The 64,009-nt window shown below is 36.8% G+C and overlaps 1 protein-coding gene across 2 annotated transcripts; it reads right to left on the bottom strand.

The window, feature by feature from the left end:
• Positions 1-20,510: 20,510 nt before the first annotated feature.
• On the bottom strand, positions 20,511-54,238 carry DSC2 (desmocollin 2). 2 transcript variants are annotated; one of them, XM_036009185.1, is made up of 17 exons: positions 53,861-54,238; positions 46,900-46,984; positions 45,821-46,020; positions 44,780-44,899; positions 42,318-42,473; positions 40,919-41,063; positions 39,394-39,560; positions 35,016-35,150; positions 34,587-34,772; positions 32,393-32,649; positions 32,125-32,267; positions 27,895-28,122; positions 25,871-26,107; positions 25,379-25,506; positions 22,001-22,291; positions 21,433-21,478; positions 21,203-21,344 (listed from the first exon to the last, which is right to left on the bottom strand). In XM_036009185.1, exons 1-17 carry the CDS (start codon positions 53,927-53,929, stop codon positions 21,328-21,330), a joined length of 2,610 nt encoding a protein of 869 aa, XP_035865078.1. In that variant the 5' UTR covers positions 53,930-54,238; the 3' UTR covers positions 21,203-21,327. The 2 variants fall into 2 exon arrangements, with proteins under 2 accessions (XP_028380177.1, XP_035865078.1); XM_028524376.2 differs by lacking the exon at positions 21,433-21,478 and having other exon boundaries at positions 20,511-21,344.
• Positions 54,239-64,009: the final 9,771 nt, after the last annotated feature.

The raw sequence follows: 64,009 nt of genomic DNA, 5'->3' as shown, positions 1-64,009 counted from the left end.
AATAGTAGCTGGATGTAGTATTAGTAATTATCTTAAAATTTCCTGTGTTGTAGAATGTACTTGTCCATCATGAGAATATCAGTCTAAGTCTTAATAAAAAGCAATGCATTTTTATAATTTAGAGAAGAATCTTTATAGGCAGTCAAGAATCTTTATAGGCAGTCATAATTATCACATAAATATGACTTGGAGATAAGTTTAAATGCTTTTATTTTCCCTTTTTTATTATTATATTAAATAATAATTTTAAATGAGTTTGTTGCAAATTTATTTAAAATATGAGCTTTAGTTTAAATATAGTTTAACCTGGAATTAATTTTAAATCATTATAGGGCATCATAAGACATATAAAAGTTTTTCTGAAATGTCTGTATTTTAATACCCTATCCCCCAAAATACAAAGTATTTTGATGCCACTAACTATATTTTAAAAATCAGAGATAAAAAACTTATTTTCCTTTGTTATTTTCTTAGTTTGAAGGGTAAGAGCAACAATAATAAAAGATAAAAAATGGGAAGTGATTTTATGCAAAGGTACAAAACTTCAGGAATCCAGGTGAACTGTAAAATTTCCAGTAGAAAGCAAACCTAAGATCATGAAGAGGAGTTCTCTGTACCTAGCAGGAAGCTCTGGCCTCTGAAAGGATAATGACCTTAGGCAGCAGTTGCTGATTCCTGGCCCACTGAGCCAAGGTGCCTTACGCAAATGAGTGCCAATGTCAACAGGTGCTGATCTTACTTACCCATTCACTCACCTCTGCAACTTACATGCGCAGTGATATGGCAAGTGTGAGTCTGCTCCAACACACCGAAGAAATACAACCAGAGCAACTCTATGATGTTTGGATCAATTTTCTAGTAATGAAAATGAAATATTATGAAAATAAGCTTAGAACCAAATAAAAGACTGGTTTGAATAGTCCTTGTGACACAAAATGTGTTCTTATATGAGAAGTTGACTCAAAATCACTTTTAGAATATTTAGGGTAAGTAGAGTAATAAACAGTTATCGAACACATTACTTGGAATAACAGTGAGGAGCACTGCACAGATGTGAAATCAGATGCCAGAAGCCCCTGCAGATTTGAGAAATTAGTTGCCTTCAGTACAAACGCACTTGCTCATTTGGAAAGGGCTCTTCCCTTATGCGTGGCCTCAGTTTGCTCTTCCCAACCACTGCTTTCCTCCTCTCGGGACCTCCTCTGCTACTGCCACTCTGGTCTCCAGGAGGGACCCTGCTCTTCCTGTACCACCTTCCCAAGTGTGACTAGGGGCCCTCCGCTAATGTCCCAAAGCACCACTGAGAATAGCCATGACTTTCTGGTCATTTTAAAAGACCACCGAAAACTTGGAGATAACAGAATGTCGAAGTCAAGAGTAACCTACAATACTGCATTGCTGCCCAGAACAAAAGCCACCCTAGAATCTCTGCCTTTATCCTCTCCAGTCTCCCCATGGGAAGCACCCTACCCAGGTCTACTTCCACCCACTTGGAAATGGTCCAGACAACACAGAGAACCTCCAGTCAAGACCAAAATGACCCCTCGCCTCTCAGGGAAAAGAAGTTTCTCCTTCTTTCCTGGGCTAGGTCCTCAGTTCTCACGCTATGATTAATTTCTGCCCAGAGTGATTGGCAGAGAGACCATCCATTCCCTTCAGGAGAAAACTCATTCTCATCCACAGAGGTGTGGCCTTCCACTGTACCCTTGGTAACAATCATACCAAATTCAGACACATTTCTCAAATTTAGAGTTATTCAATTGAAGTAACACTAGGCCACAGTCTAATCCACATAGGGTGTGTCAGGCTCAGAAAGGTTCTCGTGCAGTCTCTCCCTGTTAATTAGTGATTTCAGAACTGTCACCGTGGTTTTCCTCTTCCTCCCCTAACATCTTCTAGTGCCCTTACAAGTATTGTCTCTTCTGCCAACCGACACTTTAAGCAGTTAGGAATGGACTCCAAGTGGCTTCTCAAGGGCTGGAAGAAATGGTGATGTCCACACCCACAACAAAAGGTCATTGTGTGAATGATAACTTCTCAAAAGCAGGATGACAAAGCTCTGACACAGGGTGAATGCTCAGTTCGTCTCATTTTGGAATCATCTCATAATCCTTCACTTCGGCTTTCTTCAGATGAAAATCCCCTCCCAGTGGGCGAGGCTGCCGCTTGTCCTGGGTGTTCTCACGTCCCCAGGCGCGCATGTGTGCAGCTGTCTGTGCAGAGGGCACTGCTCAAGCACGATGGCTGCAGGTGTGAGTGGGCTGACTTCCAGATCCCAGGTGTCATTTATCCCCACGTCATTCTCTGAGTCACTGCTTCATCAGCCGCCTTTTTCCCAGAAGGTTAGGAGGGCCTTCCCTCCCCATCAGCTTGAGAAGTGGCAGATCCTGCAGCCGAAATGCCTATCGACTAGCTCAGAAGTAGAGAAGCAGCTTTTCTCACCAGTTCCTCATGGGCCTTAAAGTATTTAAGTACATATGTATTGGTGTATTTGTATTAATTATTTTACCATTAATTATATATTCACAAATATTGTGTATTATTTATTTATATATTATTTATTCAATATTTATTCACCATGGCTTTTCTTTTCAACCTGCTTGTTACCAAGCCCTTCTGTGATTAGATGGGGAGTGGCTTTCCTCCAATTAGCTATTGAGCAGGCCAATGCCTCAACAATTGGTTCTATTCTTAAATTGCTTTCAAGCAGCTTATGTTTGGCTTTCAGTGTTATAGTAAGTTAGACACTTCCCTAATTGACAAGCACTAGTATTAGCTTGCATGTATCCGATACCTGTTCTACTAAGCAACCCTAATATAGGGATTCTGCTCAAACATTTTTTAAATGAGGTGCTAATTATATTCTTAATAAGAATGTGTGCATGTACCAGTAAAGTTATTTCCCACTCAAGTCAATGTTAAGTAGCCATCAGATGTTATCTGGAGGAGAGCTAAACTGTCTAATGATGAATTATCTGACCTCAACCGCTGTACTGTTCCAAAAGTCTAGCAAAGACTGGAGACCACTCCCTCCCCGTACCCACCCTAGAATTGGGGGACCAAAAGAAATTAAAATTAAGAATGACAAGCACATGGATGTGGCTGTGGGCATTTTTTCTCTTTTATGGTGATCTGCCTTTCTCTGTAATAACCCCAGGACAATTGACACTGATATCACCCAATCTCAATGTTTCCTTTCTCATCTGGAACGCTGAAGGTGAGGTCTTCTGCTCCAGAGAGATACTGAACAGTGGTAAGAATACAGAAGAATTAAGGTGGTCTGAGCCTTTCCCTACCATCTGTCCCAGTGATTGTTTCCAAACTCATAATGCTCACAGAAGAAGGAAATACTGTACTAGGCAGTTACTGGGAAGATGCCAGGCCTTTCTCCAAGTTTGACTGATGACCTCTAACTTATTCTTCTCAATTCCTTCTAGGAGGCTCTCTACTCACCCAGAAATATTATTATAAAACCCATGAAATTGTGATACAAGTTTTGAAGGAATTCAGGCCTTGGGGTTTCCTAAGATTCAGGTTCTTATTTTTTATGTTTTATTTTGAGTTAGAAGTAACATTTCCATCCCCCATTTCTTTAAAACTCCTTATAGCATCTTTGTAATCCGTCCAATCTGTACTTTAACAAGAAAGGCTTAAGGCTACTTACATGGTGAGTGTAATGAAATATACTGTAGTTTCTGGCCCCTCATTGGCTGTTTTTACCTGGACTCTTTTATTCTTGTTTTCAAAGTTTCCCCCTTGATTTAAGTAAATTCCAGTGGGAGCGTGTATTAAGGAAGTATTTCTTCCACACACCCATTCAAACCTAGATGTTTCTTGTCCATGGTGAAATATTCATGGCTAATAAACTTCCAGTGGTTTTGCTTTCCCACCTCAAAGATAAGAATATTTATTTTAACTCTTAGGCTTGGTGTTTTAAATGATTTCCAGGTAACTTATGTTATTTAGATTTTCCTCTGCTTGCAATAGATACAGTTCTCACAATTTACTTTGATGTCCACAGCCATTGAAAAAAAAAGAAAGAGCCCTGGCTGGTGTGTCTCAGTGGATTGAGCACTGGCCTGCAAACCAAAGGATTGCTGGTTCTATTCCCAGTCAGAGCGCATGGCTAAATTGTAGGCCAGGTCCCCTGGTGGGGGTGTGTGAGAGGCAACCACACATTGATGTTAATCTCCCTCCCTTCCCCTCAGTCTAAAAAAAAAGAGAGAGAGAGCGAGAAGTCCCCTATTATTTTGGTATTCTTGTCCCATTTGGACAGTAAAGCTATCTTGTAAGGCTTTTAGCATCATGCACAGTAAACATGAGAAAAAGATAAGCGCTTCGATTGCCTTCATACAAAGTACTGCATGCAGCATGTTATCAATCAGGAATTTACACCAATATTGAAGCAAAACCCTAATTCTCTTTGAGATAGCTCTACTCATCTCTATCTGGAGGTTATGGCTTTGCTTTTGTTTTAGAGTTTGAATCTTTTCCTTTAGCTCATGCTTTACCAACTTTTTGCCTTTCCATCCCACCTTCTTGACTGAGACAATGCGAATGTTCTTACACCACATATGATTGACAGTGGTGAGGGCAGGATTCCTGAGGCCACAAGTTTTCGTTCATACCTCTTTTCAGAAGGCCAAACAGTTCTGACATCCAAGCTATTTTAAATGGCCTGAGAAGTGAGTATTTATGTTATTGACACTATGTGGGAAAATTTTTTTGAGATGTGAACTTTGGCTGGAGACCTGAATGGCAGAATGGGCCAATGATCCGAAGGAAAAACCTTCCAGCCTGAGGGAACAGCAAGTGTAGGAGCCTGGAAGTCAGAACAAGCTCAGTGTGTTCAGAAAACAGAGACAAGTCAAGCGGTTGTGGAATTGAGTGAGGAGACTGGCACATGAAATGGTAAAAAGAAGCAACAGTTTCTAAAAAATCTCATAGTCCTTGTAAGAAGTTTAGTTTTTATTTTAATATCATTTGTTCATAAGAAGCCACTGAACAACTTTGAGGAGGAGGCAAGATCTGATTTATGGATTTTCTAAATCACTACAGGAAAACAGATCATGGAGGGCAACACTGGCAGATATAATAGTTCAGGCCAAAGTTAATGGCGGTTTAACCTATAAATGTAGTGATAGAGCTAGTGATAAAATTTGGATTTGTGATATAACTTTAAAATCTGGATGCCTGCAAAGGACTTTGGACTGAGTCCGAACAGAGTAAATAAATGAATGATTGAATGAATGAGAGCTACTAGGAGAGGAATGGTTGGGGTTAAGATACCAAAGTTTTTTACTGGGCATGTAAAATTTGAGATGTCTCAAACATATATTTTTTTAATTTAAAACTTTGAGACTAAAACCTAAAATCTAGAAAACGAGTGAAGATAGACCCCTGGTGTACACCCAAAATGTCAGGAGGGAAAGAAGAACCAGATTCTCCTAGACTAAGGACAAGTGACAAGTGAGGGGGACACTCTGCATCCCATAAATGACGGGAAGACAGTTTGTCTACAAGAAGGAAGTAATTAGGCTTTTGAAAAATTAAGTAAGATTAGGGCTGAAATCTAACCATTGACTTGTATATGAAGAAGCCATTGGCGATGAGGAAAAAGTGAGTTTTCTTGGCTTAGTGGTGAAGGAGTCACGATTGCTGAGAGCCAAAGACAGACTAGACAAGGTGAGAAGGAAATAAAGACAGACGCGACTCCTTCTCAGGTCATTTCTCCTCTGTACCTGTCACATTTTGGTTTCCTTAACAGCAGAGCCTGAAACTTGGCTGTGGGAGAAGCTAATCTATCGGGGGGAATAATCCTGAAGGCCGGCTCAGAGAATAGGAAAAGTGAGAGTGGGAAAATGTAAAAGTCAATGAAGGGTGTGTTCTGGAGTACCGAGCTGATCGATGTGGCGGGCTCAATCCTGTGGTTGACCCTGTAAGAAATGAGGTAGATCGTACTTCAGAGATGTGTTTCGGAAAAACAGTATATAACCAAGTAATTCTAAGTTACCACAAATGGAGAAGCTTAAAGCAACACGCACTCACTATCCACAGTGTTTGTGTGTCAGGTGTCTGGGCATGGCTTTAGATAGGTGTTCTGTGTCAGTATGACCAGGCTGCAGTTGAGGTGCTGTTTGGGCTGCACTTTCCTCTAGAGGCGAAATGGGGGAAGGATCCACTTCCAAGCTCATTCAGATTCTTGGCAGATTTCTTTATGGCTGTGTACCTGAGGGCCTACGTTTTGTTAGCTATTGGGTGGTAGCCACTTTTAAATCCACAGCCTCCTGCAGTTTCTAGAAGCCATCCCAGTTCTTTGTCACACAGACCTCCATAATTTGGCTGCAGGCTGCAAGTTAGCAAGGAAAACCTGTTCCTCCAGTCTGCTAAAATGGAATGTCCTGTAACATCATCACGGAAGTGACATCCCATCACCTTTGTGACATTCTGTTGACTAGAAGCAACTCACATGTCCAGCCCTCACTCCAGAGGAGGAGATTACCCAATAACAAGGATACCAAAAAACGAGGAATCATTGGAGTGTCACTTTAACAAACAGAAACCTGCTGGTTCCGTGGGTCACCTGTAACAGCATCATCTCGGTCTCTGTTATATAGATTTTTCTACGAAGAGAGCCAGAGAAATGAGGCAATAGTTGAAGGACACCTTGAGATCAACAAGTTTTCACATGAAAGAAGCAAATGTGTAGTGGCTGAGAACATCCAGTCTGGCATCAGTTTGCCTAGTTCAAATACACATTCTATCACATCCTCGTCCAGCTACCCTCAGTAGTTATTTAACGTTTCTGTGCCTCAGTTTTCTCATCCATAAAATGAGACTGATAGTTTCTAATTTGAGTGAGAATAAAAGTAATTAACATAAGTACAGTTTTTATAACAGGATATGGCACTATATACACTGGTTAATGTATATGGTATATAGTATATAGTATATACATGTTAACTATTACTTCTGTTAAGCATTTCTGCTTATTAATGGGAATGATCCAGAGAAGAGTGGATAATTAAAGATGTACAAGACAGAGGTTTAATTTCATAGACGAAGATCTTGACGAAGTAAAAGGTCATGGGAACCAGTGTATTAATGGAGAGGTTGCCTTAAGTAGGAACAGAGAAAGTTCACCCATTATAAAAGATGAAGGTCCAAGTATAAGGTATAGTTGTTGGTAGTCTGTTGTAGTAAGTGATGGGAAGATAAAGAAGTTCTCTTCAGCTTCTATTTGCCACTGAAATCAGATGCAGTTATTTGCTAAGTAAGGAAGGTGAATTAGAGATTTGAATAGAAAGCAGGTATAAAATTTTAAAATGACTGTATCTGTGTTTTGAATTGTTGATTCAAATCTACAATAAGAAGTATTTTTAATGCTGTAAGCTGGTACACAGTTCATGCATATAATCTGGAACAAGAGTTTCACAAATAATGCTTCCTATTTCTATGTGTAATATACACCTACTGTTTCTGTTTATTAATAATGCAAGTAGCTACCCCTCAAAATAATTGCTTGTGTCTCAACCAATTGGCTGTTTGAAAAGGCCTTAAATGAGATAACAGGGTGGAATTGTATGTCAGGACTGAGTGACAGCATGGTTAAATGTTTTTTCTTTTGAGCCATATTTCAGAGCTCAAGTAAAAGTCATAAAATAGGTGGTAAATGAAATATATTCAGTGACAGAGTTTTACCAAGTGATTACAAAGGAGAAGGGAAAGGAAGCTGGGGGCTACGGTGAAATGGAGTCAAGCCATGAATAAATAAATTTAAGCTGAGAAAGGAAAGAAATGATGAAATCAATGAGACTATGAAAAAAGTGATAGGGTAAGAAACTAAAAATTGCCAAAAAATACTATGGGAACCTTTCTCAAAGGATCTCAGGGGGAAAAGAAAAAGCAAAAGGCAACTTCTTAAGTAATTGTGTTTTGGGTGTATATTCAGACACATGATGCAAATGGAAGCATGAGAAGAGTCCTAGGTGGGAGACAGAAACGTGGGCATCAGTTCCTCATCGGCTTCAGGTAGGCATGGCGTTAACATCAAGCTAACCCAATTACCCTTGCCATTACCTGGACTTACAGCCCTAAACACTACACATCTTGACTTGGAGGAAGTTTATTTTACTAATACTGAATGACCATTTCACTGATATTTAATTAACATAGAATCATTAAAAAATTATAACAAAGGGACTATTCATTTAATGTGGTCTAACTTCTCATTTCATTGATGAAACATATACCAAAGAAGGAATTAAAAATCTAAAATTTTAAATGCTTATTTTTTTCTTTTAAAAAAAAATTATGGAGCTAAATTAATCTATTAGCCAAACCAATAGTGTTTTTCTTTTTTCCTACTTAAACCTAAAATATATTGGAAGGGTTTAGATTATTATTATCACTGGAAGAAATAGTGCTCCAAATTACAATAATAGCAAACAAAACTGTATCTGCAAGTTAAATCCTACTCTAGTTTCTAGGAAATTACCCAAATCTTTTGTTGTCCAAGAATTTATTTTCTGAAGGCTTGTGAAGAATCAGTGAACTATTTGGAGAGTTTTAGAAATGCTTTTATTATACAGAGTTTTTTTACAATGACATGTATTCTCATAAGATTTCTATGTGTGTTATGCACAAAAGAGAAATTTAAATTAAGTAACGTTTCCACAAAAACATTTTGTGAAATAAAGGAAACATCAAAATTAGAAAATGACTGCCATTTTTCATTAAAAACAAGAAAGTTCAGCCTCTGGAGCAGACCATAATGCCACAATATTTAAAAACTAATGGAGACTTTTCATGGTATTCACTGTACAAAGATTAACTTTGATCATGTCTCTGACAGAAGTAGGGAGCAGCTTGTTTTGTTACAAAATAAATAATTCACTTGGTTCACACTTGTACTCATGCAAATATTCCTTGAAATATTTCATCTGGCATTTCTAGTAAGTTGATTATTTAAATTGCTTATTAAATATTTCATTGGACATTTCTTATAAATTGATTGTTCTAGTAAATTGATTACAAATTTCACCAATGACAAACCCTAAGTGTGTTAAATAAAATTATAAGACCACAAGTATACAAGTGTACTCAGTTATAATAATATGAGATACAATATTTTTTCTTGTTTTAGGTTTATATTTATATTTACTCTAAATATATTGTGTTCATTTTAGAGTTAACATAGTAAAGCTAAGATAAAAAGATTTTTCTTCAAAGGTCTTAAATCTTCAAAACACCTAAAGTCTATGAAATTTTTTATTTTGCTCTTTATTTCATTATGTTAATTTCCTCCTGATTTTATAAATAATAAATGTTCATTGTAAAATGGAAATATATAATGAAAAATATGTCCATCACCCAGAGATCACCATTTAGTATTTCAGTATATTATATACAGTCCGACATTTATGTAACTTTGGGATTATACTATATTTTATGCTTTTTCTTATTCATCTTCAAAATAAAGTGATTAGATGATATTCCATTATCATTATCACAATAAAAACAGCTACTGTTTATATAATGATGAGCCAACCATAAAGCTAAGATCTTTTATTCATCTCATTTATCCTAGTTTGTCCTCATTTTATATGTAAGAAGTCTGAGGCTTCTGTGACTTACCAAGCAAGGTCCTTTCGGTAGTGAGAACAAAGTTGCAATTTGGATCTCTGTCTTTGTGAATGCCCATGATCATTACATCCAGTTATGGTGCATTGGATCACAATAATGTATTATAAGCCATTTACTTTCCTATGATGGGACATTTAGTTTATTTCCCATTATCCACATATTTAATGTCCCCAAAATAAGCATCTTTGCATATGTGTAAAATATTTGCACCCTTATTTTACTTCCTGAGGATAAATTCTTTTTACCTGATTGGCTGATAATTTTGCCTCAAAGCTCTATATTTTGATCTCTCCTCTCATTTCTGGCTTGCTGAACTTATTCTCTACAGCTTCCCCTCCTGTCCTGGGTTTTTAGAAACTGGTCAGTTTGTCATCTTTCACATGAAATACACTTTACACTGAAAAGTCTTCACTGTGCCCCCACCCCATGCCACCCCGTCCCTTCCTTGTTTCATAGGCCCCTCTGAAGTCCTGGCCCCCATAGTCCCACCCTGTCACCCTGCCTCACGGAGCTTCCACACGGCAGCACAGTACTGCTGAGCGGCTGCCCCTCATGGACAGTCACCTGTTGCACCCCGTGTTGACCCTGCTAATCCCATCTCTCTCTGGAGTTTTGACAGTCTCGATTTGTTTTTGGAATACATGCGACATAATCTGTATGTGTCTTATTGTTTAGCTGCATTTATATGGCAAAATTAGTTTATTCTTATTGAGTGTTGACTAAGTATGCTGGTCCCAAGGTCCCACCTTAATTAAGGCTGTGTTTCCAATTCACGTCTATGGTAGGAACCGTGGGGTACAGAGTACATTCTGAACTGGTTAATTTACTGAAACTGGAATTTTACTAATCAGTATTTTAATTCTTTGGTATATTTCTGTTATTTTGATTAATGTATCTTATATGAAGAAGTAAACTTAAAAAATTTAAGTTTCATAAACTTCCAAACAATGACATAAACCCTGTTACAAACCCCAATCAATGGTTCTCAAATGTTAGAGCAGGGGTGTCCAACCTTTCGGTGTCTCTGGGCCACGGTGGGAGAAGAGTTGTCTTAGGCTACACATTAAATGCATAAATACTGACAAAAACTGGTGAACAAAAAAAAGGTTCATGAATAATTTTCATGATATCCACAACTATAGATAAGCAAAAAAGTCCTCATATAATAACTTTGATTACTCAGTGGCCCTTTCAATAATCTAAAATCATCAAGCAGGTCCCAAGTTTGTGGTCACTAATATACAAAATGTGCATATCTAATACAATATCATAGATTTTTAAAAAGTGTTTTTATTATAAAAGTAAAAGAAAAGAGTGCAGTAAAACTAGTGGGATGTTTGACATTGTATTTGAGAAACTAGTGTATCAATATCTGTTTTAATAGAAGTAGTTACAATTCTCAGTGAGTTCTCAAGGTGCTCGTTGGATATCTTGGTTCTAATTTTACTCATAATGTGTTTCATTCTTGAAAATAGTTTTTCTCAAATGTGGGTGCTGCCAAATAGTGATGACATGAATAAGGAGTGATTGTGAAGCAAGGGATATTTGTCTCCAGGAAGATAGGACCTACAAAAGTCCAGTGAAGACACACGATCACATTTTTCTTCAAGTTGAATGTCAGATTGCAGCTCTATGCATTGCATTTGAAAATTGGCTGGCAAAATATTTATGCTGACTGAAAATGGAGTCTCAAATGTAGCAAAACATTGATTATTTTCCCAGAAACCTTGAAATATGTTTCCAAATTCTTGTATCAAATCAAAAAGCAAGGCTGCATGTTTTTCACTGTTCATAGGACTATGTTTAGCCAATGTGTCGAAAAGCACAAAATTGTTTGCCTTCATTTGAGCTTGCCATAATTTCAGTTTCATTTGGAATACTGTTATGGTTTGAAACATGGTATTGATAAGATGGTTTTCACCTTGAAAACACATGTTAAACTCATTCAAATGGGCAGTTAAATCCACTAAAAATGCTAAATCTGTAAGCCAGTTTTCATCAAGTTCCAGCACAAATTTTTTCTTGACACCATAAATGACTTGATAACATGTCACGAATCATAAAATCTTTTCAACATTTGCCCTCGACTTACTTCCAAAGAGTAAATGCCACCACAGTCAGCATCAATACTTTTAAGGAATTCCTGAAACTGGTGATGATTTAATCTCTTGACTCTTATGAAATTCACAGTGTTGATGATGATGATTTGCATGACGTCATGCATTTTTAAAGCTCTTTTGCATAAATGTTCTTGATGTACTAGGCAATGGTACTTCATCAAAGGTAAGTTTTGAGCAGCAATTGCATCATCTCCTATTACTTTACAAGTCCCTTCCCTTTACCTGCCATTGCTGGGGCACCATCAGTAACTCTACCCGGTATGCTGACAATTCGCAAAGAAAATCAATTTAACTTATTTTTTACTGCTTCGTATAAATCTCTTGATTTACTTGTGTCTTTAATAGCACTAAAGAAGCCATTTCTTCAGTGATATTATATTTGTCATCGATACCTCTAATAAAAATGGCAAGTTGAGCTGTATCCATAGCGTCAGTGCTATCATTTATCGCCAAAGCATGAAATTTAAAATTAGCAGCGTTAGCCCTGGCTGGTGTAGCTCAGTGGATTGAGCTCAGGCTGAGAACCAAAGGGTTGCAGGTTCGATTCCCAGTCAGGACACATGCCTGGGTTGCAGACCAGGTCCCCAGTGGGGGCCATGTGAAAGGCAACAACACATTCATGTTTCTCTCTCTCTTTCCCTCTCTAAAAATAAATAAATAAATAAAATCTTAAAAATAAAATAAAATAAAATTAGCAGCTTTATTTTCTAAACTTCTTTTGACAGATTTTTCCCTTTTTTTTTTTCAATTTGCCTGGCTATAGCCTAGTCAAGACAAACTGATTTTAGAAATATCTCCCATTTTTAGGGTAAATTATATCTGCCACACTTTCTATACATTGCTTAATAAACTCATCATCAGTAAATGGTTTTAATTTTTTTTGTTGTTAAATATGCTACCACATAACTAACTTTTACAATGGAATCCACCCAAGTTGTAACTTTCTGAAAAAATTTTTGTTGAGAAGAGAGACTTTTTTCAGTTCTACTCTTTTGTCCTTACAACACAATCCTTCAAACATACTGAATGTGGCAGCATGTTTTTTGCATATAATGCTTTTTCAAATCATACTCTTTGAAAACTTGCACAAGTTCCCCCAAAATTAAGTGGAGTGCCTAACTGTTTGCCCCAACAAAAAGTAGTCATCTGTCCATTTTTCATTAAACAATCTTACTTCATTCATAATTTTTCTTTTGGGGGAGTTCCTTTTTCTTTTGAGATGTTGTAGAAGCCATGTTGGGATTAGAAAATAATAATAGATGAGGGACTTTATTTACCATGAAAATTACTTGACAGAAAAATAGAAAGCAAGATTTGGACCCTTCCACAGCCCTCTCGGCTGCTGATGCAGGGCTGGGGGTGGGGGCGGGGGGCTGATTGTAAAGTGTGGCAGGAGATGTGTGAGGCACCACCACGGTGTAGAAGTACATTTAATAATCCAATAAGAATGCTTACGTTGGGAGGGTGGGCTAGATTGGGAGTAAAAGGGAGAAAACTGTACTTGAACAATGATTAAAATAAAATTTTAAAAAAAGAATGCTTACCTGACTTCTAATGACATTAAACACCTAACATTGAAATGTAGGTTGAAATATTATTGATAATCGCTGCCCGCACGAGCACATGTAACATCTGATGGGGTCAATCCTACTGTCTGTGCTTGGAAGATGACACACTGGAAGCCACACACTAGTGTAAAACTGAAGCCACACATGTGTGCAAATAGTGAGAGAGTACAAACGTTTATTTTATGTGACATTGTGATGCAAAAAAGCCCATAATGTTTTAAGTAAATTTATGATTTTGTGTTGGGCCACATTCATAGCCATCCTGGGCTGCATGCATCCCATGGGCCATGGGTTGGACCCCCCCTGTTTTAGAGGATGTGAAAGTGACCTAGGAAACTTATGGGAAAGTTCAGACTTCCATAATTCCTCCCACCAGCCTGTGGTCCCTGTGACTTTGAGTAAAGAGGAGATCTTTACGCCACAGTGATTCTGCTGCAGATGATCTATGAACCATACTCTAAAAAATAGTGCAAGCAAATGTTTCAGGACATTTACCCTACAATTTGACAACTATAAAAGAAACAATATTCTGCTTTGTCCTTATTCCTGCATCCTGACACAATAACAAAAAACAAATAAGCAACTAGCAAAAACTCCACAGTTCTAACCTCTTAGCTATGTGCAGATTTTCTGTAGGGGCAGGAAGGAACAGTCACAAAGGAACTAAAAAATGGCCCCAAACAGACCTTGACTTTTCCCTTTACCAGCTCTCACTCCATACAGGCCATCAGTGAGAGCGTTCTCTTCTGCCTCTTATGGATCTAGAATTTGAAATCTACCAAATAGGTTTATAAGTAAAGAGAGTGCCCCAAAGCCGTGGCACAGTAATATTCCCCTCTTAAAAAGATGATTTTTAAAAATCAAATCAAATCAAAGTGCTCTGCTTATTCCAATAGTTTGCAACACCAGAACACTAATTTACTTTTTATTTCCTGTTTCTTTTTTTTAGCATGATTGTGTTTTATTTCAATGAAGACTCTATGTTGTTCATTCAACTTTACATATCTATATATATTTTTAATCCTCACCTGAGGGTATGTTTGTTAATTATTCTTTAGAGAGGAAGAGAAGGAGAAACATTGACACGAGAGAGAAACATCAATCAGTGTCCCACATTCATAACCCAGAAGGTCAAACCAGAAACCTAGGTATGTGCCCAGACTGGGAATTGAACCCACAACCTTTTGGTGAACTGGATAATGCTCAACCAACTGAGCCACTCAGCCAAAGCTGTTGCTTGTTTATTTTAAAATACAGCTGAGTGATGTATCTTGGTTTAATTTTAATTTTTTTTAAAAAACAATATCAATTGTTCCTTAGCTGGTAGAGTAAAAAACAGAGGGCAAAGTTGGGGAGAGAGAATTTTCCTGGCAAAAATCAGAATTTCACTTTGTATTCCAATTGAGAACCCAGACCTGAGGGAGAGAAAAAAAAAGAACACATACAAACTATCCAAAAATAAACAAACACAACCCTTATAATGGTCTTGCTATTTACTAAGCCTTTCCTTTATTAGGTGGATAGCTCTGTTCCTTACAGGTCTGGCAGAGAACTGCACGAAATGGCTTCACACCTTACTGTGTTATCTTCCAGGCAAAAGGATCAGCTCACAGTACAAAACAGTCATGCTCCCCATGGTCACAGCTGCAGGTTTCCTTTCCTTTCTTCTGGTTTCCATCAGAAGGTTTCCTTCTCTTTTCATGCATGCGAGCACCGAGCACCGTGGTGTCAGGTTGCGGAATGTTCTCCCAGTGTAACTAGGAGGAAGCTTTTAGATCTGCATCACCTTCTTGCCTTCTGATTTCTTAAGATACTTCTTGAGTCAAGACTTAACTTTCAACAGTTTATAATTAACATGGGTTTAAGCAAACCCTTAAGCATCATTTCTTGAATTCTTAAAACAATAAGTGACTCTTAGCTGCTTTACCTCAGGTAATTATTAGTAAGTGGACCTTTAGCAAAAATGATTTTTACTACATTGTTGGAAATTGTTGACAATGACCAACGGTCACAAAAACGATTTTTGCATTGGTCAATGAGTTTCACGTTGAGGAGTAACTGGCTCTTTAGGCAAAGCTACAGTCTACTTTTGATCAGGTACTTAATAAGTATGTGAATTCATTCATCTATTCGTGTAACAAACAAACTGAGTCTACTGTTCTGTGTGCTAGGAACACAGTGGTGAAGAAGGAGGACAAAACCTTTGGGACTTACATTTCAGCACAATGCAGTTGGTTATAAAAAGGTTGTACTGTTATTTGAAGTAACGGGTGAACCACAAGATCTGAACAGGATCTGCCATGCCCATCACCCCAAGGGAGAAGTTTCTGCTGGTTGCCTTTCTTTTAATGGTTATATTAAGATGCAGAAGTGAGGAATTTTGGGGATTACAAAACTTCACCACGTCACTTTCTTGCACTAAGTTGTGAATGCAAATATTTGATGTTCTATGCATTCAATGTCTCTGTTGAAAAAAAATAATTCAGTGCTGAATCTGATACACCTTGTGTCTATCTACAATGAAAATTTTATGTCAAGGGAAAGAAATGTAGTGTGCTAAGAATCAAATAACAATCTGTTATTTTTTCTTTTTCTTCTTTGCAACTTGGGCAATACAATGAAACTCATCAAAATACACAGAATTCCATTGACATGCAAATATGAACACCTTTCTTTGTCCTCAGTACACTTCCCTTAGGAAAAGAAACACACACAAACATATACAAATGTACCCATATACAGACACAAACACAAACATATATAAACTTATAAGCAAAAATCATATACCAATGTGCTCTAGACCAATGATTTTCAACCAGTGTGCCACAAGAATTTTTAAAACATGCAATTTAGTCAGGGCACTGACCTCTTTTCCTTTAGATTGTCAAATAAAAAATGATAACAGTCAATACAATAGCTATCAGGGGGAGATTAATCAAAATTATACCTATTTTTTGTCAGACCAGCAAAAATATATATTCAGTGTGATGCAGAATTTTAATTAGTTTGTGTGCCAAGAAATTACATAAGTGTCAATGATTAGAGGAGATATTTGAGCTACATCTTCAAAATGTCATATTTTCATAAAGGAAGAAGTGACTTACAAGTAAGGACATTGCAAATGGAGGCCTCACCAGAGCGACACAGAATGTGTGTGCAGGGGTATAGGAAGATCAGTATTCGAATGTGATTTTTGCCTTTCAAATGTATTCTGAAACCATGGAGGGCCCTTTAGGCAGGAAAATGCCATGACTGTATCTGTCGTTTGATGGCAGTTGGAAGGTGGGAAGACACTGGAGGCATCGACACTGTGGCAGTTGAATGATGTTGGGCTTTCAACTGGGATACTGGCTGGAGTAACTTATGAAGAGAGGGGTGGAGGACAGTTGAAGTTGGGCACTCCTCATGGTCATGAACACTTGGCTTGGGAGTAGCAGAAACACAACCTCACTCACTAGAATTTTCCAGTTCTTTTGCATTATCTGGAATTCTTTTATGAGCACTTACCATGTACCAGGTATCACCTGCCAGGTATTGTGTGATATGTTTTGCAGGTGTTGGCCTATTGCATATCCATCCACTCAAAGCCATACTGTGTCTTGTCCTACACTAGGGTGTGTGGGTGAATGAGTAGCTGATTCATCTTGAACCCTTCTCATACCAACCTTACACAGCTATACTGGGGACACATTAAATAAATGGCTATATGCAAAAAAATAATGAAATGAAATTGTATTTAAAACTCTCCAAAGTTGGGTGACTTGGAGCAACAATAGAATGTACTATGCAAAAAGAGAAAAGAATTGAGAATTCTGCTTCAAGCCTATGTTATTAGGAGACTATTTATATAGAAAACAAGAGAACCTGATCTGCTGTGGTAACATGTTTGTTTTTGCATAACAAGTTCCAAGTACTAGGAGAATAATGGATCTCACAGAACTGAGTAGAAGCTGTAGATCTACATAGGTATTGTATAACCTCTTCATTTAGGAACTTCATTTATTCAAGGAGGTTGAAAATATGATGGCTCTAGGCACATACAAGGAAAAGGAGTCTGCTCTCAGGATGTTGCTACCTAAGGGGCTGACTCAGGGAATTAAAAAAAAAAGAAGCAGAAAATGGTTACAGGGAGATCCCAAACACAGGCTGCACTGAACTAACAGCAGATCCCTGTTGCTCTCCTTCTGTTGAAACAGCACCGTCCATTTCTTAGGGAGAGTCTAAGAGTTTGATTCCCTTTTGCCTCCCAAGGCAATATATGTGGCTGATTAAGAATTTTCCCAGCTGCTCCTTTAACTCTCCAGGTTTATCATAGTGATCTGTGGGCTATGAATAAGATGTAGCTTCCTGAATGCCAGGAATGAAAAACCTGCAAGCTATTATAAGCCATGAAGTTCCCAAAGGCCATCCCGGTAAAATACTGGTCAAGCTTTTGGGAAAGATGAATGCAATGTCATGGCACAACATCAGCTGTAAAGCAAAGTAGAGACTAGACCTGTGATTATTCCATTGTAGAGAACTACAATGTCCTCTTCTCATACAATAGTAGCAGCTAACTTACATACAAGGAGGACTCAAAAAAACAAAACAAAACAAAACAAAACTGGAATTATCTTCCAGAGGGCAGGCCCTTTGTAGTACAGGCTTCCCCTGCTAGGTGAGTGTTCTAGGAACCTATCTGTACAGTGTACCAGCTGGCATCGTTGTGAAAGTCTGCTCTGGTTTCAGTGAATTTTTTTGAAGACCCTTTCAGTGCATTTGCCCATTTCATAATGGTAATTTACGAGCGCACCAACCCACCCACGCTGAGTGTTCACTGGTTTTTGGCCAAAGATGGCATGACCCCCTGCTATGCCCTCCCTATTCATCCTCTCTATTCCCTGGATCTCAGCCTGAGTGACACTCTTTTGTTTCCCTGGATGAAAAAGTCCTCAAAGGGAAACATTCTGTCCACATGGAAGCCTTAAAACAAAAACCAGCAGAAGCATTAAAAGGCATCGAAATCAATGAGTTCAAAAACTGTTTTGAGCAATGGAAAGAAGTCTCAATAAGTGTACTATATTATCAAATGAAAAGTACTCTGAAGGTGACTGAAATTTAAACATGTAAGAATACACACTTTTTATCAATAAATTTCTGCTGTTTTTGGTCCTCCTTATATATTGAGTGCTAACTCTGTGCCAGGTTCCTTCATGAATGAACTCTGAACGCTGACAACAAATCTATGAAGTAAACTCCTCCAAATCCCTCAAGCAGATCATACAAGTGAAGGCACTAGACTCAAAATGTAAGTGACTTCTGAAATCCCGCAGCTAGTATGGGCACAGTGGGGAGTTAGCATCAAGGTACTCTCTCCAGAGTCTGCACTTAGTGTTTCAATGGTGACTTCCAAAGAGACTTCAACTCCCAGGCAAGTAATTGCTTGCCTCTGAGCAATTTCCCAACAGGACGTCTGGGACAACAGCTCAGGAAGAGCTTGACAGAAGGGATCTTACATATGTGCATTTTTATAGGGCTTTAGAATTAGTGCCCATTTTAAGAAGTGGAGATGCTTCTATCCAATTAGTTTCACAGTATTTCAAACTAGGCAATCCTTTGCAGAAGCTTCAGCAACCTTTGTAATGTATGTTCTGAACCATCAAATATATGATACCCAGCCAAGTGAACATTATGAGATACATACTCAACTAATATCCTAAAATAAAAAAAAAAACCTTCCTATTATCTTATTTTCTTAATATGAAGCAGGTTGTACATGTGACTTATTTAAAATCATTTAGTATTATTAGGAGTGTCTTATAGGTGGATCACTCTGACTCTCATGCTTAAAACCCATTTTTATTCAAATGTCTTACAGGCATCCTAGGAAAGGAGTTCTATTATTATTCCCCATTTTATGATAAAAAAAAACAGACACAACAGAAATTATGCAACTTAACCAATATCCCATGATCATAGTCTTTAGAACAGAAAAATTATAACAATGGATCAAATCAAACTTTAAGACTCCAAAAAATATATAACAGTATTCCAAATAGACTCATTTCTCTAAGAAAATCTCATAACGTCATATCACACCCATGATTAACAATCTCAAACTAATTTTTAAAACTACTTGATTTGCTTTTACATAACTAGTAATATATAAGAAGTCTGTACATAATTTATTAAAATAACTGAGAAATAGCGTATTTGAGCAGTAATGAAACTATTGAAAATATAAATTGATTATTGAATAATTACCCAATGTTAATCCTTAAAAGTAATTGTTATAAGTCAACCTTGTGATTAGGCATATTATTAATAATCATAGATATTAGACATATATTTTAAAATGTCCATATAGTTAGCATATATAGAAAATTCATTAACTGAAATCAGCCATGAAAACTGGCCTGGATTTTGGTTGACTATTAAGTTTAATTTTGTTTTATTGTCTCAAAATTTAAATAGTTTGCTCTACATTGTTAAAAACTGTAATCTTAAAATTCTAGAAAATAACTTTACAAACACAAAGGTATAACCAGCTATGTCACCTAAAAAAGTTACAAAACAGCTGTTTTGGAGAGCTTTCACAATCCCTGTATTTCAAAGCTTATCTTAAAACCCGTCACTATGTTACATTTATAAACTATGTCTTTGCATTAAAGATATGAACTATAAATATTCTATTATATACAAAATAGCCACATCCCAATTTTAATTATACTGTTCCTTCTGTTAACATAGAATGCTGCATCTAATTAAAAAATCACACATTTCTACAATTTCAAAGGCAATACTAAAGGTTCTTTTTTGAATAGACAATGAAGCAAACACCAAGATATTTGATACAATAAAATCAACATTACATTGATTTTTAAGGGAAACCAAGAGTACATGCCCTCACATAAAACAGAAACAGAGTAAGTCACTTTTTAAGAGAAAAAAAAGAGATGGTTTTTAAAAATATTTCGATTTTCCAACTGAAGTAAGAATTTTAAAAAACAAAAAGGAGAGAAAAGTGTGGGGAGAAAAATGAAAAGGAGAGGGGGAAAGGGAGAGAAAGAAAGGGAGGAGGAGGCAGGGAGGAGGAGGGGGGAGGAGGGAGGGACTGGATAAAGGGAGGAGGGGGGAGAGAGAGAGAGAGAGATGAAAACTTTGCAGTATTAAAAATAGACTATTAAACCATTTTTTGAACTTAAATTTTGCTGACAAGGTGAGTAACAGAAGAAATGTAGATTCAGTGCAAGGTTTTATAGAAAACACAACATAGAAGCTCAGCTCCACCAAAATGGAATTGTTCCAACAGCCAACGCCTGGTTGGGAAGCTCCCTTTGCATCATGAAGAAAGGTCTTGTTATAAGAACAAAACAATATCAACAATGCTTAGAGAACAGCAGTCTTCAAGCACCTCACAAACAATTCAATAAGTAGGTAGTTGGAGATCATGTTAAAGCAAAACCTCTATAATTTTCTATTAGGTTATACTTTAAGTAGTCTGTGATATAGACTTAAATTAATTGTATTTGTGCTATAGACTGCCTATTGTCATCAAACCCAAATGTAAACAATAATGCAGACTTCCTTAATATTTCTATTTCTGTAGGTCTCCTTGGGTGGAAGATAAGTAATTGAAAACTACATTAAGAATTGGGAATATGTGCACTTATTTACAGTATTTCTCAGTAAATGTGCATTTCTCTAAAGATATCCCATCAAAACAAGGGGGTAGCCCCAAGCATAGTGTCTTCTATTTTTTAGTGACTTTTAGTTAAAAAAAAAAAGGAATGGTGATAAAGTCACTGGCTTTTGTAGACTTACTAGGGTGCACTCATCTCTTTATGCACGTTTCTGCTAGCGTCCTAAATTTGGGTTCCAAATGATCCAAAAAGTCAAGCCCATCTTCTTCTTGCCGTTCACTGCAGCAGTCTAAAGAACCGGCCACGGATCCTTTGCCTTCGTAGTTGTACGTACGGACGTAGTCTTGGGCGTGTTTTTGATTGTCACTCTGATTACACAACTGCACCTTCTGCCACGGGGGGAAAACACAACATATTTTATTACTGTGATCTTAAACACCAGAACTTACTAACATAAAAATAATGGCTTTGATTTACCTTTGATTGTTAAATTTTTAATCAGAGTGTGTCCTCTAATGGATTCCTACATATAAAAAATGCACATGATTGGTCTGTATCATAAATCACACTGTAAATTCACTACACAGCATGTTTCTAAAAGCCAAGCATGTGACACAAGCACACAGGTGTCATTTTAAATCATTACTTTCCCTTTCAAAGTTATGTCAAAAGTGAAATGCATCCCTTAAACTGATCCCAAATTGATGTGGGTTCAGATCTTTCTGGGTTCACATAGCGACTGTACAGGCTGGAATCATCTGGTATCACACTTTTGATTTCTAAGATTCGACTTGTCAGGTGGGACGTATTAACAAAATATCATGACAAAAATATTTCACACTATTTCAATAAGAACTAAAGGCCTAGCAGCATATGAGGGAAAGGTCCACTTCACATCTGAATATAACTAAATCAAAATCAAGGGAAAGAATTTTCCAATTAGTAAACTAATAATTAAAAATAAAGGTCAGGCCATTAAATTATAATCATTTAGAAAGCCGAAAAGAAATCACAATAGACTTGTAGGACACTTAGGGAAACTTACTTCACCAAGGCAGGGCTGAGTGAAATTACGCCACTCAGAGTATGAGAATGTGCAGTTGTCTCTCTCCACGTGGCCACCCCTGCAGGGGTCCAGGGTGTGCTGTCCGCCCCCCTTACACGACTCCAGTGTGTGACGATTCATGCCTCGCTGGCATGACTCCAAGGTCTGGTGTCCTCCATTCATCATTTCAATGGTCTCCTGCCCTCCATGTTTCATTCCTGATCCCACGGTGCCACAAATTCCCTGAGCCGAACTGCACACAGTATTGGATGTGAAGCCATTTGCATAAAACTGAAATAAAACACTTTGCATTAGAGAAATACAGAAGAGAATGAAATAAATTAAAAAGGAGAAGAAGCAAAAGAACAAACCTTGCAGATAATACCCTGAATTTCTGTGCTAGAAGGTAAGCTCTCTGAGGGCAGGAACTAAATCTGCCTTAGCAATCCTGGGTGCCTAACTATTGTAACCCCAGTATTCATGCAGTGGTCCATACAAGAAGCAAATTGCAGATGTCAAGTGGCTTGCACCTTAAGACAAATAAAAAAAGCTTAATATATATGTCTTTAAAAACTCCTTAGAATAATACTATACAACTTCAGTTCTTAAAACCTTCCAGCATCTCACACCTCAAAATCAGGATGCTAGTACTGTTGTCTCACATGCATTTACCCAGTTTAGGGGGTAAGCTCTTCACCTGACTCAGAAAAAAGCAGAAAAAATGACCAGTCTTTTTGTTCAGTATCTAATCTAGTATCTCTTCAACTAAAAAAAATAGAAATAAAGTTGCCATAAAATTCTTAGCTGCAATAATAAATCTTTATGATATAAATAAATAAAAATAATAACCCATCCAAGGGCATAAAAGATATGTACTCAGAAAACTACACAACACTGAGGAAGGAAATTAAAAAAAAACACACAAATAAATGGAAGCATACACTGTGTTCATAGATTGGGAGAATTAACATCATCGAAATGTCCATACTAACCAAAGCAATTTATAAATTCAACACAATCCCTATTAAAGTACCAATGACATATTTCACAGATATAGAATGAACATTTCAAAACTTTATATGGAACCATAAACAACCCCAATAGCCACAGCAATTTTGAGGGAGAAGAACAAAGTAGGAAGGATCACAATTCCTGACATCAAACTATATTACAATGCCGCAGTAATCAAAACAGTCTAGTACTGGACAAGAACAGACACATAGATCAATGGAACAGAATAAAGAGCCCAGAAATAAACCCAAGTCTCTACGGTAAATTAATATTTGACATAGGGGCAGAAGCATAAAATAGAGTAAAAATAGCCTCTTCAACAAATGGTGTTGGGACACTTAGACAGATGCATGCAGAAAAATGAAACTTGATCACTAACTTACACTACACACAAAAATAAACTCAAGGTGGATAAAAGGTTTAAAATATAAGTTGTGTTAAAAATATAAATAAAATAAAATAAAATAAAATGAAATAAAATAAAATAAGTTGTGATGCCATAAAAGTCCTAGAGAAGATAGCCAGGAAAATCTCAGATAGTCCACACAGCAATATTTTCACTGATATATCCTATAGAGCAAGGCACATAAAGGAAAGAATAAATAAATGGGACCTCATCAAAATAAAAAGCTTCTGCATGTCTAAAGAAAACATAAGCAAAATGAAAAGGGCACCAACTGTATGGGAGAACATATTTGCCAATGATACAATGGACAAGGATTTGATCTCCAAAATATATAAAGAACTCACATGACTCCACTCAAGGAATGCAAACAACCCAATTAAAAAATGGGCAAAGGACCTGAACAGACATTCTCCAAGGACATATAGAGGATCCAGAGACATACAAAAAGATGCTCAGCATCACTAGCCATCAGAGAAATGCAAATTAAAACCACAGTAAGATACCACTTCACACCTGTGAGAATGGCCATCATAAACAAATCAACAAACAAGTGCTGGTGAGGTTGTGAAGAAAATGGAACCCTAGGACACTGTTGGTGGGAATGCAGACTGGTGCAACCACTATGGAAAACAGTATGGAATATCCTCAAAAAACTAAAAATGGAACTGCCTTTTGACCCAGCAATTCCACTGCTGGAATTACACCCTAAGAATACTGAAACACGAATTCATAAGAACCTATGTACCGTGATGTTCATAGCAGCACAATTTATAATAGCCAAGTGCTGGAAGCAACCTAAATGCCCATCAGTAAATGAACTGATCCAAAAACTAGTACATTTACACAATGGAATACTACTCAGCAGAAAGAAAGGAGCTCCTATCCTTTGGGATAGCATGGATGAATCTGGAGATGACTATGCTAAGTGAAATAAGCCAAGCAATGAAAGACAAATACCATATGATCTCACCTAAAAGTGGAACTTAATCAACAAAACAGACAACCAAGCAAAATATAATCAGAGATATTGAAATAAAGAACAAACCAACAGTAACCAGAGGCGGGGGGAGAGGGATAATGGAGGAAAATAGGGGAAGGGTCATCAAGGAACATGTATAAAGGACCCATGGACAAAGCCAAAGAGGGGAAGGATGGAGGGTGAGAGGTGGGGGTGGGTGGGGCAGGGGAAAGTGATGGTGGGAAAATGAAGACAGCTGTACTTGAACAACAATAAAATAATAATAATAACAACAACAACAATAAAAACACATCAGCAAGGAAAAGAACAATATGAGAGTTTTGACTGAGAATTTTCTATGTTATGTTGTTATACAGACCCCCAAGTTTTATTTTTCCCATTACCTCCCTAGATGCAAACACCCTTTTGTTTTCTAAATCTTTCCTGCTCTAATCATCAATTATGCTTTTTTTAGGGAGTTACTTGTTCCTCATTGACATATTAGGCTAGAAATCAGAGCTGGGTCAATGCAGTCACTTGCTGGCTTTGCTATTTCATATATTTGACCCAAGCCTCCTTTCTAACCCACATTAGAGTCAGAAAGACTCCATTAAAATTCTTCTCACGCTGATCAAAGCTTATAGTCATTTTATTGCTGTTGCCAGAAAAAAATTAAAACAATTATGTTAGTGATCTGTGAATAATTAAATGAAACATTTTTACAATACAAACAGTAGTTTCGAAATGTAAAAAATACTGGGTCTAAATCATGAAACATTTCAACATGCTAAAGGATTTTATTATTAAGTAACACTCTATGGTTAAATTGAAATGCCATCTATTACCATGGGAATCAATGTCATTTCACATGCTCCATGGGACTGATGACATTTCATGTGTAGCAAGTTACCTGCTTGCAAAAGAACTTTGTTCAGAAAAGATAAGGATAGTTGGTTAGGCCAATTCATCCTTCGTATTTATTTTAAAAGGACAAACTACTTACCACTTTGTCATCTCCAGGGGCTTCAGTGTTTGACACAATGAGGTTCTGCTGGGTCAAATCCTCAGGAAGTGCTGCTTCTCGCTCTTTGCCTGCCCTAGAAGCCCCACAGACTAAGGTAAATAGGACACCTAGAGGATGAGAGAAAGACCGAGTTTATCATAAAGCAATGTGAAGTAATGAATGTATGATGACTCATTCAAAGCCAGCTTTACAGAAAATGCGTCTATGATGGTTTGGGTTGAAATAGCCAATTGTAAAGTCTGCCTTAACCGATATGCCACAAAAGCATGCTAAATGTTGTATTTCTGTGTTAAATTTGGCTTATGCTGAGATAACAGAACTATAAATAAATGCACTTTCAATATATAAATTAAATTTGTACCTTATATAAGGATACAGCTATATACACACAGTTATAGACAAGTGTTGACCTGAGAATGTGTCTTGAAAGTTATTTTAAAGGCTATTATTTGAGTTCATAAAGGGACTCACAAAATAGCAAGGCTATGCCCAAAAGTATTGCAAGAATGGCCCACGTTCCAAGTTTCACTTGTGCGCCACCAGTCCTAGAATCCACACGAAGTGCACAGTCATTTTCAGTAACACAGTCACATACGATGACATTTAATGATGTGACCTGGGACAGGCCATGTTTGTCTGTAACTCTGACAGGTACAGTGTATGGTCCAAATGGAGGGTCATTCTGATACAAAAGACGTGCTGCTGTATCTGAAAGAAAATAAAACCAAGCATTAGACAACGTCATTGATTTCTCCTGAGCATAAATAACCAGTGCGAAGATAATCACCAAATTTCCCCACAAGTGGGTGTTCCGGATGGGATGGCACAACTGATACAGGATTGTAAACGTGAATGGGCTGACTTTTCTAATCTACAACTGCTACAAACACATTGAAAATAAAAGTTTGTCTCTGATGCCTCTTAAAAAAGGGGTCTTCTGGTTTTTGTAATAATATATTTATCTCCTTATGAATTCTTCCTATCCTAATAAGCTTAAGAGATTGGTTTTTATCACAGCTTTAAAAACTTTAATGTAACTACTCAGTGTATATTGTCTTTTATACAAGATTCATCAGATTATTATTTTATAATAGTCTGAAATGTTAGACACAGCACCTTAACTTGCCACCATACTTTTGTCTTCCTCCATTCTATTGTCTTTCCCTTTATTCAAGACCTTTCTTCCCCCCTAATTTGCCACAATGGGAAATTGAGGAATACCTGCTGAAAGCCTAGGGTTGAAAATTATTCCAGAGCATTTGAAACACAAACTCCATTAGCTTACTGGATCCTGAGTCACGAAAGCTGGAGCACAGGGAGACCAGGACATCGTGGCCCATGGGCAGACCAGGAGACAGAGAACGGGGTTAAGAGCTGATGCGGGGAGTGATGCAGTGGTGTTACGGAGAGAGGCCCTTTTACTTTTGCCATTCTTCTCACCATAGCTATCATTGTACTTAAAGTCAGAAATACAGACTAAGAGTCAAGTTAGGGGAGAGTCTCAAGTAGGAAATAACAGATAAGAAATGGTCAGAAGTCACTGCAGCAGACAGAGGAGAAAGTGCAGTGGACACTGTGACACACACCCAGATCCCCTTGCAATTAAGGACTTACTCTCCGAGCTGCTTGGGAGAGGATCAGCACCTTTAGAGACTGTAACTTCCTGTGAAAGGCCACACCTCTCAGGGTAGCCCAACCCACTGAATGAGCAAGGAGAATTTAGAGAGACTGGAGTTGGGGACACTTTGCAGAGTCAATTAGCTCAGACTCCCCCACTGGGTCAACTGAGACTGTTCTTTGGCCTGAGCTGCAGCTTGACCTCTTTTTGCCCAATCCTGCTTTCCTTCCTGTCACAGCCATTGATTCCAAGCAAACTCTTTAATAAACCCTCTGCCTGAGAAACACTGTCTCGAAGTTGCTTCCTGGAGAGCAGAACTTTGATATATGGGGACTCCATTATAGAACCATTAGAATGCCAAGAGTCTATGGAGATGGGAGTTACCCGAGTCAGAAAGTGATTACATACACCATAAGGGTGCATGTATGTGGAGCAAGAACAAAAATAAGAATTCATGTAATTCCTATGGGAATCCTTAGCATCACAGACCCATATCCCCACACACCAAAACTGAGAATTCTGCTTTTTTTCATTGGTGGTTCTCACATAGTGAGTTATTCCTCTATTTCAAGTGTGAAAAGGAAGAATATTGTGTATAGAAGAACATACTAAAGAAGAATATTTAGTATAGAAGAACACACTCAAGAAGTATGTTAGGGTTGGGGGAGGATGAACAGGGTAAAGGGAGTCAAATATATTATGATGGGAGAAAATCACACTTTGTACACTTGATCAAAGTGTACACTATGTTACACTATGTTACACTAGTGTTACACTATGTTACACTATGAAATTTAATTTAAAAAATTAAAGAAGGAAAAAGGATTTTAGATGCCCTGATGTTGAAACGGACAATGTAATGACTAGAAATACATACCATTAATTTTTGTCAGTCTCCACATTGTATATACATTTGAATCAGAATCACCCTCCAGACTGAAGCTAAAGGGTGGGCCATTTACAGGGTCATCGAAATCGAAAGCGACAAGCTCTGCAGAGGACATGACGGTTTTGCAGATTACCACTGACTTTTTCAGTATTACTGGGCCATTATCATTCACATCTTCAAGTATAATTCCCAGAGTCCCAGTACATGTTTTTCCACCTAGCAAATTGAATACAAAAATACAATTTTTAATGTTTTGAGTTATCACTAGAAAATTGCACATTAAAATTTTTTTAAATATGCATTAGGCACCTGTAATGTTAAATGACAGTGACAAATAGTCATAGGTTATGTCTTTAGGGAGCATTAAAAGTAAAATATCATCACTTTCAAATGGTTTTACAGACAATAACTGCTCTTGAGATTTGTTGTTCATTCACTAAATAGCTACAATTGACATAGACACTGTTACAGACATGAATTTTGACTGTTTTAAAAGGAAAACGGAAGACAGTGAAAACAAAGATATCTCTGGTATATTGAAATGCACAAGGAAATTTGAAAAGGTAGGAAAGCACAGGATGCACTCTTATACTCTAGACATAACAAAAAGAAGATGGGGGAATGGGTATTTTATCTACCTGGCATCATTTCTATCAGGGCACAATAATCTCACCTAACCTCTCTTTTCCTCATGCCATGTGGTGCTTTCTTGTTCTCGCTGAGAATTGGGACTGCTGAATGTCTTGTACATTTCTTTCCATGTTGGTCCACACACAAATTTGAAACACAAGATCTTACCAATCAAAAATGGCTAATTGTACTGTTCCTACAGTGTTTGCCCTTCTGCTTCAGTGCTAAAGGCTTCCATTTCCCTCTCATGAAATATTTAGAGTTGCACATTAAACTACAGTCTTTTGCAATTATAATTAGTATTGTTATAGAACGTTTAAGTGTCGCAGGTTCGATTCCCAGTCAGGGTACATGCTTGGGTTGCAGGCCATGACCCCCAGCAACCATGCATTGATGTTTCTCTCTCTCTCTCTCTCTCTCTCTCTCTCTCCCTCCCTTCCCTCTCTAAAAATAAATAAATAAAATCTTTAAAAAAATATTCAGTAGTAACAAAACATATTTTTTAAAAAAAGAACATTTAAACCAAAGATTTTAGGTATCTAATTCAGTGTTTCACAGCTACTTTTCATCTGTCAGTGAAATAAATAACACTCTCTTATTCATTGGAGTGTAGGCATGCAATGCTCACCTTCTAGTATTAAGACAATTCTATATGGGTAAGTACTAATTCCAAATGTAGTCATGTGAAGCGGATTCCCCATGGTTCTGTGATTTATGTGCATGGAACTCTCCTTGCACATAATGCTTAAAAAAATTGAAAGTACATTCCTCCCCAAATTTGGAATACACAACAAATATAGAAATCTAAAAGTCACCTATACAGAAAAGATACCTGGTGAAACTGCCAAAAGTTTAGACTGAGAAGCAACTAAGATAAAAAGCAAAACTGAACTCCGATTGAACTCTCCTTAAGTAACTATCTTTCGGAGAGGAGAAGCTAGCAAAAGCAGACAGCATATAGAAAAGAGGAATGTGTTGCAAAGACATAAAACCCTTGAGAGACAGGTTTAAAAAGAAGAAGAAACAAGTGCTTTGGGGAAGTAGGAGGGTGGGAAGTGAGCATGCCAGAGGTCAGTGCTCCAGAGAAGAGAACACCTTTCATTAAGAAGTAGCAGGAAGGGCCTGAGGCAGGCAAAGAGTTAAAAATGGGGAAGTTCCAAAGGCATCTGCAGCAAATGCAAAATATGCTAAAGAGAGCTTGGCCAGACAGCCTGAGTCCCTGAAACAGTTACTTTCACCCCCACAAGTAACTGGGCTTGAGGAAGGAGACTTGGAAACAGTAGAAAAATAAACATGAGAAAGTTCTGGGAGGCTGACATCAAAGTCAGTAGGTGGCATTGACACTTTGCAACACCCTGAATCTGAAAACAGTCTTGTAATAGCATAGTAACACTTAAAACCACAGCCAGGCCTGTGCACTTTGATCCTGATCAACCTACAGTGTACCTTAGCATCATTACAATTTGATTGTAATAAATCAGCATTGCAGTTTCTAAGCGCCCCCCTCCCAATCAGTGGGGAATCAGGGAGAACTATGGGTAATCCCATGAGCCATTGTAGAAAAATTATATAACTCCTAATGCAAGCTCAATGGAAAGTACATTAAGAATAGGGAAGTAAAAAACCTTACAAAATTATAACCCTCGAACAACAGGGGGCCTTTCTCCATTCAGGGGATCAGCCTGCTCCCATATTCTGAGAACTGTACTGTCCCTAATAAAGCTCACTTGCTTTGCTTTACTCAGTTTGTGTGATTTGCCCAACTCTTTGTTGATGATCACCTGGTTACCTGTGCACACCTGTGACAGGCCCAAATGAAATTAGCCAGTATAGATTTTCGGAAAAGGTAAAAAACAGGAAGAAACAAAAAAGTATATTTTGTGTGATCTCAGTTCATAGAATAAAAACATATAATTACCTATCCCCCTACCTTCTTTTAAAAAAATGGGAGAGGCCTTACTACCCATGTATTTTATACCACAATGATGATTTACAGGTCCTCTTGACTAAATTCCATAAAAATATTTGATCTCTCAATTATTTTAACTCCTCCACAACAGTAAAGAATGCAGAAAAAAAAGCTGTATTCAAAATCTCTAATTTCAGCACCGGCCAGTGTGGTTCAGTTGGTCGGGAGTCTTCCCGCAAACCGCACAGGGCACGTGCCGGGGCTGCAGGTTCAGGCCCCAGTCGGAGTACACACAGAGGGAAGCAGGTCAGTGCTTTCCTCTCACATCAGTGTGTCTCTCCCTCTCCTTCTCCTACCCATCCCCCCTCTCTAAAATCAAAAATAAAAATAAAATAAAATAAAATAAATGGAAAAAAGCTCTCACACCAGGCAGTAATTTTTATCCCAACCATTAACTAACCATTTGCCAAGTGCTATCAAAATGTACAAATAATGGATTTAAGTTTTATACTATTTTTCTTCTTTACACTTGCATTTGACCCAAAAACTATGCCTTACCAAAGACACATGAGAAGCTGAGGCTTTAACAGTCTTTAATTGGTTGAAGTTAATTGATAATGATTACAACCTTATCAATTTAATCAACAAATTATTAGGCATTTCTCATTAATTTAGTAGCAACTGGGATATCAAAAAAATTTCCAATATCACTTCTAAATACTAATTTTGCAAGCTACAGTGTAATAATTTATATTATCATATTTAGCATATTTATTTTAAAAAGGCACAAAAAGTTCAAATGTATGTTATAGTAAAATTACTTTATGCACTAAATGAGTCACGCATATTCATTGTGCTCATATTTCTCTCAATTTTGTAGGACTCACAGAACACGATTTTACAATTTATATGAATATATGGATTTGTACCATTTGTTTTTCCAGTTCTATAATACATTATTAATCATGATTATGGCTTATTTTTATATAATGTCTTTACTCAGAATTCTAACCCCCAAGTATGCTGTTAATTTCCTGTAAGGAGAATTATTTTCTAGGAGTGCACTGTGGGACAATAAGTATGTTCTCTCTATAATAAAATTTTCTCCTAAAGTAAATATTTTAAGAGATATGACTAGATGAATTGAAGCGAATTTTACTGATTTTCTCATTTTTCAATGATTGTTTTATACATTATTAATTTCAAGTATTTCTTTTTTATTAAATGTTAATCTTTTAAAAAAACTTTTTAAATTTATTTTTAGAGAAAAAGGAAGGAAAGGAGAAAGAGAGGAAGAGAAACATCATGTGTGGTTGCCTCTCACATGGCCCCCACTAGGGACCTGGCCTTCAACCCAGGCATGTGCCCTGACTGGGAATCAAACTGGGGACCTTTGGTTTGCAGCCCGCACTCAGTCCACTGAGCTACACCAGCCAGGGCTTCAAGTATTTCTATGACTAAGTTATTTTATAATTACATCTAAAGCTAAAGGTGCTATTAGAAAGCAGACATGAGTTAATAAATTATAGCAAACTTCTCAATTACTTTGTATGTCATTCGGGGAGAAATACATTTTGAGAATATATACAGCTGAGTTAAAAATGTATGTGGTTGGTTTAACAGCTGAGGATACATGTAGTTAAGGATGTATGTAGCTGGTTTATAAATAAAGTTCTTACCTTTGTCTGATGCAAGGATTGTAACATTATATATACCATTGTTGATAGACTCTGCCTCTCTATCCAAGCTTCTGAGAGTTGTGATTGATCCTGTGTAATCATCAACAGTAATCCACCCTTTTGGATCACTTAATTTCTTATACCTGTTAATAATGAATTAAAATAACAAAATGTATCAGAAGCCAAATTACAATCCTAGTGTCAAAATAAAATATAAATTTAAAAAAACACGCTAAATTTAGAGCTAATTAAATTGAATTATAAATACCTTATCCCATTGCTACTTCTTGTTTCTGGGTCATATGCTTTATATCCACTGCTCTTTGTTCCCAAGGGTGCACTTTCTTGAATTCGAACAGTTTGCATTGGAGGGGTACACTCAGGGCCCTCATCCTGGTCTTTTACGTTAACAGTAACTGTAGCTGTGCTCATGGCTGATCTTGAAGTAGTTTCTCTAAAATATGGAGCTTCATTAACAACACCAATTTGCAGGGTCAGCTGTTGTCTTTCCTCATAGTTCAGCGGCTACAAAAGCAAGTGTGTTGTGAATCAGTTCAAAACATTTAACATTTGGCAACGCTAATTAGTGTATCTAAGTAGTTAAATTTGGGACTATGTGAGTGCTATGTAGTGAATAGTCATGAGAATACTAAGCATATACCCAGAAACGAGGTGGTGGTGGGAAGACAGCAGTCCTTCAACTGACTCAGTATGTGGTAAAGCCAACAAAACAAAACAAAACAAAACCAAGAAAACAAAGAAACTTTTCCCCAACTGTGAATTTAACATAACACAGGTCTTGATAACAATTTCAGGAAATATTTAATGCAAATGCTTCAAAGTTAACACTTGAGATATTACTTTAGGAGTTCCATACCCTAACCAACAGTTATTTACTACTTCATTAATTTTGGGACAGCTTATCCTACCCTCCTGAGATGAACAGAGTTATTGGTTCCTGGTTTACGTTGGGAAATGTGGGTTAAATTTTATAAAACATTTTTAAGGGAGAAGAGGCAAGAAAATAGAGGGCTAATGAACATCACACTTTCCTTTTTTTTCTCTTTCCCATCCTCGTTAGCTTCTAAAAACTGGTAGTACCAAGTTTAATGGAAGGTTTTTATTTTGCCTGCTATGTAGTTGGAATGAGAGGGAGTGAAACCATTTCCTAGTAGACAGAATAGTGTCAGGTCTTAGACCTCACAGAAATAAATTTCCTTCTTAGAATATCAAGGAGCAGGGCAGGGAGTGGGTGAAGAAAGAGACAAGACTTAAAAGACATTTCTCTCCTGTTCTGAACGAAGGAAACCCAGACTGCACCTAACCTTCATCACTGTGAGAAAACCGCATTTATCACTTTTGATCCATGCTCCATGTGAATATGTACAAAAGGGAAATGCCACAGATGCAGGACTGACTCACGTTCTAGTTAAAGATGCAGCAGATATAAGCCTAGGACTCTGTCTGAAGCCAAAGAAGTTCAGATCACTTCGTGGGCTCACTGTGGATCCTGCGTTAGCAGTGAGTTCTGAGATGCTTACAGAGTTGTACGAAAAAGAAGTTTGAGGAGTATTCACAAGTTTGAACAGCAGAGGCTTCTCATTCTGAACCAGGAAATTGAGGATAAAATGTACACCGAATACAGAGGAACAGATCTACAAACAGCCTCCCTATGGGTTTGGCCAGGAGTAACTAACTCATCATTTGGGAAATCAGGAAGTGGAGGCTCTTTGACCCAGATACAGAAAGAATGGGCTAGGAAAGTCCGACACCCACCAGCTGGCATCATGGCCATATTAGTTTCTGAATTGTTAAGAGATTGGTTACAAAGTAAATACTATTATCACATTATATGAACATATATATATCTATAATATTGTTTTTAAATTGTGCCTTTATGTAAGGTTCCTCATGCTAGTAATTTTTAGTTAATTTATGAAGATATAGTTGTTTCTGAAATTTAAAGTGCTACTTAGGGACGTTTGAATCAATTGTCCAAAAGGTAAAATTTTTCAGTTATAAAATAAATGTATCATGGAAATATAATACAGCATGGTGATTATAGTTAACAATACTATATTGCATGTTTGAAAGTAGCTAGAAGAGTGGATCTTGAAAGTTCTTATCACAAGAAAAATTTTTTGTATGTTTGGGAACAAACATTAACTGGACTTTATCATGGTGATCATTTTGCAATATATGCAAGTATCAAATTATGTCATACACCGGAAATTAACATAAATTAATATAATGTTATGCCAGTTATACCTCAATTTAAATAAAAAATTTCCTAAAATGAATATACATACTATTATACATGAAGAACATAGCATTTACATTTATCTATCTATCTATATATTTTATTCCTACATTTACCAAAATTCCTTTCTTTTCATTAACTGAAGTATGCTGATTTATGATATTATAAAATACAAACAACTAATTTACTAATTTATTCTTACCTTAACCACATAGAGAACTCCTTCATTGGTTTTGGGATCTGTTACAATTTTAAAATTTCCATTTTCATTGCCTTTTAAAATGGTATAATTAGCTCTCCAATTAGAAGTATTAAATAAATCCTTATCCTCAACACTAACACGTAAGATTTCCACATCAACTTTATTTTCTTCTACTGATGTCATATACTAAAATAATAAAAACAAAATTAAAAAGTTTAATTAGTAACTCATAAAAATAGAACACCATGTGAAGTAAGCCTGCTCCTTCTAATTTCCAAAGTATTATGTTTACATGATTTTAAACCCTCACTCCAAACTTCTGTCCAGGGGATACTTTATTTGAAATTGCATGACATAGACAGAGCCATGCATATTTAGCAATTAACGCTGGGTTGCACATTTTTCTTTTTATTAATATCACATACTTACAGAAGTACGAGTAAAGGTTGGCAAGTTGTCATTCACATCTTCAATTTGAATGATGCAAGTTGCAGTTGTGTACAATCCAAAAGGTTGACCATTCATGTCTTGTACCTTTATTTGTAATTGGTATTTATCAATTACCTGCAAAGAAAGTAGGAATTTAATTATTGAGTGAAAGCAACATTATAAATGAAATTTTATACTCCACAATTTTCCTTGCATTAAAAATTTCAGAGGTACACTATTAAATTTCATAGCTTTCATGTACTGGTAGAAGAATAATTTCCTCACACTAATAATTTTCCATAATTTATTAAAATAGTGCAGTTTCTCAAGTTTAAAGTACTACTCATAGGTTATGGAATCAATCCATTGGTTTTAGCTTTACTCAACAGAAAGAAAAGATACAGCCTTGGTACATTTAAAATTGCTTAGTAATTAATCAAAATCTTCATCTCCTATCCAAAGCACATTTTCACGTTCAAAAATACATAGCAGTGACTTTTATACCAGCTTTGTAAGAAAGCAATAACGTAAATATCATTCTGTAAAAAAGATAGATTTTAAATGTTTACATTGATAAAAGATCTTTATATTAGCATGAAAACAAGGGTCTAGGTTATGTCATTTTTGCCCCCAGTGGAAATAGAATCTGGTTCTTAAGACTTCATTCATCAGAGATTGCAGAAGTCTTATCACCAGTTTTAAAAAATGTGCTTCTCCCCATAATGGTTTTATTTATCGTAAGTAATTGAGATGTTGAATGATTATGAACACTGATCAATGCCTCTAGATGAACATGAGAAAACTTGGGTCCTATTCCCAACTCCCAAAGTAATAAATGTAATCTCGGGCAGTTGGAAAATTCTCCTTACATAGGTTTCCTCTTCTGTAAATCAACAATAATAATATATTTCCTACATAGTTTCTCTCCTTTTTTTTTTAAGATTTTATTTATTTATTTTTAGAGATGGAAGGGAGGGAGATAGAGAGAGAAAGAGAGAGAGAGAGACGTCAATGTGCGGTTGCTGGGGGTTATGGCCTACAACCCAGGCATGTACCCTGGCTGGGAATCGAACCTGGGACACTTTGGTTCCCAGCCCGCGCTCAATCCACTGAGCTATGCCAGCCAGGGCAGTTTCTCTCTTTTCATAAGATAAAATAATACGTGAAAAACTATCCAATTTCATTCTCTTATATAACCACCTTCTTCCCTTAATTCCATCACCTCTTAAACATTCTGGTCTCTACACATTCCCTAAAAACTAAAATTTTTCTCAATCCCTATGCTTTTTATACACAATATTTTCTGACTTACTTTTCTCTCATAACCAATCACATATGTTGACTTGAAAACTAATAGCCTCATTGCAATTAAAAATTCTAAAAACTGCTTGGTAGTATACTTTCAGGAGGAAATACATGTTTTATTTGTAAAGAATTAAGACATTGGACATAACCAAAAGGTTAATAAAGAAATGAAGTTTTGTGGGCCTAAATATTAACTTGTGATATCCTCCAATGGAAGAAAAATTCTGATGTTTAAAGGGCTCAAAGGATTGAAGATAGCAGACGAAAACTGGAATCCCGGAGTCTAAAAGGGACTCCAGAGCACTCTCGGGGAAAAGTCCTCCAAGGCTCCTTCATTAGCTTTTAGCTGATTCTGTCACAAAGATCCATTCAAGACAACGATAAAAAGAAGAACTGGTTTATAATTGGCTTTAGCTGCACATGTTAATTCCATGAAGAACCTGCATAAGGTGTAGGGCTCTAACACTAACTCATTCGTTTATCCAGCAAATGATACTGTATTCTTCACTGGCGCATATAATAAAAATGAATGAATTTATAAGTACTAAATAAAAGTCGATTTCACTTAGAAATTTCTTTGGGGATGTAGTAAAAAGTGATTAATTTTATTACATTTTAACCCATAGTCAGGAGTGTCAAACTCATTTTCACTGGGGGCCACATCAGATTCACAGTTGGTTTCAAAAGGCCAAATGTAAATTTTAGGACTGTATAAATGTAACTACTCCTTAACCATTAAGTGAGAGCTTGGCGCTACCATAGGGCAGAAACAAAGCCCCAGGCCAGATAAAACAAGGTGGAGGGCCGGATTCGGCCAGCGGGCCTTGTGTTTGCCCCCTATGTCATAGTCTATGTGAAGATATGGGAGGTGTGCACAGTGCACTTCTGCTGAATAGCATGGTCTGGTGTTTCTCTTAAGGAAAAGTACTTGCATGATTGTTTGCTTGATGAGCTGAACTAACTGTTGTTTTATTTTTAAATAAAATACATCTCTATATGAAAGGCATCTGGTTTTTCTGATTGGTAAATTTGAAAAACTATATTCTGTCAAACATAATGTGAATGATACTTTAAGGAGACAAATCTACTTATTCATAATGATAAATTAAAGTGTTTAAACAAATGAGAATTCTAGAATATTTTTATCTATCATTGTGATATTAATGGAAGTGAAGAGTTGGTTTTTCAACATTGTTCAATGAAATATATTCTGTATAACTTAGTGAACCTATATGACAAATGTATAATGTTATAAAATTACACATTGGTGAACAATCCACATAGCAGAGGTAGACCAACGTGTTTTAATGTAACAATGTATGCAAGTTCATTGATAAGACTTCAGAATGCACTTTGCAAAAAAACATTTATGAAACTACCAGTTGTCAAGTTTTGGTATAGTTTCAAAGATGAATATCCACAAAGACCTGAAATTACTATTAAAATATTTAATACTCTACTCTTTGCTAACTTTGCATCTGTTGGTTTTTTTTAATGTAGATAAGCTAATTCTGCCTTTTTTTAATATTAATTATTTTAGGTTGCTTATTTTTTATTTTTATTTTTTTTAAGATTTTATTTATTTATTTTTAGAGAGGGGAGGGAGGGAGGGAGGGAGGGAGAGGGAGAGGGAGAGAGAGAGAGAAACATCAATGTGCAGTTGCTGGGGGTTATGGCCTGCAACCCAAGAATGTACCCTGGCTGGGAATCAAACCTGGGACACTTTAGTTCCCAGCCCGTGCTCAATCCACTGAGCTACGCCAGCCAGGGCTAATTCTGCCTTTTATAACAGAGCCATTGCAGGAGATATGAGAATCCATCTATCTTACATAAAACTAGGCATTAAGGAGTTTGAAAAATTGCATAATAATGCCACTGTTCTCACTAAATTATTTATTATTTGGGGAAATATAATTGTTTTTTGTATAAAAAGTACTTAGGTTAACATGTAATATATCCATTATTATTTTAAGTGGATAATTCAATACATATTTTAAATTTTCATTAGTTTTAAATAATAATGGGTAAATACTGATAAATATAATGCATCTAAATGAAATGTCTTCAGAATCTTCAAAAATACTTAAGATTGTAAAGGGATTTTGAGATCAGAAAATTTGAAGACCATTGCTCTATTCCATGAGGGATAAAGAGAACAAGAGGAAATGAATCTGATATGAAGTTTTAGGAGTCAAAGAAACCTATTATACTATATTTTAAGATTAAGAATTATAAATGAAGTAAGTAGGACAGCTAAACTGCTCTAAGAATTCAGCTGAATACACGTTTGGTGAAGGAGGCAACAGTTGAATAACCAAGTTAATACACTACTGTAGTGTAACAGTTGCAGCAGAAATGGACAGAACATAAAAGTGGAATAATCTTGAAGGTAATATCAACATGCTGTAGAAAGTGAGTTGATCTAGGCGTATGGGGAGATATCAAACACACTTTGGAGAACATGAATTCAAGGACGTAATATAAAATTACTAGCAGGAAAAGAATGTATTAATGTCATTTTTACTAGAAAAGATGGGAAGGAGAGCATGCTTAGAAAGAAAGAAAAGTTCAGTTTTAGATGTACTGCATTTTAGGTACCTCTGAAACATCCGAATAAATATTTCTAGCAGCCAACTGAAAATGGTATGCCAGATTAGACATAGTCTTTCTTTTAATCTGTGCAAGGGGAAGAATGCAAAAGAACCTACTGAGGAAGATGTAATGCAGACAGAAAAAGAAGCACTCTTATCACTTTTATCTGTAGATAACAAATATCTACATATTTCCAAAAGTTTCCCTTTTTATATTTGATATTTGTTTTTAATACTACAAATGTTTATATTGGGAAATTCAATTTTATAAAACACAGTTCAGAAAAGAATGAATTAGAGTTTCAATATTAGTGCACTGCAAAGGTAAGAACCCCCCATTAACATACTTAAAATGACCCTTTTTCTCAAAGTAGATTCACAACATACTTTTCAAAAACACATTCACAGGTGATCCACAGACATATCCAGGTACCATTAAATAACAACGTGGCAAACACATTCTTTGTTAATACTGATGTTACCTCTCTGTCCAGCTGAGCCGATGTGGTGGTAATCACACCTGTAGATGGATGCATGAAAAATAGGCTGGGCGATGCTGGCAGCTGCTGGAGGATGGAGTACTTCAGGAGCGTGTGGAGTGTGCCAGGCTCATCTTTGTCAACTGCACACACCTGTCCCACAGTGGAGCCTACGTGTTGAAACATCCTCTTTAATTTCCAAAACTTTTACGTTTTTGACTTTTCCTTCATATCATTCCTTTCTGTCTACTTTGAAAATGTTTTGGAACACTTATATATCAGAGTAATGGTAGTTTTTTTAATAACAATATAATGGTACAATAATAGTTTGTGGATTTCTTTTTTTTAAAGATTTTATTTATTTGTTTTTAGACAGAGGGGAAGGGAAGGAGAAAGAGAGGGACAGAAACAGCAATGTGTGGTTGCCTCTCACGTAAACCCCACCTGGGGACCTGGCCTGCAACCCTGGCATGTGTCCTGACTGAGAATCAAACTGGCAACCCTTTGGTTTGCAGCCTGCACTCAATCCACTGAGCTACACCACCCAGGCAGTTTGTGGATTTCTATATAAAGTATCCCTTCCTTTTAAATATCTCAGCTGCCTAATATTTTTATATATTTTTTCTTTTATATTACATTTTTTGGGAGCCACTGGTTAACAAAATTATACAAGCTTCAGGTACACAATTCTACAATGGATCATCTGCACACTGTATTGTGTGCTCACCAGGCCAAGTCAAGTCTCCTTCCATCACCACTTACCAGCAGCCTGACATTCTGGAATTTGATGACCATATCCGTATTTACTGTGTTTAATGTATAATTTTATAAATGTTGATAATATCCCTTCATGGTCTTTTTATTTCTACTAAAGAGTTCTAATTGTTCTCTTTTTTCTATTTGCAAGCTTGTACTTAAATTAAACATATGGGTATATTTTCTCTGAAAATTTTTGGTTTAGTTAAATATTTCTAGAGGGAAACTAAAAAACTACATTCTGTCTTCCAGCTAAAATGATCCATTCTCACAAGATGAGAAAACATTTGTAGTGTTCTCAACAACATTTGTGATTGATTATGCCCAGAGTATTGTCAATCATTTAATCACTACAGAACATCATTTGTTCTCTTAAAGGCTAAGACTTCAGTTGCTCAAAGGCTTACTCCTTTTTAGAGTATGTTCCCCTAAATGTATTTATCTTGAACAGGACAGCAAAGTAACATTTATTGGATAACTCCTACTTTGCAGGCCCTGTGGTTGGCATTCCATGTGGATGATACATCATTTAATTTTCATGACAAACTTGTCATGATTCCCCATGTTACAGATTGTCAAAATTTTAAAAATTGCCCAAGGCCACATCACACCGCTCGCTAGCAGAAGGGAGAGTAAAATTCCCCCCAGAGCAGCCTGATGTGTAAACCCCTTCCCCTTACCAGCAGGATATGCTGCCTCCCAATTTCATAGAAAAACTGAACTACTGAAGGGAAACACCCAGTTGCCACACATTGTTAAAGTGGGTACTCACCAACTCTGCTATGTTCAGCAATTGTAAAAATATAAGTTGTTTCTGTAAAAATTGGGTGATTATCATTTTCATCCTCAACTTTGATTATTAGGAGAAGTGGGCGTTCTGTATCATATCCATCTGGAGTTGTTGCCAAGGCAACTAACTGTGAAGAGGGTAAAATAAGAAGAGCAAAAATAACCTATGAAAATATGATTCAAACTAGTGTTGGCGTTAAGTTATAGATTGTTCAGTATTGCAATGTGAGGATTCCCCCTTGTTACTGAATTTGGAGGTGAGCCTACATTAATGCCACAAAAGGTGGCTAATTTCATGGTGTAGTGTAACATTTTATGTTTAAATTTCTCTATTATAATAGCAGATAATTTTGTTTCCCTCACTATTGCTGTATTGTTGTTCAAGAATGTAATGTTTATTTCTTTTTCTAAAACCAGTCTTAAGGATTATTGTATTTTGTTTTGTTTGAAAGTTTTAGGTACATGAATTTTAAATACAATTTTCTTTTTTTAACTTTGGATTCTTCAGATTCCAAATTTCCCATGTGTAGGTTATCTGAGATACTGTCTTACTTTCTAACACTAATTATGACTTTAGGTACACTGATAGTTATATTTAGATAACTGTCTTCATACAATCTTTTGATTTAAAAAAGGGAAATCAGAAATAAAACTAATGAATGGCTGCAAATTATGTGTGCAATACAATTTATTTCTTTTGATTTTATAATATAAATTTCAATTCCTGTTTTCCTCAGAACAACTACCACAGAAATAACAGAACACAGGTCCTTAGAGGGTCACCTTGTGCAATTCCAATCCTAAATATTTAATTCAAAGTCTGCACGCCTGTTCAGTTAATTTGGTCTACTGATGAATAATTAACTAATCCAAAACAGATAGAAAATAATTAAAATTGAACTAAGCTAAAAGACCAATCTTTGTTGGAAAAATCAGTACATTAGATTAAATTCTTACATTATAACTCATTTCACCATGGGAAGCTCCCCACATGAAGAAAAAATTGAATAATATTTCTTAGTTAAGCACTGTCCACAGTCCTTACTTGCTCACCAGAAGTGAATTTTCTCCCATTGCAAAGGGAAAGTTAATTCTAAACTTCACTTACCTCTCATCTCTCTCCACCATTCACAGATCTTTTTTGTCAACTAAATGACTGTTTTTGAAGTAGTACTTTTTTTTCTTTGGAAAAATAGAGTAAAACTATAATACCAGGAAATTTCTAATGGAATCTATGAAATTCTTTTTGCCTCAAGCCAAGGCCACACTATCAGAAGCATAGATGACAAACTCAGAAAACAGAAAAGGGTAAATGAATTGAGAATGAGAAAAAAAGTCAAGTTGATTAATTACTAATATAATGTATAAACTTTAGACTTTACCTGAAAAGAGTCATACTGCTCACGATCTACCTTACGTTTACAATACAGTTTTCCAGTGTCCCTTTCTATAGAAAATAAATCCAAGGGTTCTTCGTCAACTCCAGGCCCTCTTATAGAATAGTGTATAGTGTAATTTTGTGCTGTATCGGATTCAATCTAGAAGGTAGGTATTGACATGAGACAAATTTTTAGTTCAGCAAAACTTTCATCTATATATTTATACAATCACATTGCTAATAACTAATGCTGTCTTTATTTATGATTATGTATGGATAAAAGGCAACAAGAAAATAAGGACACCTTATAATTGAGACATTTCAAGAGCAAGGCATGAAGAAAATAATGTAATAGCATCTTAGTTTGCCAGAATAACTAAGGAATACTTTAAAGCCTAAATGGTACCTATATGGACCAAACACCTAACACTTTTCCTGCCTTAGAAAACAAAATATTCTGAGCATGAAAAATTATTCTGTTGCCATTAAAAAACAAAAACAAAAACAAAACAAAACCTGAATTGTTATTTTATATGAGGTAGGCAAAAGTAGATTTACAGTTGTAATACAAATAAATAATACAATAATTAATAAATAATTATACAAGAATAAATTCTCTTTCACATACTCACAATTGTAAACCTACTTTTGCCACACCTATATGATAAAATATTTGAGATACTACATTTAAAGTGTTCTGCCTACTTGGCAAAAATTTGAAAATTTTTTTCTTAATTACCTTTTGTTATTTGTAAGCATCTTGTTTATTATAGGAAGTGAGTTTGCATGGGTTGGGATGGGGAGGGACAGGGGATAATGAGAATATAAGTGGCATAATATCCTTGCAAGTATAGTATTCTGGTGCTTGATTCAAAAGCAACTTTCTTCCAAGTTGCTTTCAACCTCTTGGTAAGATCTTGACTATGTATCAGAATGATTAACACAATTATTTTCTAACAATTTGTTTCTCAACTTTAACCTGCTATTCTCTCAGCTGCATTACATTTTTGGATGGAATGTAAAAGAGGATTCTCTCTCACCATTTCAAGAACTCAGGGAAAAGAAACCCAAGCCACAGACTGAATGGTAGTGGCTACTGATAGTGGAAGAAGGAAAAAAGATTTGTCAAAGTTTCCACAAAATGTTAAAAAAGAGAGAGAAGCCCTGGCTGGCATAGCTCAGTGGATTGAGTGCGGGCTGGGAACCAAAGTGTCCCAGGTTCGATTCCCAGCCAGGGTACATTCCTGGGTTGCAGGCCATAACCCCCAGCAACCGCACATTAATGTTTCTCTCTCTCCCCCCCGCTTCCCTCTCTAAAAATAAATAAATAAAATCTAAAAAAGAGAGAGAGAGAGAGAGAGAGAAAATGTGGATCCAGTGTAATTAAGCAGTAGACTTGGGGATAAGCAATAGAAAATTGTATGAGGTCTGTCCAGAAAAAGTACAGGCATTGTTAATGTAACAATGACAGTTTGTGTGACCTGGCAGCCAAGGAGAGTGGATGGATTGCATATGTGTAAACAATAATGACATCACTCTACTAGTCAGTGGAGGTGGTAGATGCTGTTGAATAAACGTGTACTATGTGGCCTGTCGCATTCAAAATGACTGAGCCAGTAGAGCAATGAATCTGCATCAAATTTTACATTAAGCTTGAACATTACTCCACAGAAACTCTTCAGATGATTCAGAAGGCCACAGCTATGGGCAACTGGTGATGAGCAGCTTCATCATGACAACACACCCACTCATGCATCATGTCTTATGAAGAGTGTTATGGTAAAACATCAAATGTCTCAGGTGACTCTGACCCCTTAAGTTCAGATTTGGCACCCTGTGACTTCTGGCTTCTCCTGTAACTAAAATAACCTTTGAAAGAGAACACATTTCAGACTGTCGATGAGATTCAGGGAAATATGATGAGGTGGCTATTGGAGACTGGGAGAACTGTGTGAGGTCCCAAGGTACCTACTTTGAAGGGGACAGAGGTGTCCTTGTCCTGTGTACAATATTTCTTACATCTTGTATCTTCTTGAATAAATGTCTCTATTTTTCATATTACATGGCTGGATATCTTCTGGACAGACCTCGTATGTACCTTCCACTTGGCAGCATTTGGCATTTTATCCGCAATTGTCTTTTTTTTTAACAGAAGGTGTTTGGGAGTTTTCCATACCCAGGCTCTGTGACACTCTTGTTGATATGAAAATTTACTAAGGAACCATATGTTTGAGGTTGTTAGATGGGTTTTACAGTTTTAGTAACGACCTTTGCATCACTAAAACTGCAAAAAATATATGCAGGTATAAAGATATATATATTTATACCCATGTATTATAGCCTATGATATGCATACACATTTATTTATATATTCATATACCACTATCTCTTAAATATGCATTGTCTAAATTTTTTTAAAAAGATGAAAACCATAGACCTTCACAGTGAAAAAAAAGTAAATTGTACCTGTTCAAGAAAAAGTGGGAAAGGACCCAAATAATTCTCCATCATTGAGCAAGGGATTGGAGCCCATCTTCTCTTGGCACGCCTCAGAACTGTTTCTTTAGAATCACTTTGCTTTAGCACCTCAATTTAGAAAAAAGAAAAAAATACTAAAGTCAACAACCATTTTACTCTCAAACTAGAAGATTGATCACCTTCCTCCTCTCATGAGGACCAGCTGGAAAGGTGTACGACCCTGGTAGTGCTTGAAAATAAAACTAAACATCAACACTGCAAAAAGGGAATGAAGAGATAACTGCCTTCTTATCACAGTCATCCTCTTGAGAAGATAATTTCACGGGCACATGTAAGAAACATGAAACTGGAAGCCTAGAAGCAAAACTGAAAAGCACAATTACTCCTGCCACAATGCCATGCCAAAGATGGAAGGAGAGATATGCAAAGAAAATAAGTAGACTATGTGCCCTTCTAAGTTTAGCATAAACATCTTCCACTCGCCAACGATTAGGAAGGGCCATGGAACCACCAGAGTCTGTGTCAGAACAAGGGGAGAAACAAGGTGACAACTCTCCCACTGCTACAGTGAGTAACGGCCAATGATGACCAGAAGTCATTTTGACCTTGGGTGTCACAAAGTAATAAGCATGGATGAGGTCCAAACCTCAACCTAAAGTAGTCATCTACTTTCTAAGACTACAAATTAGAAAGACTGCCTCCAGAGGTAGTTTCAAAACTTGTTTTTAAAAATCTCTTCTACAATAAAGATCAACAAATGCTCCTTTGTGTTTAATCTCAGGCTCTCATGCTGTAGTATCTCTCAATTTCTCCTTTTATGTCCAAAATAAAAAGGAATTACAAACTCTAATTACGCTATGTTGTAGAATCCTCTTCCCTTTGAACAGCGTTAAATGTGTCATGGTTTTCATTCATCTTCAAGCTAAATTATCCCCTATCCTTTCTGACTCCACATCTTCCTTGGTAATGTTAGTTACACCTGAAGAAAGTACTTCATTATACCGTACTTCATTCTGTAGTTTAGTATACCTCTTTTTGATGCTCTAAAATGACCAACATTTTCTTTTCCTCTTGGTTCTCAGTGTTGAAAAGTGATATGGTAAAACTTCTCTTCTCTGAGGACAAAAGAATAGCCTTTGTTGTATAGACTGAACCATCTTCTAAAATTTGGAAATCAGGATCACTTGAATGAATTAGATTTGCAGACTTAAAGCATTCCTTCAGGTTAACTGTAAAAAAATACACACAGCAATCATTTGCAAGGTAAAACATACCAACATAGAGTTTTAACAGCAGTATATGCATGGGGGGTAAAAACATAAAATTAGCTACACTGACACTTGTAAATTTTTCATTTTTAAAGAACATATGAAACTCTATGGTTAATTAAGTTGTGCTAAACACAAATAATACATACATCACTTCTAATAAGGTATATTATATCCTATTAAAGAAGGGACATTTATTTTCAAATAAAAGCTCCATTGTTCAAATATTTTTGCCAATACCAAGAAGTTTTCCTTTATTAATTAAAATTAGCTAGATAGTTACACAAATACATTTGAAGAAAGTTATACAGCATCTAGAGGATTAAAATTGGCAGTTATTGAATTAAAACATTATTGAACTCTTTATGTCTATTATTAAGTAGTCATATTCTGTGTTCTCATTGGTCTGATCTTTTCTAATACAATTGAGTCGTGTAAAAAAATTAATTATTAAAAAAATAAGATGTGAGAGTCAATGTCAAGAAGATATCAAAATGTTTTAGGACAAAAATCCAAAGATAAAACCATTAAACTTAAGAAATAATTTCAATACTACTTCTCAATTTCATAGAAGCATGTTGAAACATACACGATATCCTTCCATTAATGTAAATATTAATTTTTTCTTACTCAAGCTAAAACTTTTTATCTATTTCATATAGTCATGTTTTTCAATTTAAAAAATATTCCTTCCTTCGGAATGGCACCACATGCATTATACATGATAATGTACTGTACAAGTTCTAACTCTTAGTTCCAATATAGTTACCCTTCTAAAGGTTACACTATTTTTACAAGATCCTACAAATTAGGATTTCATGTATTTTGGCAGTTTCTTACCTCTACCAACAAATTTCTCAGCATCCAGCTTGGAGGGAACATGTAGTGTCACTTTTTTGCAGGCATCACAGGCAGATATTAAGATCTAAAAAAATCAATGCAATATTATGCATTAAAAAAGATACTTTTAATGTATATATAGTTTATATAAACTACAAATCTGTATAATTGTAAATCAGTTTATATAATTAACAAAGTAACATAAAAACATACACTAGAGTAAAAGAGTCAGAAAAAAATTCTATCAAGGGGAAGAATAAAATAATAAACCAAGTCATGGCTCACTCCTTTGCTGAACATGTAAGCACAGAGAATTTCTTCGTGTGTTGGGCTTTGTCTTCTATTCTGTAAAATAAGGTTAATAGTAATTTCACAACTTTACTAGGTATACTGAGGAACCAACAACAACCTGAGCAAGACAGAACTGAAACTATTAGGAAAGTAGCACAGATGTGTAAGTAGAAAAGAGAAACAAAAAATTTCAATGAACCACCAAAATATTTCAATTAATTGTAGATCACCTAAATGAGTTACAGTACCAAATCAGTAATAGCTAAATAAAACCTCAGAAAGAATAGTATTAGCTCATTGCCATGGATTGATTTGGAAAGTATTTATTTAATACTTCACAATTTTATTTTTACAAATAAAATTGTAAAAAAAATTACAATTTTATTTATACTCCAAATAATTACTTTGGAAAGTATTTATTTAATACTCCAAGCACGTAAAGTTACGTGCTTGTATTTAAAGCACGTAACTTTAAAATACAAACTTATTTTGAAGGTGCATCTTCTCATTAATGAGAGTTAAGGTCATTTTACAAAAGATTTCACTTAAACATTTTAAGTGAGTTAGTGATTTATAGTGAACCAATTCCAATACACTATATATTCAAACACACTGGAATTTAACCCCATTCTCTCTGAAATTTTACAATGGATGTTTCTGAAAGATTTACAATTGTTTTCCTACAGTTTGACCAAATACAAGATAGGTAAAACTAACATTTACATCATTATTTGCAAAGTCCATAATAATAAATTAAAATCAGCAAAATTTGGAAAAAAACTTTTATTTCCAATAATCATTAAAGAATCTTTAATTATCTAATTTTAATTGCATATGAAGAATCAGGTAAAGCAGGAATTATATTTCACTTGGAAATTGGGGGTGGAGACAATGAAGAGTGTATCTGAACTGGAAATTAAAAGATGAGAGGAGTTGTCACTAGCTGCATGGTAGAGAGAACAGGAGTAGAGTAAGGTGACTGGGGATTCAAGGTGATTGAAAGCAAACATCTACTTATTCATTCAGCCAACATTTATGGGTTGCTTACTAGGTACTAGGCACTGCTCAAAGGCTACAGCAATGAACAAAGCAAAGTCCTTGACTTTATTGAAATAACATTATAATGAGAGACAAAAAATCAATACACAAATGCACGAAGGTTACATAATGAAAGAGATAAATATTGTGAGAAAAATAAGGCAAGGAGAGAGAGTGACAAAAAGACCAGAAGCTTAAATGAAATGAGGAGGAAAACCTGTTCACCTACAGAAGAGACTCCCAGGTGATGCAAAAGCCTAAACAAAAGCTCTGGACGGGGACTTCACCTGCCTCTCGGATGAACAATATGGAGGTCATCACGGTAGAGCACAGTGAGTGCAAAGTGACAGATGGTTAAGAGACGATCAGAGGCACATCACGTAGGATCTGAAAGGCCAAACTAAGGAGTGCAGACTTTATTCTGAGTGCAAAGAGAAGCAGCATCAGCTACAGGAGAAATCCAAGAGAGGGAGGATGGCTACTAGGACTAAGGGAAAAACAGAGGAGGGTAACATCAGAGGAGAAGGCAAGAAAGGCTGGATTAAGACAACACTTTGGATAAGTGTCCTATATATCCATTCATTCAGGTATCCAACAAATATTTATTGAATCTCTACTACATGTCAGACACAGAGAGAAGTAACAACATGATCTTCACAAAACACTCAGTTCAAGAGTAAGGCATACTTGTAATTTCAGTAAAGTAGGATCAATGATAGGGAAGTACAAGGTGTTAAGGGAGAGCAGGGAAAATTAGCATCCTATAAGAGCCAGATAATGTCACCTGAAGAGTGGCTACAAGTTACCCCTGTCAAGAAGAGGCAGAGTTTTTATGTTCCAAAGAGAGGAATAACTTATGCCAAAGCCCAGAGATGACACAGACCTGAACATGAAAATCTGGAATAGATGATGCATATAGCATGGGAGGAACGGAAGTTTAAAATGTATTCAGAGAAGTAGGTGTGGACACATTCTGAATAGCTTTAACAATGTATATGGATCTTATTTCCTAAAGAGAGTAAGACCATGATTTGTTTTAAGCAGATAAATTACATAAGAAGCTTTCCATTTGAATACAGTAAATCTGACCAGTATGGAGAATGAATTGAGGAACAATTTTCCTTTCTAATAATGGCAGCTATGTCATTCAGACAAAGCCCTATACCCAAACTGAAAATGATGGATGCATTCTTCTGTAAGGATTTGCTAGGCAAAAACTGAGGATAAAGCAAGAACACAGAGTGGTAACTAGAAATGACATCTGATCTGAAAAAATTTTACTCTGGTCTTTTGGATTCCACAGAAAAGAGTGAAATCAAAGCACAGGCCTGCCTAAAATCTAAGACAAGAGTTGCCCACATTAATCTGGGACCCAAATGCAAAGCCTTCATTGTGGGGGTGAGCTGGAAGTAAATCCCTCGCATGGATTTGTGATCAACATTCATATCACTTGCTTGGTCCAGAAACCTCATGCCACTAATTAACATAAATTCTTGGCATGTGATCAAAACTAAAGATGCTGAAAGACATTTGACCAAATTCAATAATCACTCATATTTTTTTAAAAAGGACCCAAAATAGGAATCGGTAAGTACTTATTCAATATAATTTTTATATTGTATTATAAACACAACATCAATGGGAAAGCACAAGCAGTGGCCACACTAAACTCAAAAACAAGTCAGATTTTCCAAGGTCAATATTTACAGTTAACATCACATTAATGTCTATCAGGCAAGAGGAAGATATTAGATAGCATATGAATTGGGAAAAAAAGGTTAAAAATCTGTATTTGTACTTGATATGATTATTTACTTGGAAACCCCAGCAAATCAACCAATAAATTACTATAAAACAGTAAGAGAATTTCAGTGAAGGAGCAGCAATAGCAATTAAAATATAAAAATCATTAGTATTCATACATGTAAATAAAAGCAGTTAAACAATATAATGGAAGAAATCATTTTCAAAAATAATAAAACAGAATGTCAAGAAGCAAATATAACAATGTGTAAAACTTATTTGAAAAATATTTCTGAAGAACACAAAAGTAGACTTTATAAAGATATATCTTTATTTTGAAAAGGAAAGTAAACACCATGAATATATTAATTTCATTAAGTTATAAGTTTTATGGTCCTAATAAAAATCCCAACAGTATTTTTTCTGGAACTAGGCAAGTTGGTATAAAAGGTCATAACAAAATATCAATAATTAATAATAGACAAAAATTATGAAAAAGAAAAGCAATGAGAGGATACTAGCCGTAGCACATAAGGATCATACAAAGTCTCAATAATAAAAATAATAAAATATTAATACATGAAAAGCTGAAAGAAACTAGATGCATACAAATTGGAAAGGAAGAAGTAAAACAGTTTCTATTTTCATTTGCTATAACTGCAGACCATCTGTAAAGGTAGTAACTTTTTGTTACATTCACCAACATTCTATGAATTTCCATTTCTTCACAATCTTGGCTACACAGCATGCTGTCAAACTTTTGGATATTTGTCAAGTAGGAAATGACATTTCAATGTAGTTTTAAATTCATCATTTCTTATTATGAATGAGGCTGGAATACTTTTACGGGCCTTTTTCATTAATTTATGGGAATTTTTCATATCATGTCCATATTAGACTTCTTGATTTAGAAGAGCACTTTGTATATTAGATTAACCTTTAACAGTATAATCTGAAAATGTTTTTTCCACTTTGTTAGTTACCTTTGACTTTGCTTCTGATGTTTTTGTTTCATTTGGTATAGGTTTTGGCCAGGGACAAGTGTTGGGTGTGTTTTATTACAATTAATTTTCTCAATTTTAATGAATGGCTTTTGAAATCTGAGCCATAAATAGGCCTTAACTCCAAATTTAAATAGAAATTGATCATTTTTTGTTCTGTTTTTCGATATGGTAGCATATGTTATATTTAAATCTTTCATCTTTTAGGAATTTTCTGTGTTCTGCATGAGGTATGGATTCACCTTTATCTTTTGCCAAATGACTGCATAGATCAAGTACTACACATGGTACAGTATTGTGTATGTCCCTCCTCAACGAAGTGTTATGACATCTATCATAAAGTAGCTTTCTACCTAGCCATATACAACCTTCATGGAGGGAAGAGAGAGTGCATGCTAGCTACCAAATTTAAAGAGTCATTTAAACTTTCATCTGGCAATCCCATTTCTGGTAATCTACTCTATTGTGACACCTGCCCATACATGAAATAACGTATATACAGGCTGATTCATTGTGACATTATTTATAATAGCAAAGAGGGATAGCAGAGGTGATGGATAGCAGTAAAGACATTCATGAGCTATTTCTGAATGCAGATTTAATGGGACTGAATGATGGATTAAGGGAAGGGAACAGTGAAGAAGGAAAACCAAAGAGTTTCCAGACTTTTTACTTGGGGAACAAGGTGTGTCTCGGTATCATTTATTGAAATACAGGACACTAGAAGAAAAGTAAGTTTGGAAAGAAAAATGTTGTATCGCACATCATAGTAGGAACAGAGATATAAAGGCCAATTGCGCAAAATAAATTTACAGCTGTATGGCATTTTGGGGACAAGACCTAGAATAGGAAGTCTGGTTCTGAGTGGTCAGGAATATCAAAAGAAAAGAAAAGAAGTGAATTTCAAGAATAAAGGCACAATGTACTAGGTGGAAGTGTATAAAACTTGATTTGGATTTAGCAATAAAGTTGTCTGATTGTCTGAGAGAGAAAAGCTTCATTGGCGTTTAGACAAAGCTAAAGTTCAAGTGGTTAAGACACCTCTCAGGCGAGGCAATATCAGGAAGTGGGGATAAGCTGATTTGTGGAATGGTGAAGGATTCCTTGGGTGTATCTGGAGCATGAAACGTAAAGGGTGCCCCCCCAAAGTCATGCTCATTTGATAACATCTTCTATTCAAATACTCTTTATGCATCTGTCCCACTTGAGACTCACAACCACAACCACCAGCTGAGGCCAGCAGGCCTGTGTAGAGATCCATCCAAAATCCATCACCAGAACACTAGGCCTTCCTTCCAGTTTGAATGTAGCAGAATGAGGGGTGCAACCAGAGCCTGTGCTCCTTCTGTCTCCACCCCACTTCTGATCTGTCCTGCTTTGAAGCAAAGGAAGGCCACGCAATGGGTATTATAAAATTTATTTATTCACTTAGAACCACTTTCTTCTAAAGAGGATCTGAGACAAACGCAGAAAGTTCTATGTAAGTACATACAAAGCAATTCTATTTACTGCCTGTGACTAATCACCCCTTCTCCATCAAAGAACGATGGCCAGTGGTGTAAATAGAGGTGGCACCTGTATTAGGAATCTAACCAAAACTTATTCTTTTGCTACCGACTACATATTTTGTGACTGGTATTTCATTCTTGGTTTCCTCAACTGCAAAATGTTAGCAGCTGTGCATGTGGCCTTTCCTATGTTATTAACGTGCCCCAGGCATTTTGTTAAGGGTTTGGAGTCCACAGAGTTCTAAAGACCTTCTAATAATCGTAACTACAATTTCATTATTTAAAAATTTAAGGAATTCGCTTTCAAATGAGAGCGATAGAGAAAGGCAAATAATCCCAATACTTCAACCCCACCCCAACCCCCCAGCCCAGTCCCACCACTGCCAGAAGGAATCTTCCCACTCTCTATCGGCCAGGCTGTCCCTTTGTCCTTCCGGTTTGACTGGAGTCTCAACGTCAAAAGACACCTGAGCTACCTGAGCACTTTCTCGCGTCCGGTCTAATTAACGTTTCTCCTTTCAGGAGACCCAGGAAGTCCAGTCCGTGCACCTTTGATCCCAAACTTTCCCAGGGGCTGTTCCCTCGCATTGGATTCTGCGCCTTCCGGTCCCCACAGGAGATTCCTGCTAGGGAGGGTGGGGGAGGGTTGTCCGGCCCCAAATTAGGTCACCCCCTTCCGCCCCCAGCTGTGGGTGGGTAGGGTCTTCGCTATTGTGTTTTTTAAAGTGGGAAGAAGGGCAGGGGGACAGAAAAATCTAGATGCCTCTGGGTACAACAGATCTGGATGATCATTTTCTCCAAAATTAAGCGGAAGGTAACCACACATGGTGACAAAAATAAAAAAAGTAATCTACAAACGCCCACTTAGAGCCCCCCCCCCCACACACAAACCCACGATTCCCCCAAAAGCGCGTAGTTTTTTCTTTCACCCAAAGACGGCGCTTTACGTCGCGTTCGCGCAAAGGATCCCGGCTCCAGTGGTCTTGAACCCTCGTGGAGGCAGAAGCTACAGAACCTTTCCAGGAAAGAGCCTGGGGCGCAGAGGTGCAGCGCTAGCGCGTTGTGCTGCATGCTCGTACCCAGAGGCTACGCTTTCGGATGGGCGTTTGCAGCTCCTGCCTCCGTCTCTACTTGCCTGAGATGATTATATCTACAGCACACTCTTTTCCCTTTCCCTTCGGGTTCGCGGCACCCAGGGCACCATCCTCTTTCTGTCTGCCTTCCCCCACCGCAACCAAATCCACTTCTTAGTGAGTTTAGTTAGTGAGCCCAAAGCCCACTAACTCTGTTTTGCCCACCACCCCTGCTCTAAGTGTCCCCCTTGGCGCCCAATCGATTGGAGCCCCCTCTAGGGAGCCGGTGGCCCGGGCAGCCACTCACCGTGAGGGTCAGTAGGAGCTGCCAGCAGAGGGCTGCGCTCAGGGAGCGCCTGGCTGGGGTGGCCGCCATGGGAAGACTCGGGGCAGGTCGCGAGCCAAGACACACAGGGGCCGGAGTGGGAGGGATCCGCGGGGCCAAAGGCCACGGCCGGGGCGCAGGCTGGGCCCGCCGCGCTGCAGGACTGAGAGGCGGTGCGCGGGGAGAGAGACGCCTTTCTTCTCCGTTTCTGAAGCCTCTGCTTCTTACACAAGGGGCTTTTCCTCTAGCTGAGGGTGGGGCTCCAGATGCCTCGGAAACACACCGATCGGCCCCTCCTTAGTATTTTCCTAAGTCTTTATTTCTTTGAGAGCGCAACATGTAGGAACTCCCTGTAGCCGCCACCCTTTCACCTGCGATAGGTGATTCTCACCAACGGACGTCACCTTTGTGCCCCATCTGCCTTCCGCCCCGGTATCCACCTGCAGGATTAGCAGGTAGCCCTGCCCAGCCGAAGCCCTGACTGTACAGAGACTCACTCCGGGAGAGCGCGGGCCGCGGGAATGCGCGCGGGTCCGAGCGCGATCCCGGCCTACGCTCCGCCTCTCAGACCCCAGCGAGTCGGGCCCTGGGGTCAGCTGCAGACCTTCAAAGGCCGCTGGCCAACTGCAGACGTCTGGTTTTATGTCCCAGCTGCTCGCTGGTTACACGGCTGACTCTAGGTAGACTATTGTACAAACCCTTTGCTGAAATAAATTTATTCCAGGCATCCAAGTGTAGTTCTAACAGGGTTTTCATCTGTAGCACACACCTTTCTTTGAGGGTCTTGGAGGTGTTTTATTAGAAATCTCGTGGCCTTGCCCTGGCTCATGTGGCTCAGTAGACTGAATGTGGGCCTACGAACCGAAAGGTCGTTGGTTCCATTCCCAATCTGGGCAAATGCCTAAATTGTGGGCCAGTTCCCCAGTTGGGGGCATGCAAGAGGCCACCAGTCAATGTTTCACATATGGCTGTTTCTTCCCTCTCTCCCTCCCGCCACTGTCTCTATCTCTCAAAATAAATAAGTAAGTAAGTAAGTAAGTAAGTAAATAAGTAAATAAATAAATAAAGTTTCATGGCCAATATGACAATGACACAAGAAAATGACCATAAATTAAAGAAAAAAATTGAGGTTAGTATGGAAACATCATTACTTGAGGTCCTAAATGTCGACTAAATGTGGGCCACTACCGATTTTCTCCAAAATCACCCTTTGTCACAGTTAAATCCATCCACTGGCCTTATAACTTATTTCTTAAATAAGACTCCTGGACATCTATTGGAAATTTCTCCCTTTCCTACCACCAAAGCCAGAGTTCATGGTGAAAACAAAAAAAAAAAAAAAAAAAGAAAGTAAAGGGATAAAATTTGCCTTTTGACTTGAAGTATACTTAAACGAGATGAATTATTGCAGCACTTAATTTGGAAGATTAAAACATAAAAGCAGTATGCTGTCAGCTTTTCAGAAAGCAATGACAGGGCATTCTGACTCATCCTTCTGCACTTGTTTTCAGTTACTGACTTAAACCAGGAAACTCTGACCACAAAGGAGAAACTCGTCTGTTCCATTTCATTTAGTTTGTCTCCTCAAGGATGTTTGGAGAAACCTGTGTGAAAAGCCAACCATGCATGACCCTCGCACCATTTCAGTTCTTGAGAATGTACCATTCCAATATCATTATACACAAGCCCGAATTATCATCGTGTTGAGCACATACTTGAATTCATAAGTAATGTCAAACAATATAAACTTTACTTTCTATATATTAGTCCCATGCTCTATTTTATCAGTGAATAACCACATAATGGGCTATTTTCTGGTGTTCATACCCATAAAACTTATCATTGAATCTTTGCTAATAAAATAAGCCTGGGTCACCAAAATGAGACTATAGTTGCCATCCTTCTGTTTCTACAATATTTAATCCTCATGTTTTTCCAGCAATGATTTCATAAACACTCATCATATTAATGATGACAATGTGATCTCTAGCGTGAAGCTTCCCAAAGAAGAAAGAAACAAGCTAGTTTTTTTCAGGCTCTAGAAATTTACTCAGGCTCTCATCATAGTCTTTGACAATAGGACAGTTCCAAGCTCTTGCCTCACCTTTAACATCTAATGCTTTTAAAGGTGGTTCATGTTTTCCTCATTCCAAAAAAGAGTGGAAGAACAATTAGAAAAGAATTTATCTTAGATGTTTATTTTCATCTTTCACACTAGACAAGTGATTGAGGCTATTAAAATTGTGATTATGTTTTTGTTGTTTCATCATGAAACTTTTTTAAACAAAGGTGTGAAATATACACTACTTACTCTAAACAAGTGGCCCAATTTATTTAATGTATTTCTATTAGACTCTATAGTCATGGAAATGAATTTCTCTGCAATACAATTTTGAAACAATAGAAACAAATTTGAAGAAACAATGAAATGTGGGTAGATGATTTTTTTAAGAATGTCTTTTGGCTGTGAAGGCACTTCTGCTGACTTGAAATGATTTTCCATTGTGCTCTAATACAGGGTGCACTAGACCAAAAGTCAGGAGCAGTGAATGCCTTCTACGTCTTGGGCTATTCACCTAACCTTTCAGGCCTCAGCATACCCGTTTGCTAAGTAAGATATTCAATGTAATACTAGGTGCCGTCTATGGTCACTTCCACCTGTAAAATTAAACTAGTTAGATTTCTTGGGACTGACTTTTTGAGAAGGTTGGCTGGAAACGGGTATTCATTTCTGATAAAAAGTCAAAACGAGTTGTCCCTAAAAAAATGAACAAACAGAAATGGAAGGCCCGTGGGGTCACATCTATGCAAGCCAGAATCATAATTTTCTAATTTTGGGAACTAGAAAGTAAACATATTGATGGCAACAAAAAATCCCACTTAGTCACTGATAGAGACAGCTCTCCCTGAGCTCCCACCATTGGAGCCTTGGATGGTAGGACCACACAGACACTGGATCTTTAGGGTGAGTCCACCTTGGCATGGTGTATGACAAAGGATGGAACCAAAAAGCAAAGGAAACACAGGCCTGAGCAGGGAGGAACAAGATTAAAGGACACTGCTTACTTTTAGGTGAGAGTAGACAGGAAAATATCTGATAATCACAATAAAATGAGCACAATTAGATTACTTATTTAACAGAGTTGTTGCAAGATTAAATGATATGGTGCATGAAAGACATACAGAATAAAGCTTGGCATATTCTAAGAGCTCCGTAAGTGTTAGGATGGATAACAAACCTTCTACCCCCTCCCCCCATATCTTTACAACCCACTCATGTTCCCCACTCCACCTCATCTCCATGACAGCTCCCTAGTCTTGATCTTCTAGTACCTCTCTTCATGTCCTGGTCTAGGGCTGAAGTCCACTGTTAATTCACTGGCCACATTCAAATCCTTCAATTTCTTCCCCTAAACACAACCCCTAGACTTTGTCTGGCAAATAAATTGACTATGTAACACTAAGGTGAGATGCCACAGTTTGTGCTTGGTGTGCACTTCCTGAAAACTTGGACCATTTTTTTAAAGAATCTTTTTATAATAAGAGAAAAATGTAATTGCTGGCTTGATTATCAAATGAAATATTTATTTTTAATGCTGTCTATATGTCTTTGAAATTCTTTTCAAAGTTGGCCTCAATAAAACAGTATACTAAATCAATTTCCATTACTTTTCAAAATGCATATTTGAAATTCATAAGGAATAGTATGGGAAATAAACAAGAAATCAACTTTTATTATAGTACTTTTTACCTAGATCCTCAGTAAAAACAAGTCAGTGAATGACTTCTTAGGCAATTGTGCAGAACATGACCAGACATGGTTCACAAGGTCAGGACTACCTATAATAAATACTGTTGACATAAGTTCCTCAGAAGTGTTATGAATGAATATATCCTTAAAGTTACAATTTTTTCCATTGCTTTCTTTACTAATGAACTAATTGGACAAGTATTTATGAGCACTTATTATGTCTCAGGCATTGTTCTCGGCATTGGGAATGATGTGGTGAACAGACGGAAAGGGCACTTGCTCAAAGGAAGCACCTAAGGAAGTTTTTAAAAATTGGGTAGGACAAGGACTCTCCACTTGAGATTTACATCATGCTGACTCCTTTCTAAAAGAAAAGAGAAGGTTAATCTCAAGTTAAGTGTAAAATGAAATACAAGCAGCTTTCTGTAAAGGATTAAAAACTACCACCAATATAAAGATCATTTGTTAATATCTTTTTGTAGATTATGAAATGTTACCTTCTTAAATGGACCTAGAGGCAAGAAACCCACTTTCTTTGTGAGATAACCTGGTCTAGAATGTATTTGTTCTGGGTTTCTCTGACAGCAGTGTCTCCTGTTTCCTTCTTCCCATGCTGGCTGTGTCTAGGCATTCTTGCGAGCTGGCTTCTAAACATGACTACACACAGACATATTGGTATTTTTTCAGACCTTTACACTATCCAGACTTCTGTCATAAGTGCTTTAGGTAACACTCTTTTCTCTTCTTGGAATTTTCTTATCCCTCTGTTCTGGTTAACTCCCACCCATCCTATAAATATCAACTTTTATTTTCTCTCTAACAGGTCAGATCCTCTCTAAAATAAGGTCAAATCTTCATTAAGTAGCTTCCTCTTCATTAGAGCACTTGTCACAATTACAATGTTAAATTTGTTTAATTATTTCATTAATATTTGTTTCTCACCAAGGACTATAGCTTTTCATGACCCCAGTGACCCATCATTTTGGACCCACCCATGCATCCCAAGCACTACGCATTATGAATCCCAGCACATTGCAGATACCTAGTACGTATTTGTTGAATGAGTAAGCAAATGAATGAATGAATGACTCCTGAGCATTGTGGGGGCAAGTAATTCTTTGCTTTTCTTTTTCTATTTTTAATGTTATCTTTAATGACTAATAAAATGATGTCTTAGGTCAAATTTGACAGGGCGGAAGTTCCAACTTGATCTCAGACATGATGTGCATATATTAGTATACCTGTTAAAGTGTGAGATGCATCTACCAAAAATTTCTTTTGTGGGTTTTGCATAAGAAAGGAAAAATAAGTGAATGGATTTTAATTTAAAGCCCAGACAGAAACCATTGAATAAATGGAAACTTAACATCTAATAAAATTGGTGGTAGCACACACCATTGAGAAAAGAAGAAATTATTTAGTGGTGGCATTGGGAAAACTGACTCATTATTAAGAAAAAAATCAAACTGGTCCCCTACTTAACACCATATCCAAAGTGCAGATAGGTTAAACTTTCCTGCCATGGCAAAGACAAAAACATTAATTAAAGACAATATAGAATAACATCCATGTGGCCCAGGGGTAGACAGAGATCTTTATAAATAAAATGCAAAAAGCATCAACCATAAAGGAAATAAAAAGATACACATTTGGTTACATTAGAATTCAGCTTTCTAATCAACAAAGGACACTATGAATAGAGCTAGTAGACAGATGAAAGATTGGAAGAATAGTTCAGATATTACTGAAGAGACAAGGGAATAATATCTTTAACAAGAATCTCCTCCACATCACTAAGATCATGACAGGAAACTCACCAGAAAAAAAAAATGGGTAAAGAGTATGAGCAGGCATTGTACAATAGGAATCTCAAAGCTTAAATAGCATTTTTTAAGAAATCAGAGAAGTGCATACTAAAATTATCAAATATCCCTTTAGACCTGTTGGACTGACAAAAAAAAATAGGAAGCCATTTCTCTCTTGTTAAAGTTATTCCCTGATTAAATCTAACTCTCCACCTTCCCAGCTGCTACATACTGGTAGTTGAATGTTTAGTGATAAACTCATGTCTAAGATCAGAAGTTTCACTTTACGGTCATGATCAATTTCTTAAATAGACCTTAATACTGCCCTGCAGTCATGATCTATTTGCCAAGTCCATTCACTCCTCCATTCTCCTTGGCAATATTTTAATACCTCCTTATATCTGCTCAAATCTCCTGTCTATCCTTCTCTATCCTCACTTTCTATTACTGACTTAGCTTTCTATATCACAGAGAAAACAGAAATTACAAGCTTCCCCATATGTACATACCTGCCTGCATCTCTACCATATGCACATATATGTGTGTATATATATATATGCATATACATATAGCCTATCAAAACTATATAGAGTCTTTTCTTTGCTATATAAGGAAGATCTGCTTCTGTTTATGGCTAAGGTCAACTGCTCCACTTGGGCATCCCCTCCCATCTCCTGCTCAAGGACATCATTCTAGCAATTCTGCTCCTTCCTTCCTGTATCATCAGTTCCATCCCTACCTATCTTTCCCAATAGTGTATAAACTAAACTAAACTTTAAAAAATACCCAGTAATTTCTATCTCCCCATATCCTATTTCTCTCTCCTCATATGACACCCTGTTTCTCTGCTCTCCTTTACAGAAAAAAAAAATTCTGGGAAAAGCTATTCTATATGTGCTGTGTTCAGTTTCTGTCCTCTTTAGCTCCTGAACACTTTCTAGTAAGGTTTTCTCTCCTACCACTTCTCCAAAGGTATTCTTAAAAAGGTTGCAGAGATGTTCATATTGCTACAACTGATGGTCATTTCTACCCATCTTGTTGCCTTAATTGCAGGTTGATTAAAAAGAGCAGACTTTTAAAATCATTCTTCTTTTTATTTATTTATTTATTTTTAGGGAGGGAAGGAGGGGGGGGGGAGAGAGAGAGAGAGAGAGAGAGAGAGAGGGAGAGAGAGAGGCATCAATGTGCGGTTGCTGGGGGTTATGGCCTGCAACCCAGGAATGTACCCTGGCTGGGAATCGAACCTGGGACACTTTGGTTCGCAGCCCGCACTCAATCCACTGAGCTATGCCAGCCAGGAAAATCATTCTTCTTTTTTAGAAAGCTGAGTACAAAATATTTCTCTTTTCTCCCCCTAAATCTGTCCCCAGTAAGTAACAGTACAAATGCCACGATAAATGGCAGTTGACAGCCTTTCTATCTGAGACATGACTGGCACATTTTGGAGGGTGCTGGGAAAGTTACTTGTCACCTCCAGCCAATTGGTGGCCTTTGAGAATATAAACTCAGTGTTACCAGACCTGCCAATTTTTCAAGAGAAGGCACAAATTTACATTTTGGATGAAATGTTCTGATTTTTAATATATAAATTTATTTATATTTTTTCAACTATGAAAACCTTCTCTTTATTCCCAGCCCCACCCCCCTGACCTGAGAATGTAGTCAAGTTTTAATCTCTGAAAAAAGCCAAGGTTATGTTTATGAAGGTTATATATTAAGTTTTTGCTCTGTAATATTTTATAAAACTTGGCAAGTAAAAGAGGATGTCTTCCCACTGCAACTATACAGTAACTTAACTATTACATATTATGTAACAGTAACATGTATGATTCTTTTGCTAATGATTATTTTGACCCGGGGCAGGTTAACACTGGTGGAGAATAAGAAAGAGTACTCCTCCTGCCCCTTTGCCCTTCAGTTACTTCATAGTATCATGAAACATCTCCCTTGGTTGTGGTGTCCTGATCTCATTCAGCTGAAAAAATACATTTTGCACTCTCACAGATAGTGATGGACATTTGACTAAGTCCTCCCAAGGGTATGTAGGCAGCAGTTGTTGAAGAGAACTTCTGGGAATGCTCCCTAAAAAGAATGTCTTTCCTTCCCTTCTTTTTATTTTTCCTGTGAGGACTGGAGTTGCATTAACCATCTTGTGGTTGTGAAGAAATTTGTGCAAAGGAAGGTCGAGCAGGAAAAGTGAAGGCTCCTAGAATATTGACAACACAGAAGCCTCCATGCAAGGCCAAGGCTCTGACCTTGATTTATATCAGTGCAAATAATGCATACCTTGTTTAAGCCACTTTATTTCTGTTACCAGGTCATGGAGATCATGTTTTAAAATACCTTTTTATAGAGCCTCTAATGTGGAAGAGCAGAATTCCAACTCAGTCAATTAGCATATGAAATCACCATTTGTCATACAGGAAAAAAATTATTATTTTCTTTGTCACATATTGAAACCTCTGCAATTTCCTGTGTTTGTTAAACTCACCTTTACTCATTTTGAAGTCTATTTGAGGTGGCATAAGAAAAGTTATAGATCATGATGAAAATTTATTGCATTAATAGAAAAACAAATTTTATTTACTTTTATTTTCTTATATGTTAATTAACTGAAAAGTTAGAAGATGCTTCAGGCTATTAGAAATATGGAATCTTTCAGGCTTAAGGGAACACAGTATTTTTTAAAAGATTTTATTTATGTACTTTTTTAGAGAGAGGGAATGGGAGGGAGAAAGAGGGAGAGAAACATTGATGTGTGAGAGATACATTAATCAGCTGCATCTCACAAACCCCCAACCAGGTAACCTGGCCTGCAACCCAGGCACATGCCCTGACTGGGAATCAAACCAACAACCTTTTGATTTGCAGATGGGCACTCAGTCCACTGAGCCATACCAGTCAAGGCTAGAAAACACACTTTTTTCCCACATGTCATAGGAACAGAGGATCAAGGTAGTGGAAATAGTATAGCAATTTTTCAAACTGTGTCTTTAGGGAAGATGATTTTATTTAAATTTTTAATATAATGCACTGATAAAATATTAAACATTGTATATATATACTGAAACAAACAAGGAGACAAACAAACCTTGTCATGCACAGGTGTAAGAAAGAATGCAATGATAAATAGAACACCATCACTGCATTGAAAAGCACAGTAGTTTGCTGATAAAAACAAGCAAGTAAAATTCTTTAAATAGTTGAAGGGATTGAAGTATTAATAAATGAGATTCGCTGACTTGTTAAAGATTATGCAATGGGTTAACAGGTCTCCTTACTCCTAGACCCATGGCTTTCTACAAAGTCAGGCTTTTGACTTTGAAGAGGATAGAAGAGAGTATTTTCAAGTGACCCAAAAAAGGTATACCATTTTTTATTTCCATGAAATAATTAACATTTAATTCTACCTTGAGACTGTTTAGAAAACCCTGAAATATCTTCAAGACTGATCATTTTTTAAACCCTAGCCAAAAGAAAAGGTGTTCCCAAGGCAGATTAAGTTTATTGATTCATGATTTACATAAATCAATTAATTCTACCTAATATCTGTTCTCTCAATGTATCAGATTAAATTCAATACATTTAACAGAACACCTAAAATGTTATTGCTTTAACACACAAAGGTTTAGTCACTCGGGTGAACAGGTGTGGAGGCAGAAGTCCAGAGCAGATGTGGAGGCTCCACGAAGTCCCCAGGGACCCAGGCTCCCTCTGTCTCCACCATTCTCAGCAAATGGCTCATGACTTCTATTCTGAAGCATCTCAAGACGGCTGCTTGAGCCCCAGACATCACGTCGGTGTTCTAGATATCAAGACATACAGTTAGGGGAAGCAAACAAAAAAAGACAAAAAAAAATCTGTCAGCTGAATTAGCTCCTTTAAGACACCTTCTCAGAGATCTTATCCACAGCATTTTGCTTGCTTCTCACTGACGGGAATTCAGGACATGCACTTAGATCAAGGAGGTTGGGAAATAATAGTCTCTTAGTTAGGCACATAGCCACTCTGATAAAATCAGAGCTCCACTTCTAAGAACTGGGTTAGGGATAGTTGGTAGACAGCTGTGGTCTCTGCCACAGGCCCCGCAAAATAGCAAGGGGCCTGTATTTGTCAGTGGTAAGTGTCCTCTTAATGTCTAACCTTAAATATATTTAAGACTAAAACATCAATATCAAATTAATATTTAATATTAATAGTCAATTCTTACTATAGTTAATAATTGTGTATATTATATATTATATTGTTAGATATTTAATATCAATTAATATTAAATTGAAACATTAAAATTAAAACAATTCTGAAAATTAGTCTTAATTTTAGTCTAGCTGATTTCCCAATCCAAAACAAAAAGAAGTAATCAGACCAGAATATGTTACTTAATATAACACAACTGTTTCTGACAGATTCTTAGCCACATCTATGACACTTAAAATCAGCTACAACCGGAAAAATAAAACTTTAAAAATGTACATGATGATAAACTGCCGCAGTAGGAAAAGATACATCAAGACAGCTATTTGCCTAAATGATTTCAGGATGCTACGTGTTGCTTATACTATCAGGGTTTTTATT

Source organism: Phyllostomus discolor, chromosome 9 (genome assembly GCF_004126475.2).
Source record: "Phyllostomus discolor isolate MPI-MPIP mPhyDis1 chromosome 9, mPhyDis1.pri.v3, whole genome shotgun sequence".
Classification (NCBI taxonomy): Eukaryota; Metazoa; Chordata; class Mammalia; order Chiroptera; family Phyllostomidae; genus Phyllostomus; species Phyllostomus discolor.
Note: the sequence above shows the minus strand (reverse complement) of the source record. Positions and strands in the feature narration are given on the sequence as shown.

What these genes read in the sequence shown, in the direction of transcription:
- DSC2 (XM_028524376.2), bottom strand. Translation starts at nt 53,929, where the DNA reads ATGGCGGCCACCCCAGCCAGGCGCTCCCTGAGCGCAGCCCTCTGCTGG. An exon ending in CGGCTCAGCTGGACAGAGAG is followed by an intron (nt 35,151 to 39,393) that starts GTAACATCAGTA and finishes CTTTCTTTGCAG; the next exon opens with GTAATTGATAAATACCAATT. An exon ending in CTCAGCCCTGCCTTGGTGAA is followed by an intron (nt 21,345 to 22,000) that starts GTAAGTTTCCCT and finishes CCCCCGTGGCAG; the next exon opens with AAGGTGCAGTTGTGTAATCA.